The following is a 70891-nucleotide window of genomic DNA, read 5'->3' on the forward strand; positions in this document are numbered from 1 at the left end:
TCAGCTGGACTGGGGGAGCCCCTGGGGTGGGGGGCACAGACCACAGTTCTTGGCTGGGCGGGATGAGACCCCTGGGGTGGGTGGTGCAGACACCAGGGCTCGGCTGGGCTGGGGGAGGCTCATGGGATGGAAGGCACAGACCCCAGGTTGAGGGCGGGTGCCCTGGCTGGGGCTGTCTCTGTGTGAGTGGACGGCGTGTCCCTGAGTGCAGCTGGGGCCCGGGTGTATGAGTGCTGCACCTGGCGCTGCCCAGCATCCATAGCAACAGCTTGGCAACCTGCTCTGGCTTCCCAAACAAGGGCAGGCAGAGCTGAGCTGAGCTGAGCTGCATCCAGTCTCGGCACTGCCCCTTGGGGAGTCATGGGGCCACGTGGGCACCAGTCCCTCCTGCTGCTCCTGGCCCTCTGTGCCACAGGTAGGCAGCTCGGTACCCAGTGATGGGCCACCCACCTGGTAACAGGGGGAATCCACCTGCCAGCCTCCCTTACCAGGGTGCTGAGGAAAGGCGGAGAGCATGGCTCTGCCCCAGGGAGCCAGCGCAGCCAAAACCCTGTGTCACTGGCAGCCCTCCCGCCCCAAGGAGCCAGCACCACCTGAGCCCCATGGCAGCAGCAGTCCCCCACCCCAGGGAGCCAGCGCAGCCAATGTCCCATTGCATCGACAGGGTCTCCCCAGGGTGCAGTCAGTGTTGAGGAGCTGCCCACCCAGGGAGGTGTGCCAGGGGCTGGGAGCAGCCGCAAGTCTTGGCTGGGCAGTGGTGGGCACGACCCATTCCAGATAACAGTGTCTCCTTCTGCTTCCAGGGGCCTTCGTCAGCGCCACAGGTAAGAATTGAGTGGCCAGGAACTGCCACCAGCAGCCCTAGTGCCCGGCTTGCCCAGGCGTGTGCCCAGGTGTGTGTGTGCGGGGGTGCGTGCGCCCACCCAGGTGTGTGTGTGTGTGTCTGCGGGGGTGCCCATGCGCATGTATGCCAGGTTTACGCTCCCCCTCCCTTCTCCACCCACTCGGACAGTGTTCCCCCTCCACACCCTCGGACAGCGCTCCCCCTCTCCCTCAGACTGCACTCCCCCTCCCCTACCCACCCCTGGACAGTGCTCCCCCTCTACCTCCGCCCCCTCGGACAGCACTCCCCTTCCATCTCCACCCCCAGAACAGTGCTCCCCCTCCACCCCATGGGACAGCGCGCCCCCTCTCCCTCCGTCTCTTCAGATAGTGCTCCCCCTCCTCCTCCATACCCTCGGACAGCGCTCCCCCCTCCCTCGGACTGCACTCCCCTCCCCCTCCCACCCCTGGACAGTGCTCCCCCTCTACCTCTATCCCCTGGGTCAGGGCTCCCCTTCCATCTCTGCCCCCTCAGACATCTGCCCCCTCAGATGGCGCTCCTCCTCCACCTCCACTCCCTCAGCCTACACTCCCCCTCTTCCTCAGCCCCCTGGGACAGAGCTCCACCTCCCTGTTCACCCCCTCAGACAGCACTCCCCCACTCCCTCCATTCCCCTGTACAGTGCTCCACTTCCATGCCCCTCAGACAGTGCTCCGCCTTCCCTCCGCCAGCTTCGGACAGCACTCCCCGTCTGTTTCCCGCAGTGAGTCTGCCTAGGTGGGGCTCCTGGGGAAGCCAGAGGGCCCTGCTCCCCAACTCCGCAGTCAGATGTGACTCTTGGCCAGCCGGTAAAACAGAAGGTTTATTAGTTGACGGGCACACAGTGTAGAACAGAACCTGTTAGCACAGAAATCAGTGACTTTCAGCCAAGTCCATCTTGGGTGGGAGGGGAGCCCAGAGCCAGGGCTCTGATCCTCCCCCTGTGCCCCAAGCCATCCAAAACTGACTTGCTTCCAGCTGCCTGGCCCCTGCCCTGCCCGTTGCTCCTCCTCCGGCCTTTGTCTCGCTTCCCCGGCCAAGAGTCACCTGGTCGTATCCCCCTCCTGGGTCTCTGGTTGTGAAGGGGTGGCCATAGCATCCATGCAGGCAGCCGGAGCATCCCCCGCAAAAGTCACATACCCTTATTCCCACCACCTAGACATTGGTGCAATGCACAGGGAAACTGAGGCACACACAGCATTCATGCAAAAGAGTAAGACTCACATAGGCTCACATATAACATAACAAGGGAGAATCTCCACTTCGTCACACCCTCTCCCTCCGCCACCTGGTCAGTGCTCCCCCTACCCTCCGCCCCCTCGGACAGCACTTCCCATCTCCCTCCACCCCCCGAGACAGCAATCTCTGTCCCTGCCTCTGGACAGCGCTCCCCTTTTCCCTTGGCCCCCTCTGTAATGATGCTGCCCTTGATGGGACACAACTGAGAGTACCAATTCAGAACAAATTGCTTAGAGCAGGGCAGTTACAGCCCAAGGCTGGGGTTCTTTTGAATACCAAGGCAAACCAAACCAGTGAAACAGAGAACACTTTGGTTTTACCCCACTGGCTAACTATAAGTCATACAAGCAATTCCCTTAGACACTCCAGTTTCCCAGTATCACCACCAGTGCCACTCGTTATGGGGCTGAATGGTTATGAAAACCAATATCCCAGAAAAAGAAAAAAGGTTCTCCCGATCCCAAAGGACCAAGCCCCAGATCCAGGTCAAATGATAACTTAGATTTTATCCAAAATACACACTTATAGACAATACACAATAAACTAAAATTTATTAAAAAAGAAAAGAGAGAGAGTTGGTTGAAAGATTAATATACATACAGATTTGAGTTCAATTTCTTGAGGTCCAGATACATAGCAGAGATGGTGAGTTTATAGTTGCCAAATGTTCCTTTAGAAATAGTCCATAGGTTATAGTCCAATGTCCATATTCAGGGTGACTCCAGTTAGTGACTGGGGATCCCAATTCTTATGGCTTAGGGTTTCCCCTTCTTGAAACCCAAAGCAGATCTGAGATGAAGATGGATCATGTCCCAGGGTTTTTATACATTTCCAGCAAACTTTTGGCCTGAGAAAACAATAGGCTTAACTTTCCTTCTCCCAAACATCATGGTGATTAGCATAGGGTAATTTATCTGTTAAACAGTTCAGATACAGGTTACCACAACCTTCAAAGAGACATATAGACAATAATACTATTTCACTCAAGTGTCTTCCTAAATACTAATACTCCTTTTTTTTTTAATCTTTGAATCAAAGCCATAGTAATAGACAAGACTTGTTTGCTTACACCACAAGACCTGAGCAAACAGTTACCCTTCTATCTCTAACAATGCAGGCTTGCATTTCAAAGCTCTATTCATTTACATATCTTCATAGAATCATAGAATATCAGGGTTTGAAGGGACCTCAGGAGGTCATCTAGTCCAACCCCCTGCTCAAAGCAAGACCAATCCCCAGCTAAATCATCCCAGCCAGGCCTTTGTCAAGCCTGACCTTAAAAACCTCTAAGGAAGGAGATTCCACCACCTCCTTAGGTAACGCATTCCATTGCTTCACCACCCTCCTAGTGAAAAAGGTTTTCCTAATATTCAACCTAAACCTCCCTCACTGCAACTTGAGACCATTACTCCTTGTTCTGTCATCTGCTACCACTGAGAACAGTCTAGATCCATCCTCTTTGGAACCCCCTTTCAGGTAGTTGAAAGCAGCTATCAAATCCCCCCTCATTCTTCTCTTCCGCAGACTAAACAATCCCAGTTCCCTCAGCCTCTCCTCATAAGTCATGTGTTCCAATCCTTTAATCATTTTTGTTGCCCTCCTCTGGATGCTTTCCAATTTTTTCATATCCTTCTTGTAGTGTGGGGCCCAAAACTGGACACAGTACTCCAGATGAGGCCTCACCAATGTCGAATAGAGGGGAATGATCACGTCCCTCGATCTGTTGGCAATGCCCCTTCTTATATAGCCCAAAATGCCGTTAACCTTCTTGGCAACAAGGGCACACTGCTGACTCATATCCAGCTTCTCATCCACTGTAACCCCTAAGTCCTTTTCTGCAGAACTGCTGCCGAGCCATTCGGGCCCTAGTCTGTAGCAGTGCATGGGATTCTTCCGTCCTAAGTGCAGGACTCTGCACTTGTCCTTGTTGAAACTCATCAGATTTCTTTTGGCCCAGTCCTCTAATTTGTCTAGGTCCCTCTGTATCCTATCCCTACCCTCCAGCATATCTAGCTCTGCTCCCAGTTTAGTGTCATCTGAAAACTTGCTGGGGGAGCAATCCATGCCATCCTCCAGATCATTAATGAAGATATTGAACAAAACCGGCCCCAGGACTGACCCTTGGGGCACTCTGCTTGATACTGGCTGCCAACTAGACATGGAGCCACTGATCACTACCCATGATCCTAACAACTCTTTAAAGTTCGGCCATGGGTCATGTCAGTCTGTGAGTTAATTAACTCTTTCTGACTCTGTGTCACCTTTCAGTGAGATATATTACACTCATAATGTCACACCCTCCGACTGCACTCCCCCACCCCCTCCAGCCCCGTGGACAGTGTTCCCCCTCCCCGTTTGTCCCCCTCAAACTGTACTCCCCCTCTCCCTCCCTCCCCCTGACAGTGTTCCCCCTCTCCCTCCATCTTCCTGGACAGCGATCCCCCTTCCTCCCACTGGACAGCAATCCCTCTCCCTCCCTCTGGACAGCACTCCCTCTCTCCCTCCCTCCACCTGGACAGTGCTCCCCCTCTCCCACCTAGACAGCCCTCCCCCTCTCCCTCCGTCCCCCTGGACAGCAATCCCTCTCCCTCCCTCTGGACAGCACTCCCCATCTCCCTCCGCACCCTAGACAGTGCACCACCGCCCTGGACAGTGCTCTCCATCTCACTCTGTCCCCCTGGCCCCCCCACATCCCCGGACAGTGCTATCCCCTCTTCTCACTTGTCATTAACTGTACAGCCCGCACAGGTGTGGGGTGGCCTGACCCAGGCCCTGTGCGTGTAGGCACCCCTGGGCACAGGTGCAGCCACACACACCCAGCTGTCCCTGATGATCTGGGGGTTTTGTGGTTCCCCGCTGTGCCGGAGGCTGGGCAGGCTTATTCCGTGCCTCTCTGTGCCAGTGCTGTCTGGCCTGCCCACCACGGTGAGCGTGATGGAGAGCGCGGGACCGGGCACGATCATCGTGGAGTTCAACCTGACCTGCCAGAACGAGACCAGCATCCCCACCCCTGTCTTCACCCTGCAGAGCACCCCCCCGACCTACTTCTTTAACCAACCCATCATTGCCCACCATGCCAGCCCAACTCCCCACTACAGCGTGCAGGTACGTGCTGCAGCCCACACCCCCAGGAGGACAGACCTAGGCCCCAGCCGGTGGGGCATCCCAGCCTGGCAGTGCCCTGTGGGGCCGTGCTGGCAGACGCAGACCCCAGACACCGTCAGAGCTAAGCCAGGGCAAGGCTGGCCTGGAGGCCTGTGCTCAGTGGGGGCAGCGTCTGCAACGGGAACAAGGGGCCGATGCGCCGTCACCCTGCCCCCAGGGGTGTGGGAGGGGTATGTGCGCCCCCTGAGGGCGGCACATGATGCTGGGCAGTGAAGACCCAGGCACCAGGGTCCCAGGATAGCAGGCTAGCAGCAGAGCCGCAGGGAGCAGAGCCTGTACAGCGTCCACCAGGGGCTCCCCATGGTGCCAAGGGGGCCCAGGGCTGTGCTCTTGGTGAGGAGCAGGCCCATTCCCTGCATGGCACCCAGGGGTGAGAGGAGGGCAAAGAGGGAGACACAGGAGGACTAGGAGGGGGCTGCGGGCTGGGTGTGAGGCTGGGGAGTCCGGAACAGGAGCCCTCGCTGCATGCGGGTTCAGGGCCGGGGAGGCAGGGCCCCATTACATGCAGGGTCTAGGGCAGGGCCCCTGTTACATGTGGGGGTGAGGGTCAGGGCCCCAATACATGTGGGGTCAGGGGTCAGGGCCCCATTACATGCGGGATCGGGGGTGGGGTCCCATTACATGCAGGATTGGGCAGGTGGGGCCCTGTTACATGCGGCGGGCGGGGCCCTGTTACATGTGGGGATGGGACCCCGTTACATGAGAGATTGGGGGGGCAGGGCCCCATTACAATGAGAGCCAGGGAGCAGGGGCCCCGTGACATGCGGGGTCAGGGGCAGGGGCCTGTTACATGCAGGATTCTGGGCAGGTCCCCGTTACATGCCGGATTGGGGGGGCAGGGCCCCATTATATGCAGGGACGGGGGCAGGACCCCGTTATATGCGGGGGCAGGGCCCAGTTATTTGAGGGATTGGGGGGGCAGGGCCCTGCAGAGTTGGGGGCAGAACCCCGTTACATGCGGGGTTGGGGGCAGGGCCTCGTTCCATGTGGGATTGGGAGGAGGCGGAGCCCCGTTCCATGCAGGGTAGGGAGCAGGGCCTGCTGCATGGGGAAGGCTGGCGTAGCCTGTGCTCAGTGTCAGAGCCTGCTGAGTGCTGGGGTTTCTGTTAGATCACGCTGAGCCCCAGTGTGGCGCTGGACACTCGGCAAGTCAATCAGTACACGCTGACCCTGGAGGCTACCTGCCCAGGGGAGACGCCTGCCAACGGCCAGCTCTTCGTCCAGGTCCACACAGTGGATGGGCCCCCCCAGTGCATGGCCAGGTTTGCTAGCCAAGGTAAGGCACACCCTGCGCTCTGCCATGCCCAGCCCCTGCGCTCTCCCCTGCCCAGGCCCTGCATTCTGCCCTGTCCAGCCCCAGAGCTCTGACCCAGCCAGGCCCTGTGCTCTGCCCTGCCCAGCCCCAGTGCTCTGCCCCGCCCAGGCCCTGTGCTCTGCCCCACCCAGCCCCTGCACTCTTGCCTGCCCAGCGCTCTGTACCCAGCGCTGCCAGGGGAGTTGGGGATCCAGGCTGGGATGGGGAACCCTTCCAGGGCAGAGCGGGCACTTCTGGTGCTAACAGGACTCACCTCCTGGCTCTTTCTGTTCTTGGCCAATGGGACCCAGTGCAGAGCCAGGGGAGGTGGGTCCAGGGCTGGGGGGAGCAGCCTCTGAGCCCACTCCGCCTGACTCTGTGCTTTGCTGCAGTAGGGGAGCTGGTGCAAGTCTCAGAGGACGTGGCACCCCTGATGCCCATCTACACCGTGGTCTTGCGGCGGCCGGCTAGCTGGCTGAGGGTGAGCATGGAGCAGGGCCTGGCCTCCCATCCCCGGGCGGGTGCTATGGGATTGCCCTGCACAGTCTGAGCCTAGGGGGCAGGGGTCTGACAGGGCCCAGTGGCGAGAGAGGGGCTGTGGTGGCGGGGGGCTCCGATGGGGTCCAGTGGCGCGGGAGGGGCTTTGGAGCAGGGAAATCCACCGAGGCCCGGTGGCGGGGGAGGAGCTGTAGGGGCAGGGGGATCCAACAGGGCCCAGTGGTGGGTGAGGGACTGTGGGGGCTGGGGAATCCACCAGGGCCCAGTGGCGGGGGAGAAGCTGTGGAGGCAGGGGGGATATGATGGGGCCCAGTGGCAGCGGAGGGCTGTGAGGATGGGGAGGATCCGAGGGGCCCAGTGGTGGGGGAGGGGCTGTTCTGGACTGGGGGTCTCAGTAAGGGGGATCTGGTTCTCTGGCTCAGCCTCTCTCTCCATGGCAGTTCACCATCAAAGACAATGACACACCCCTCACCATCGACCGCGCCGGGCAGGTGCTGGCACCAGGATCAGGCTTCATCCCAGCCCATGCCGGCCAGGTGAGTGCTGGGGTCTGGCCCCGCTTGGGCACCCGCCAGCCCTGCCTTCCCAGGGTAAGCCCGTCACCCCCAGGCCTGCTTCTGGGGCATGCCCTCCCCGAGAGCCCCCCATCCTCGGGTACTCCATCTACCCCCAGGCCCCTCCCAGAGCACCCCAACTCCTCTCCCTGGGCCAGGGCTCCCTCCCCGCACCCCCATGGCTCTGGGGCTCCCCCTTCTCTCCAACCATCTGGGGAGAGCTGATCAGTGCCCATGGGGCTTCAGCACCCCCAGCCCACAAGCTCCCTCTCTGCCTTCACCCATGGGCCCACAACGCAGCACCAGAGCTGGCAGCATGGCCCAGGCTAGGGTCCTCCCAGCCTCACCCAGCACCTGTGTCTCCAGGCGTTCAGGCTGCAGATCCTGGTTACCGACAGGAGCGGGAGAAACTGCAGTGGGGCCGTGACTGTGCGGGTGCTGCCCGTCCACCACCCCCACATCAACTTCACGTAAGGGCACAGGGTGTGGGGCATGGAGGGGTGGGGCACAGGGGTGCTGGAGGCAGGGGTGTGGGGTAATGTTCCCAGGGTGTAGGGCATAGGGGGCAGAGGTGTGGGGTGATGTGTGCAGGGGGCAGGGGTGTGAGGTGCAGGTATTTGGGGCACAGGGGGCAGAGTTGTGGGGCTTGGGGATTTGGGGCACAGGGGTGCTGGGGGGCAGGGGTCTGGAGCGCAGGGGTGTGGGGTACAGGATGATGTTTCCAGGGCATAGGGCACAGGGGGCAGAGTTGTGGATTGTGGGGATTTGGGGTGTGGTGGTGTCATGGAGTCACCGGGACGATGCTCTGGAACTACTCCATATGAAGCCAGTCCGGACTCCAGGGGAGCATGCCTCCTCTCTCTGAGCATACTGTTTCCAGGGCAAGAAGCTTACACAGCTTCCACCTTCCTGGGTCTGACCTCGGAGCATTCAGCATCCCCTTCCACACTGTGCACTTCCCGCAGTGAATCCGCCTGGATGGAGTTCCTGGGGAAGCCAGAGGGCCCTGCACCCCAACTCCGCAGTCAGATGTGACTCTCAGCCAGCTGGTAAAACAGAAGGTTTATTAGTCAACAGGAACACAGCATAAGACAGAATTCAGTGACTTTCAGCCAAGTCCATCTTGGGCGGGAGGGGAGCCCAGAGCCAGGGGTCTGGTCGTCCCACTGCGCCCCAAGCCAGCCAAGGCTGACTTTCTTACAGCTGCCTGACCCCTGCCCTGCCCATTGCTCCTCCTCTGGCCTTTGTCTCGCTTCCCGGGCCAAGAGTCACCTGGTTGCATCCCCCTCCTGGGTCTCAGGTTACGAAGGGGCAGCCGTAGCATCCGTGCAGGCAGCTGGAGCATCCCCTGCAAAAGTCACACATTCTTATTCTCACCACCTAGACATTAGTGCAATACACAGGGAAACTGAGGCACGCACAGCATTCATGCAAAACAATAAGAGTCACATACAACATAACAAGGGAAAATCCCCACTGTGTCAAATCTCTCTCCTCTTCGAGACCAAATTGAGCGGGGTCACTTTAGCCAGCGACCTGGAGAAGTTCAGGCCTCCTTCTCCGGGACAAAGCACCAGCTATAACATTTGTACTCCCCTTAACATGGACCACCTCCATCTCATAATCCTGGGAGGACAGACTCCACCTCAGGAGCTTGGCATTGGCCCCTCTCATCTGATGCAGCCACGACAGGGGTAGTGGTCTATGTACACAGTGAAGTGCCACCTAAATAGATCCGGCTGCAGCCTTTTAAGAGCCCACTTCATGGCCAGGCATTCCTTCTCTATGGCTGCATAGCCCTGCTCCCGGGGCAGCAGCTTCCTGCTCAGGTATAGATGTGGTGTTTCTCCCCATTTGCATTGACCTGCCTCGGCACTGCGCCCAGCCCTGTGTCTGGGGCATCGGTGAACACCATTAAGAGCTTGTCAAAGTCTGGGTTTCCTTGCACTGGGCCCTTGACCAGATCCTCCTTCAGTGTGCAGAGAGCCCTCTGGCACTGCCCAGACCAGACCAGCTTCTCTGGCTTACCCTTCTTGCATAGCTCAGGGATGGGAGCTGACACAGAGCTAAAGTGGAGCACAAGCCTCTGGTAGTGCTCTGCCCTCCCAATAAAGGCCTGGGTCTGTTTCTTAGTCTAGGGAGCAGGCCAGTCTTTGATAGCCCCCACATTGGCTGGCTCTGGCTTTAGGCAGCTGCTCTCTACCTTGTGGCCCAGGTACGACACCTCTGCCATCCCCACCTTGCACGTCCCAGCTTTTACAGTCAGCCTTGCATCCTGAAGGTGACTCAGCCCCATCTTCACTTGGGACACCTGGTCCTCTCAGGTCTGGCTAACGACATAAATATCATCAATGTACGCTAGGGTAAAATTCTCCATCCCCCTCAGTAATTGATCTGGCACTGGTAGGTGACTAGTGCCTCCTTGAGGCCGAAAGGTAGATCCAGGGACTTGTACAGTCCCAGAGGGGTGATAAAAGCAGGTTTCAACTTGGCATCTGGATCCAAAGGCACCTGCCAGTAATAGCCTTTGGTGAGATCCCTGGTGATGGGGTACCGAGTCCCCCCCGAACTTGTCTAGGATCTCATCAGGCCTAGGAATGGGCAGGCACCAGACATGGTGATGTCATTGAGCTTCTGATAGGCCACACAGAATCAGATCAACCCATCTTTCCTAGGGACCAGCACCACGGGAGAGGCCCCTGTGGCTGGTGGATGGCTGGATCACCCCTAAAGCCAGCATGTCTCTGACCTCTCCCTCCAGGGCCTGTGCTGTGTTCCCCATTTCTCTGAATGGGAAGCACCTGATGGGAAGGCTGGGTCCCATCTCCACTCAATGGACAGCTTGGTTAGTGAGCCCAGGCCTCTTGGAACACAGCTGTTGGTTGGAAAACAGCTGTTGGTACAAATGCACTGTCTCTTGCATCTCTGCCTGCTGGGCAGGGGTTAGCTGGTCAGAGAGGGGAATTGATTCCAGCAAGGGGCCAGCTCCTGTCTCAGGGAATAGACCCACTAGGGGATCTTCCCCCTTCTCCCACTGGCCACATATGGCGAGTAGAAGCCTCTTCCTGTCACAGTACAGCTCCATTATATTGACCTGGTCCCCTCAGTGGCTGTGAGTCCAGTTGGGCAGTTCCACCACATTGTTCTCCTCATTTATCTGCTTGATGACCTTGAAGGGCCCGTCCCAGGCACCTTGCAGCTTATTCTCCCTCATTGGGATGAGAAACCTCACCTGGTCCCCGGTGCCATAGGCTGAGCAGTCGTACCAGACCTTCTGTCTCTCTTGGGCCCTGGCCAGGTTCTCCCTGGCCTGACCCACGAGCTCAGCAAGCTTTTCCCAGAAAGTCAGCACATACTCCACCACTGATTCTCCATTGGAGGAGGTCTTCCCCTCCCATTTGTCCCTCACCAAGTCCAGGGCCACCTTCTGAAAAGGCTCCTCTATGACAGGCAGATGTCTCAAGGCTGCTTTACCCTTGTCCCAGGCCATTTGCACCTCTGGACAAGGCAGCCCTGGTTGGCAGCTGTCCCGCCCTGGCTGGTGTTCCCCACACTCAACTGGGGTCTCCGATCCCCCTGGACTCAGCTTTTCCCCTGCTGTCCCAGTGAGGGCAGACAGGGAGCCTACTGCTTTGCTCACAGCATCAGAGCCATTGTGAGCCACCTCCCCCATGTGCAATAGGGTGGGGACCATCTCTCTGTCCCATTCAACTCCAGGGCTCTGGTTACAGACAGGCAGGTATCCTGAGCTTAGCAGCTCCTTAGAGCTTTGCATTTTCACTGACTGCTTCAGTCTCAGCCGATTGTTTCCCTGGATTCAAATTCAAATCCTCGGCCGCAGGGCCTGGATCCTGTCCCAAATAGACACAGTCATTCCCCAAGAGGAGGTCACAGCTGATATCTTGGAGAACCCCACCTACCAGCCAGCCCGACCCCTCCTGTCTGCACAGGGATCTGGGCCACAGGCATGGTGAGGGGCTTCATTCCTTGGACCTTCACCCAGGTCACACAGCCCCTCAGCATCTAGTGAGGCAACACCACCTGGGGCCTGACAACAGTTCTCTCTGTCCCAGGATCTTGCCACCCCAGGAATGTCTCCCCATTGACCACCACCTTCCGCTCCCACTGACCCAGGAAGGGGGCTAGACACCAGAGCTTTTCCACAGGGCCAGCCTGGTTCCAATTGCCAGCCTTCCCAAAGGCAGCGAGACAGGCATCTACTTCTCCCCCCTCTTTAACCTGGGGCAGCAATTTAGTGTCGAGGTTCCCTGCAGAATTGGCATCCCGGGGTCCATCCCCACGCACCCCTGGACTGATTCCTCTGCCTCTCAGCTCAACCATCGCCAGTTCATGCTGCCTCTGTCTCTCCTGCTGTTCTGCTTCATGCCTTCCCTGTCTCTAATGGTCCTCTGACTCCTTCAATCTCAACTCCAATTCCATCTGTCTCAGATCCACCGATGGGGAGCTGGTGGAGACCCCCTGCTGGTTGGGGACGGTGGCAGAGGTCTCAGCCCGCCTGCTCCCAACCTCTCTCGTGGCCCCAGCTGGGTCAGGAGCCAATGTGGGCCCTGGGGCTGCCTGGCTGCTTCCAGCCGCTCTCACACCCCCAGCTGGGTCAGGAACCAGTGCGGGCCCTGGGGCTGTCTGGCTGCTCCCAGCCTCTCTCATGGCCTCAGCTGGGTCAGGAACCGGCTCCTTAGAGCAATCCTCCTCTTCCAAGTGAGCAATCAGCTATGTCTTAGTGATCTTTCCAATATGCAGCCATTTCTCTCTGCACAGCTCTACAATGTTCTTCATAAGGAGATGATTATAAGCCATCTCCACGGTGTTCCCAAATGGTCATGGATTCACAGGCCTATGCTCTTTCAGCTCCCCACAGTCCCTGGGAAAAGCCCTTCTCGGGGGTCCACTCTCTGTCAGGATTAAGCCGTAGGCTCCTCCACCTCCTGGAACTGCACCTCTCAGAGCCTTCAGTATGCCCCCTTTGTTTTACTGCTCCCCAGTCACGTACTGCAGGATGCTCTGTCCACGAGGTGCAGTTTATCCCACCTCTGACACCTGTCATCACGGAGTCACCAGGGAGATGCTCTGGAACTACTCCATACAAAGCCAGCCAGGACTCTGGGGGAGCATGCCTCCTCTCTCTGAGCATGCTGCCTCCAGCCAGCCAGACTGATTCGCTTCCAACTGCCTGACCCCTGCACTGCCCATTGCTCCTCCTCCAGCCTTTGTCTCGCTTCCTGGGCCAAGAGTCACCTGGTTGCCTCCCCCTCCTGGGTCTCAGGTTACAAAGCCATAGCATCCATGGAGACAGCTGGAGCAGCCCCTGCAAAAGTCACACACCCATATTCCCACAACCTAGACATTGGTGCAATACACAGGGAAACTGAGGCACACACAATATTCATGCAAAACAGTGACTCACATAGGCTCATATACAAAACAACAAAAGAAAATCCCCACTACGTCACAGGGGGTGTGGGTTACAGGGTGATGTGCACAGGGGCAGTGGTGTGGGGTGCAGGTATTTGGGGGACACGGTGATGTTCCCAAGGCATAGGGGGCAGAGTTGTGGAGCCTGGGGATTTGGGGCACGGGAGTGTGGGGCACAGGGTGATGTGTGCAGGTGTTATGCTTATAAGAAGCACACAAGATCTTTTTCAGGGGAAAGGGCAATACGCCGCATTTATTGAAGATACAACAGTTAGCATATGCATTCAATCACACACACACACACACACACACACATTCTGTCCCGCAAGTTGATGTTATAGTTACCAGTCCACAGTCCGGATCAATCTAATGGCCAGCTAGGTTGATCATGGGTAGGGAGGAACCGGGTTCTGTTGGTTGCGACATGATGCTCCGGGGAAGTCTTGGCAGGATGAACCCAAAGTTTCATGGCAAGGCACCCTGTATATATAGTGATTTTCCTTCATTGGGACCAATGAGTTTTGCACCGTCATGCTGTAATCAATTGTTGTTTGACGAGTGCTTGTTTTCTTAAATTGTTTTTCTCATCCTTTATCTTGTTCTTTCATCAAGTCTCTCAGGGAGTTATCCCATGCTGGTTTTGATCACAGCTATCCTGTCCCCATTGATAGGTGCCTGTCTCATCTTTAGAGTCGTCAATCTGCTCTCCTCTGACATTTCAATAGGGGTGTGTTGCATCCTTCTAGCACCCTTGCATCTGTTTTAGGATCCTCCCTAGAACATCTAGTTTGGTGATGGCCTTCACACTTATCTCTTAACACACATATTCCTCATTCACACACAAAACAGAATTGATTTACACAGAACATTTTGAACAGGAACATCAAATTGCAATGCAGAAAAAAAACAATCATGGCTACACTATTATCTTATTATTCTTTATCCTTCATTCTAAATTATACAAAATACAAACAATAAAGCCTACTACTACACAGGGGACAGGGGTGGGGGGCATGGAGTGCAGTTATTTGGGGCACAGGAGCAGAAATTTGGGGCACAGGGGTGAGGGCACAGGATGATGTTCCCAGGGTTTAGGGTGCAGGGGGCAGAGTTGTGGGGCACAGGGATTTGGGGTGTGGGGTGTGTGCAGTGCAGGGTGATGTGCTCAGGGGCAGGGGTGTGGGGCAAAGGTATTTGGGGCACAGAGAGCAGGGATGTGTGGCAAAGAGCTGCCACAGGCACAGGGAGATAGATGTTCCCAGGGCATAGGGGGAAGATTTGGGGAACCAGAGGGCAGGGGTGTGGGATACAGGGGTGTGGGGTAATGTTCCCAGGATTAGGGCACAGGGGGCAGCTTTGGGGCACAAGGGTGCAGGGGGCAGGGATGTGGAGTACAGGGGTGTGGGGTAATGTTCCCAGGCGTAGGGCGCAGGGCTAGGCCTGGAGGGGCAGGCAGCAGAGGGCTGTACGCAGGCAGTGCAGTGCAGCTGGGCAGCAGATCTGTTGGCCATGCCGGCGGGGCATCTCTTGGACAGCGCGTGGCAGCCCCGTCCTGCTGGGGGCCGTGAGGGGGACGAGGGTGCCTGGGGCAGGGGCTGAGTGGGTGCCTGGTGGTGGCAAGGCCGGCGGTGGCTGGGCTGACCTCTGCCATGTGGTGGGCAGGGCAGCGTGGCGCAGTGTGGCCGTGCTGGAGAAGAGAGGCGCCATGCAGCTTGTCACGCAGGTCCAGGCCCAGGGGGACAACGTGCGCTACGAGATCATCGCCCCGGCTGCCCATGGGCTCTACACCATTGATACAGGTGAGCCATGCTGCTGCCCCAGGCCGGGCATATGGCCCCGGGATTCCCCCATAACATGGCAGGGCGGTGGCGCGTCTCTGGGATCCCCCAATATTGTGGCAGGGCCGTGGCTGGGGGGCATCTCTGGGATCCCCCAATACCACTGTGGCAAGGCCGTGGCCAGGGACGTGTCTCTGCCCTACCCCATAACGTGCCAGGAGCATGACCACAGACATGTCTCTGCCCCCCCCACCCCCTAACATGGTGGGGCCGTGACGCTGGCAAGTTTCCCTGAGAGCAGCCCTTCCCTTCAGTCCCTGTCCCTGCCTGGGGGTGCCGAGGGCTGCAGAGGCCCCGGCCTGGTGCTGGGCACATGGTGACACCCTCCTGTCCTCGGCAGTGACTGGCGAGCTCCGCAACACCTACGAACTGGACCTGCAGCGTTCCCCAGAAGTGGCGCACACCCAGCTGCTGGTGCGGGCCTACGACATGCTGCACCCCAGCGACAGCGACATCATGGGCCTCAACATCACCGTGCTCCCCACCAACACACTGGCACCCCACTGCTCCCCTGCCGTCTTGCTGTAAGGCTCTCTGCCCCCACCCTCCAGCATGGCTGGGAGCCAGATTCTGCCCCGGGTTCTGCCCCGGCTCTGGGAGGGCAGTGAGGCCTAGTGGGTGGGGGTTGCAGGGGCATGGAGCCAGGAATCCTGGGTTCTATCCCCAGCTGTGACACACTCTACCTTGCAACGTTGGCCAGGTCCCTGTAGCTCCCCTTGCGGAAGGGGCTGCTGCCCCTGGGGCACAGTGAGATCCTAGCTGCAGGTGGCCCTGGCTAAAGTGTCATGCAGACGGACTCTGAGTGCTGGCCGCAGCGTGGCAAGGCTGCAGGGGGCACGCCTGGCACAAGGGCAGGAGAGAGTCCCCCTCCCTTTGCCCAAGTCCTGTTGGCCCCTTCCCCCACTGGTTACCCCTGCCCTCCTTCTGCCAGGGCTCAAGTACCTGAGGACACCCCCATCGGCTGGACTCTCGCGATGCTGACATGCACGGACCCAGATGCCAGCAACAGCTCCCTGCGCTACCAGGTGGAGGGTGACCAGCGCTCGCGCTACAGCTTCCGCATGCAGGGCCCACAGCTGCAGGTGAGCCCAGCGGACAGGGGCAGGGCACACCCGACCAGTGCCAGCGCCTTCTGCAGCCAGCAGGGCACCATGGGGCACTGCTGGGGCCTGGTCTGTGGGATCCAGACTGCCCCACCTGGCAACCCGCAGGGAGCCCAGCTGTGAACTGCCTGGGCTCTATCCCCAGCTCTGGGAGGGGGATGGGGGCTAGTGGTTAGAACTGGGGGAGTGGGGCTGGGAGCCAGGCCTCCTGGACTCTATCCCCAGCTCTGGAAGGGGAGTGCGGGCTAGTGGTTAGAGTGGGGAGGGAAGGGGCCTGGGAGCCAGGACACGGGGTTCTCTCCCCAGCAGGGCTCATGTGCGGTTCAGGGGGAGGCATGGGGTGGCAAGGCTCAGTGGGCAGCCCTGGCTGTGGGAGTTTCAGTGTCCAACCCCTGCAAATCCGAGCTGCCTGGGTTTGAATCCCGCAGGTCAACGAGACCCTGGACTACGACTCAGCTGCCAGTGCCCGCTTCCAGTACGTGGCCACCATCCTGGTGACGGACAACGGGCAGCCCCCCCTGAGCAGTGAGTACCCCCGCTCTGCTGACCCCCGGCCTGGCCCAGGCCCCTCAGTCCAGTCGTACAGGCAGGGCAGGGGCAGTGGGTGCTGGGCAGCTCCAGGCATCTGAGGGCAGCACCAATCCCAGTGTAACCCTTAGCCAGAAGGTGCAGCCATAGGGGACACAACTTCCAGAATACAATGGGGTCGCAAGGCCCCTCTTTACTGCCCACGGAGCTGTCAGCAAGAAACACCCTTTCCAGCCCCCAAGAGCCCAGCCCGGGTGTGTGTGTGTGGGGGGGTTGTTCCCCTCCATTCCCAGACAGCCCCCCCATCCCTCCCCTATCCCCAGACAACCCGGCCCCAGGGGATGGTCCCCCACATCCCCAGACAGTCTGGCCTGGGGGGGCTGATCTACCCACCGACCCCAGACAGGTCAGCCCCTGGGGGCTGGTCCCCTCACATAGCCCGGCCCCCGGGAGCTGTTTCCTCCCCATCCCCAGACAGCCTGGCCCTGGAGGCTGGTCCTCTCTGTCACGGAGTCACTGGGCAATGCTCTGGAACTACTCCCTGTGAAACCAGTCAGGACTCTGGGGGACTCTCTTCTCTCTGACCATACTGTCTCCCGGGCAAGAAGTTTACCCAGTTTTGACCTTCCTGGATCTGACCTCGGAGCATTAAGCATCCTCTTCCACACCGTGCTTTTCCCACAGCGAGTCTGCCCATGCAGAGCTCCTGGGGAAGCCAGACGGCCCTGCACCCCAACTCCGCAGTCAGACGTGACTCTCAGCCAACATGTAGAACAGAAGGTTTATTAGTCGACAGGAACACAGTGTAGAACAGAACTTGTTAGCACAGAAATCAGTGACTTTCAGCCAAGTCCATCTTGGGGAGTCCTGGGCCTCCTCCTCCCCTTTGTCCTGCTTCCTGGGTAAAAGGTGTCACCTGGTGGCGCCCCCTTCCTGGGTCCCAGGTTACGAAGGGCACTGGTCATAGCATATATGCAGGCAGCTGGAGCAGCCTTACCTGCCCCACAGGTCTCAGCCAAAGTCACAGACCCCTATTCCCACCACCGAGGTATTGGTGCAGCACACAGGGAAACTGAGGCACACACAGTATTCATGCAAAACAGTAAAACTCACATAAGCTCAACAGTAAGACTCACACACAACAGAACAAGGGAAAACCCCACTTCGTCACACCCTCCATCCCCAGACAACCCGGCCCCACGTAGTTGATCCTCCCTGGCCTCTGTGATGCAGCCCATGTGCCCGTGCTGGTGACGGTGACTCCGAAGAACGAGCACTCACCTGCGTGCCCAGCCAGTGCCATGTTCAGTGTGCCAGAGGATGCTGCCTTCGGCGACACAGTGGGCCGGGTGAATGGCACAGACCTTGACTACCCCTTCGACAACATTGAGTATAGCATTGCTGGGGGCACTGGCGCCAGCCCGCCTGCCTTCTACGTTGGCCCCCGGACCGGTAAGCCACCATGCCAGTCTGCATGGGCCTGTGCTAGCCTCTCCACCTGTTCCTGAGCCTGTTCCCCTGCTCCCCGCCCCGTTACCACTGCACCCGCCCCCATTACCCCTCCCCCACCCTGCCCCTTACTCCTCCAACCACCCCCATTACCCCACCCCCACCCTGCCCTGCCCCTGTTACCCCTCCACCCGCCCCATTACTCCATCCCTGTCCTGACCCAATTACCCCCCTCACCTTGTCCTGCCCCTGTTACCCCTCCACCCGCCCCCGTTACTCCATCCCCGCCCTGACCCCATTACCCCACCCTGCCCTGCCCCCGTTGCCCCACTCCACCCTAACTCCATTACCCCACCCCCACCATGCCCTGCTCCCACCCCCATTACCCCACCCACCCGTTTTCCCTCCACCCGCCCCCGTTACTCCATCCCCGCCCTTACCCCACAACCACACTTACCCCTCCACTGCTCCCCCACCCTGCCCTCCAGGCAGCCCCCTCCCCACCTGACCCTAGCCTGGACCCTGAGTCCCTCTCTTGAGGAGCCCAGGCTGTGGGTGTCTCCCCAGGATGTTTCTGCATTGCTGCTTCTATGTCATGCAGGTGAAATTCACGTGCTCAGTCCCCTGGACTACGAGAGCAAGCAGGTCTATATCCTGACCGTGCAGCTGCGGGACATGGCCAATGATGCAGACCCACATCACCAGCGCAGTGCACTGTGTGACATCACCATCCAAGTGCAGGTGATGCTCCGCTGCGCGCTTCCTGGCCAGCCCCGGGGCCGGTCCCACAATGCATGTGCACCAGGGGTCTGGTTAAGTTTACTCAGGCCACCTTAACTCAGGCGTTCCCTAATTCTGGAGCGCTTGGCTCTGCCAGCTCAGCATGTCCTCGACCTGGCGGTTCGGTCTGTGCCATTCCAAGGATTTGACAGGAGAAAACAGATCAAATCCCGTGCAGGTATCTGCTAGGAGCCCTGGATGCCTGGGTTCAGCCCCTGGCCACAGGAGGGCAGTGTGCTCTTTATTAGCACAGGGGTGCTTTGCCTTTCCACAGTGCTCAGGTGTGGGGGGTGGGGGTGGTTCTGCGGAAGCCTCCCTGGTTATCCCTCGAATCAGCCCACTCTTCCCATGAGCCATGACAGCAGCCAGGCACCTAGAGCCCTGGCGTCCCTGGCCAACCCTGCCAAAGGCCCAGCCAGGAGCCCTTTGTAAGCCTATGCCCAGTGCGCAGGGGGGCTCTCGGACTCGCCCGCCTCCTGAAGTGGAGGGATGAGGCTCTGCCATGTGGCTGTGATGGGAACCCCGGTGGGTGGAGGGGCCAGACCAGGCTGGTGATGAGGCTGCAGGAGGCTGTGTTGGTGCTGTGCAGGGATGGGCTCTTCACAGCTTCGGGGCCCAGCCCACCCAGTCTATTAGCAGCCAGCTCCCCAGCTCTGACCAGAGACAGAGAGCAGCATGGGGCCCCTCTGCCCCCCACGGTGGGCTTGACAGAAGCTGGGGGGCAGGGAAGAAGCAGCCCATGGGCACTGTGCCATCCACAGCTCTTCGGTGGAACAAATAGAAACATGGGTTACAGGCTGCTACCGGCGTGGCCCTGCCCACACCCACTGGCAATGGGGCTGCCCCTGGGGTGCCGCAGGATGCTGCCCAGTGTGGCCCTGCCCATGCCCACCGGCAATGGGGCTGCCCCTGGGGTGCCGCAGGGTGCTGCCCAGTGCGGCCCTGCCTGTGCCCACCAGCAATGGGGCTCCCACCCCACCTCCCTCCTCTAGCACAGATCTGCCTGGCAGGAGTGAGAGGTGAATCCAAGCTGGTTGCGAGCACAGTATAGGGTTGTGACACACACGGTACTGCTCTGGCCCTGCCAGCAGAGGGCAGTGCCCTGGCTTAGCGTGCTATCACTGGGATGTCATGCTGCCCTGGTGCCCAGGTCCTGTCCTGCTGTCTAGTTCGCAGGAAGGAGAGCTGGGAATGTGCCTGGCTCAGGGATGGCCCATTGCCCTGGCCCGGGGCTGACCTGCCTAACCTGGGGAACTCTGATCCCGCCCTGGGCCCCGAGTGCCACTGCAATGCCACCCACGCCACAGCCCTGGGGTGGCTGTTCCCAGCACAGGCCTCCGTGTGCCCCCAGGACACCAACGACCAGCCCCCGCGCTGCATGCCCCCCTTCCAGGAGTTCTTCATCTACTCCACCCGGGATCCCAGCCTGCCCCTCACGCAGTTGCAGTGCTCCGACAAGGATGAGAGCACCATGCTGCCCCTGACCTACACCCTTGTGGGAGGTGAGTGGGTCACGTCTCCATGCCCCTGGTCTAGCACAGGGCAGGGGGGCATTTCTGTGCCCCTGGCCTAACCCTGGAGAGGGAGCGGGGCATCTCCATGCCCATGGCGTAGCCCTGAGAGGGGGAGCTGGGCATCTCCATGCCCATGACGTAGCCCTGAGAGGGGGAGCTGGGCGTCTCTATGCCTCTGGCCTAGCCCGGGGGGGGGGGGGCATAACTGGGTGTTTCTGTGCCCCTACCTTACCTGTCGGGGGGGGGGAGGGAGGAGGCTGGGTTTGGGGCTCGTAGAGGCTCATGGCTCACTCGCGCTCTGTGGGGACCTGGCAGGGCCGCGGAGGTAGTGTCTGCAGTGGAAATAAGGGGGCTCTGTGGTGGGGGCTCTCCGCACTCGGGGTGTGGGGCAGCATCCCCTCCCCACTGCTACCCCGGTGGGCAGTGGAGCCCAGGCTCATCAAGGCCTTTCTTTGCCAGGCAACACCAATGAGCACTTCCGGCTGGCGGGCAGTACCCTGCTGCACTCTGCCTTCTCCGATCCATCCGACAGCATCCGCGAGCCCCGTACCTTCGAGCTGCTGGTGGAAGTGACGGACAGCTTCAGTGCGCCACGCCACAGCACCACAGCCACGCTGGTTGTGCATGTGATGCCCTGGGCCACTGCCACGCCCAGCACCGCCACCACGCACACGGTGAGCCAGGGAGCTCTGGGGTGCCCCCAACTCATCCCCTGCCCATCAGCCTGCTCTGTTCTCCTGAGGTAGTCCTATGGCCCAGGGTAACTCCCCCACCCCCTAGCCTGTTCCAGCCCCCCAGCATGGCTGCCCCATGGCTTCTGCTTCCCCCTGCCTCCCCCCCGTCCATGTCCCCTGTGGAGGGCTGCTCCTATCCCCATTTGTTGTGGGCACAGCCCCCGGCGTTGGCAAGGGAACAGGGATGAGTCTGTGGTTGAGGTACCCGCTGGCAGGCTGGGCTGAGCTGAGCCTGTGCTGGGATGTGTGGGGGTGGGGGTGGGGGTAGTCTCCTTTCCTAGGGCTCCAGTCTGTGTCCTGGAGTCAGCCTAGAGCCCACGCTGTGCCAGACTTTCCTGGCCCCCCCTTTTCTGGCAGGGTGTCGGGCACAGGGAGGTTATGCAGCCGCCTGTGACATGGTGCCCCAAGCTGCGCTGAGGCCCAGTGCCCCGTGTTGCAAGTGCATGGAGCTGCTTTGTCCCATGAAACTGCTGCCCACAGTCCGCAGAGCTCCCTGCCCCACCATGCCCACATCCCAGCTTGCCAGGCCTCCCATCACTTTGCTGTCTGCTGGCAGACCCTGCGGAAGGAGCCGCTAGTCGTCACCCTCACCGAGCGGTTCTGGGCACCCTCGCCCTGGTTTGTGGTGGTGCTGACTGTCTCTGTGGCACTGCTGCTGGTGGCGCTGGCATGGCTGGCCTGGAAACTCCTGTGCAGGTGAGTGCTGACATGCAGGGTGGCGTGGGCAGGGCTGCCAGGCAGGACACACCCTGCCATGGCCAGGGTCCACCTGGTCAGGAGGGGCTTTCAGGGCTCTGCCAGGGATAGCAGCCCACCTGCCCCCTGTTCCTGGCCCCTAGGGCAACAGGGGCCCAGACCCCTGCCCTTCCCCACTTCCCTGTGCTCCTCATTGCAGGCCTGCTCCGGCAAGTCAGCGCAGCCACTCCTACAGGACAGGTGAGAGCCTCTCCCCGCACCTCTGGGCACCATTGGGGCACTGGCCCAGCCTGAGGAAGCGTAGGGGACCCAGCCCTAAAGCTGGGTGTTGGGGACCCCATTGGAGCCAGTCCTGGGCCAGGGCCCTTCCTGTTACCAGATTTGCCCGCTACTATGGGGTATGTTCATTTATTAGGGTTACTCTTCAGGGATGGGAGGTGTCTATAATTCTATCAATGTACTGCTTGTGTCACTTGTATTTTCAAAAGGAGCTCTACTTCTCCCTTCTGCAAGTCCCCTTCCAAGGGAACTATCCTGCAGGACCTAGGTTCCCCAGGACTGGGCTCCTCCAGCCCCAGAATCAGATGAACACACACACATACACATTAACAGAGCAAGTCTGAGTGGACCAAGTCAATCAGCACTCTCAAGCTGACCCCTTTCATGGTCCTGGACTCAGTGGGCTGGGTCAAGCAGGATTTCCAAGCTGCCACCCTTATATGCCCCTGGACTCAATAGACTGGGCCAAGCAGCACTTCCAAGCCACAGGTACCGCACTGGAATAGAGTACACCTGAGCAGGCTGGGTCAAAGAGCACTTCCAGGCTGCCCCCTCGTATGTCACAGGTTCAGCATGTCCCTATCCCCACTTTCACGTTACAATTGAAAAGTAGTAACCCACTTGATGAGCAAACCCCACAGTATTTTTGGGCGCTACAGGGATCTTTAGCTTAGGTAAGAGGAGCGTTGCTGCAGAGTAAATGGGGGAGCCAAAAAAACAAAAGAATAAAGTTCAGAGAGAGACGGAGGGAAGCAACCAGCTTAACCATAAAAGTTATTTATTGAATAATAGTGATAACTACACAAGGAGAGCCTAAACAAACATAACAGTTACATTATTAAAGATTACAAAAGTCAGATATAGAAAACTATGCCTAATCAAACAAGTCAGGGTTAAAAAGTTATACCTGAGGTAGAAAAGAAAACAGAGAGAGAGAGAGAGGGCTGGGGTCTCACCACTCCATGAAGCTTGAACTGGTCGTGGTTCCCAGGTGATGGGGGTAGCTCAGGGTCCTGAGTGCTGGAGAGAGGCAGAGCCCCCAGCACGATCAGGCAGGAGAAGTAGTCCCAGTGGAACTCATACAGAGTTTGGATCCAGGCATCAGAACACGTACTTGAGTGTGAGTAGGGGTTTTTGTAGGGAAACAACAATGGTTCAAGGGAGAAAACTAGATTTGTTTATGGGTATACTGATAACTCAAGGGTTTTCTTTAGGCTAGACAATAGGAACTGATCATTCCTGGCTATGGGTGGTGTTCCTTCAAGGGAGTTTACAATGCAATTTGGCAGCTTCAGTATTTTGGATATCAGTCAAGGATTCATTACTAGAATTGGTCTGATAACTGCTGAGCTGGGTGTGTGCAGGCGTGGGTTCATTAACATCTGAAGCAGGGATCCCCCATGATGCAGTACTTCCCTGCTTTTCTGGTCCCAGAGTTCAATGTGGTAATCTGTTCTTCATTCTGTATGCTAATGGAGATGTCTCCCTGTCCCATCTTTGATGCAGCTGAGGCTAGGGGAGTTGCCTTAATACTGTCACCCTTGTCAGGAGGGGTTTAGGTGTGTCTCCCACTGCCTTTTCATTACTCTCTGTTGGGCATGGCTACACTGGAAACTGTCAAAGTGCTCGTAATCCACCTCCATGAGGGGATTAGCTCTGAGCACTGGGAGCACGGTGCTCCCCCCCCACCCCCTGCCCTGAGCCAGCAAGTTAGAGTGCTATAAAATGTAAGTGTAGCCAAGCCCTAAATCTTTCCTCCAATCGGTTTTGGTTCAAACAGAGGCTGAGGGGGGAGGGGGTGTCCTTCATGAGTCAGACAGGCTGGATACTGTGCCCTGGTTCCCCAAGAACACAGAGCTGACTGGTATCATTCTGGGGGGGGGGGGTCCGCTCCGTCTCTGGGGCTGGGCCGCATTGGGGCTAGACATGCTAAGCTGGGACTCGGCTGGCAGACAGCAGATCAATCTGGGAGGGGCCGCGCCTTTGCCATGGGTTGGCACCGACCCTGGACCCTTTGCCGTGGTAGGGGTGCTGCGCTGCTGGAGACCTGAGAGCTAGCTCTGGCCACATGTGGGCACTGGGTGCTAGGCTGCCCTGCTAGAGCAGAGGCTGGGACAGCCCCACAATGAATGGCACCTTCCTCCCATAGGGCTCTGCAGCTCCTGGGGGGCTTGGCACCCTACCGCACCATGCTGTTTCCCTATGCCCCTCTCAGAATGACCAGCCCTGTGCACCACAGCCTGCCATGGTGCCTGTTGCCTGGCATGGGACCCAAGCCTCACCCAAGGAAGCTCCTTGTGCTCCGTATCCTGAAGGCACTGATGGCAGGGGCTGCCCCGCTGCCAGGCTGGGAGCTCCAGTGCCTAGGTATCCAGCAGAGGGTGCTCGGGCTGTGGGAGGGGCACATGCCAGCACAGGTGGTAGGTGCCTGGCTCTTTGGGGTCCTGCCCCACATGGGGCCCATGCCCTGACTATCCTCTCACTCCCCTCAGGGCCTTGTCAGACCCACATGTGGCAAAGAACAACGCAGCCCCGGGAGAGCTGGACAAGGAGACAGGCTGCGCCAGCATCCTCAGCTTGGTACAGACGCCTCATCCGAGCATGTGTCAGGCAGGAGCCCTGCCAAGGCTGTCCCCAGAGCACTGCACCCAGCCTGTGCACCTGCCAGGCCCCCACTGCCACCTCACCCCCCGAGCCTGGCACAGCCTGCAGTTGGCATGGCCTATGACAGCTCCCCCAAGATGTTGGGCACCTTCCCCTGCGTACCTGCCCTGCCCCCAGCGCCCGCTGCTGGCTCTGTCCCCCCAGTGCGCCTGCCCCGCCCCCCAGCATCCCCTGCTGGCTGTCCCCCCAAGTGTGCCTGACCCGCACCCCAGCAGCCCCTGCTGGTTCTGCTTTCCAGTGCACCGGCCCCGCTCCCCCAGCACCCCCTGCTGGCTGTGCCCCCCAGTGTGCCTGCCCCATTCTCCCCTCAGTTGCCCTGCCCCACTCTCACAGCACCCCCTGCTGGGGGAAGTCGGTGTTGCCTTATCCGTACAGCTCTGGCTCTCAGGTGGAGTTTGGGGCTCTGCACTGAACAGCCGCTCTCTGCTCTTCTCTCCACAGCAGGAGCAGTTTGATGGCCGCGCCCAGGACCCCAGTGAGTGCCAGGCCGGGGCCCTTCCCCACCTCCTCCAAGCCAGTTCCGGCCCCCTACATTCCACCCTCTTCTCATAGCCAATGCAGGCCCTCTGCCCTCCCCCATCTCCTCCCAGCCAGTGCCACCTCCTGCTCTCCCCAACCTCCTCCAAGACAGGGCCAGGCCCCTGCCCTCCCCCCACCTCCTGCCAGTCAGTGCCAGCCCCCTTCCCTCCCCTCCCCACACCTCCTCCCAGCCAGTGCTGTCCCCCTCCACTCCCCTCCCAGCCAGTGCAGGCCCCCTGCCCTCCTGCCATCTCCTCCCAGCCAGTGCCAGCCCCCTGACCTCCCCTCGTCCTCCCAGCCAGTGCCAGACCCCAGCCCTCCCCCACTGCCTACCAGCCAGTGCTGGCCCCCTGCATCCCCCCTTCTCCCAGACAGTGCAGTGCAAGCCCCCTGTCCTCCCCCACCTCCTGCCAGCCAGTGCCAGCCCCAGCCCTGCCCTACCTCCTGCCAGCCAGTCCTCCCCACATCACCTCCCAGCTAGTTCCAGCCCCCTGCATTCCACCCCCTCCTCCCAGCCAGTGCCGGCCCTCTCCCAGGCAGAGCAGGCCCCCTGCCCTCCCCCACCTCCTCCCAGCCAGTGCCGTCCCCTGCCCTCTCCCACTTCCTGCCAGTCAGTGCCAGCCCCCTTCCCTCCCAGCCAGTGCAGGCTCCCTGCCCTCCCCCACCTCCTCTCAGCCAGTGCCAGGCCCCAGCCCTCCCTCACCTCTTACCCGCCAGTGCCGGCCCCCTGCCTTCCCCCCACCTCCTCCCAGCCAGTGCCAGCCCCCTGCCCTCCAACACCTCCTTCCTTGGAGTGCCAGCTCCCTGCCCTCCCCCACTAAGCGAGAGGGCATGGCTGGAACCAGGGCTTTGCAGGCGAGGCGCCACCCCATGGAAGAGTCTTGCCCCCTCTTGGGCTGTCAGGGGACAGCTGTGCACGTGGGCAGTGGTGGGCAAAGGGCCCGTCACCCCCCTACTTTGGAGAACTTGAGCACATCTGGGGCACTAAGACAGTTGAGCCCTTGCCTGCCCCATGGCACCACAGGGGTGGCCATGCCACATCTGAGCGGGGGCCCTTGGGGCAGGGACAAAGTGCCACTCCCACTTGGCCCCTTTTGGTCGCTCATGTCCCCACCCACGTTACAGCCCTTCCAGCCCCACAGCCTGTGTGCAGAGCCTGGCGGCTGACCCTGGCGAGAGCCCAAGAGGGAGGTGGCCCTGCCCAGGATGACGTGCACCATGCTTTCTATCTCAAGTTACAGGTCAGGATTACCTCTTCAACAGCAGCACTGGAGCGCGCCGCTGGATCTGAGCAGGCATCACCTCCCTTGGTCTGAGTGGACACAGCTCCCCCCCCCACACACACACACTTTCCCCCTGCACTTTGTCTGAGGGGGCTCTGTCCGCCCCCTCGAGTCCACCCAGCACAGCCTCTGCAGACAGGCCATCGCTGGGTCCCAAGAATGGGCCAGGCTGTAACTTTCTACTCTGTGCACTAACCAAGGACCATCTGCATGGGGTCCCAGACACCCAATAAACCCTCCTGCTTGTACCGCGCTGGCTAAGTCACCACAATGCCGGGGGTGCAGTGCTCCCTCTGGGAGTGCAGGTCTCCCTCAGTGCCCATCGCAGAACTACTCGCTGCAGGGAGCTCACAGAAATGGGGGTTAGAGGCTCCAAGGGTCGGACCCAGGTGGTGGTGAAGCTGCGTGTCTTACCCTAGGCAGCAAGAACCTAAAGGGGCTGGCACACTGAGGGGTCCTGCCAGGACAACTCCAGAGCCAGGAGGCTAGGTCCCACCCAACAGAAGTGAAGTCATCCTGGGGAAAAGGGGCACCAAGTTAAACGCAGGGTTCACTGCCATTCGGGCCCGGCTAGAGGAGAGCAGAGGGTGTAAGGGGCCAGCCGTGCCCTGTGTCGTTCACTACACCGAGCAGTGACTGGAAAAGGGGAAGAGCCATGTGGGCACCGCCAACACAAAGGGCTGTGGCTCAGGCCAGAGGTGCGGAGAATGGCATGCAGGGGAGGAATCTGCTGAGGTGCCAGTTGGATTTTAGCTTTAAAATCTAACAAACGGGCTTTGCCAACTGGCTCACAATGCACGGGACAGCAGCGCCTGGCACAAAACAGCCCCTCTGCATCCCTGAACAAACCAACAGCTACCAGCCACCCCAACTATCCTGAGCAAAACACTGGCCCCCCCCAAACCTCCCTCCTGACTATCCAGTGCCAAATACCGTCCACCAGTCCCCCCGAATTGTCGTGAACCAAACACCAGCTGCTAACCCCCCCTCCTGACTGTCCTGAAAAAAACGCCACCAGCCAACGTCACCTGACTGTTCTGAGCCAAACACTGACCACCACCCCTCCCCCAACTTTTCACCTAAGATGCCTGCTGGAACTAAGAAGGACAGTACTGGGGAAAGGATTGGGCCAAGACTAGGAAGGAGTTTAGTCTGTGAAAGAAGCTTTTTGGAACATCTCTGAGGGTGAGATTTACCTGTAAACAGTTTCATAATGCATTAGGCTTAGACTTGCATGTTTTGTTTTATTTTACTTGGTAACTTACTTTTTTCTGTCTGTTATTACTTGAAACCACTTAAATCCTACTTTTTGTACTTAATAAAATCACTTCTCTTCATTAATTAACCCAGAGTAAGTGATTAATCCCTGCGGGAGCAAACAGCTGTGCATCTCTCTCTATCAGTGTTATAGAGGGCGGACAATTTATGAATTTACCCTGTGTAAGCTATATACAGAGTAAGACTGATTAATTTGGGGTTTGGATCCCATTGGGAACTGGGTGTCTAGGTGCTGGAGATAGGTGACCTGCTGAGCAGTTTTTGGTTAAAGTCTGCAGTTTTGGGGGTGTGGACCAGACCTGGGTCTGTGTTGCAGCATGGTAGCATGTCTGGCTCAACAAGACAGGGTTCTGGAGTCCCAGGCTGGCAGGGAAAATGGGCTCAGAATTAATCTCAGCACATCAGGTGACAGTCCCAAGGGGGTTTCTGTGACTGAATCCGTCACACCATCCCCCCAACTCTCCTAAGCAAACCACCAGTGCCCCCCAACTGTCCTGAGCAAAATACCGGACACCAGCCCCCCTGCGCCCCCAGACTGTCCTGAACCAATCACCAGCCAACAGGACCCACCTCCCAAACTGTCCTCAGCAAAACACCGATCTCCAGCACCCCCGCTTTCCTGAAAAAAATACTGGCTGCCAGCTCATACAACTCTCCTGAGCAAAACACCAGCCCCCAACCCTCCCTCCCCAACTGTCCTGAGCAAAATACTGGCCACCAACCTCCCCGCCCTGGACCCCAACTGTCATGTGCAAAATACCAGCCACCACCACCCATGACTGCCCTCAGAAAAACACTGACCATGACACCCCCCTCCCCGACTGTCCAGCGCCAAACACCGTCCGCCAGCCTCCCCAATTGTCCTGAACCAAACACCAGCCGCCAGTGCCCCCCAACTTCCCTGAGCAAAACACTGGCCCCCAACCCTCCCCCTCATAGTGTCCAGAGCAAAACACCAGCCGCCAGCCCCCACATACTGTCCTGAGGCAAACACCAGCCGCCAGCCCCTGCAACTGTCCTGAGCTAAGCACCAGCCACCACCACCCCTCTCCAACTATCCTGAGGAAAACACTGGCTGCCAACCCCTCCCCCCTCAGCCTGTCCTTGGCCAAACACCAGCTGCCAACCCCCACTTCCAACTGTTCTGAGCAAAACACTGGCTGCCAACCCCCACTTCACTGCCCTGAGCAAAACACCAGCCCCCACTGCCCCCTGACTGTTCTGAGCCAAATGCCAACTGCCACCCCCCGACTGTCCGTCAGCCCCCCCCAACTGTCCTGAACCAAACATCAGCCGCCAACCCCCCCTTCCAGATTATTGTGAGGAAACCACTGGCAACCTACCCCCCCGCAGCTGTCCTGAGGAAAACACCAGCCCCCAGCCCCCCAGCAGTACTGACCCAAACACCAGCTGCAAATCCCACCCCCGACTGTCCTGAGCAAAACACCAGCCGCCAACCCCCCTGTCTGTCTTGAAGAAAACACCACCCTCCAACGCCCCCCAACTGTTCTGAGCCAAACACTGACTGCCACCCCCCACCACTGTCCAGCCCTAAATACCATACTCCAGCCCCCCTAATTGTCCTGAACCAAACACCAGCTGCCAGCCCCCCACCACTGTCCAGCCCCAAACACCATACTCCAGCCCCCCAATTGTCCTGAACCAAACACCGTCCGCCAGCCCCCACAACTGTCCTGAGCAAAACACCAGCCACCAACCTCCACTCCTGACTGTCCTGAGGAAACTGCCAGCCGCCAGTCCCCTCCCAACTGTACTGAAGAAAACATCAGTCCCCAATGCCCCCAACTGTTCTGAGCCAAACACCAACCGCCACCCCCCGAGACTGTCCAGCCCCAAACACCAGCCACCAGCCACCCTAATTGTCCTGAACCAAACACCAGCAGCCAGCACCTGCTCCGACTGTCTTGAGGAAAACAATGTCTGCCAGCACCTCCCCACTCTCCTGAGCAAATCACCGGCCTCCATCCCCTGCTCCCCAACTCTCCTGAGCAAAACACCAGCCGCCAGCCCCCCACAACTGTCTTTAGTAAAATACAGACAACCAGACAACTAAACACACACACACCCACGACTGTCCTGAACCAAACACTGGCCACCAATCCCCACCCCTGACTGTCCTGAGCAAAACACCAGTGGCCAATGCCCCACCCATGACTGTCCTGAGCAAAACACGAACAACCACTCCCACGACTGTCCAGTGCCAAACACCGTCCACCATCCCCCAAAATTGTCCTGAACCAAACACTAGCAGCCAACCCCTGTCCTGAACAAAACACCAGCCGCAAACACCCGCAACTGTTCTGAACAAAACGTCAGTTACCCGACCCCCTCCCCCAACTGTCCTGAGCCAAACAGTGGCCATCAAACTCCACCCCCGACTGTCCTGAGCAAGCCACCAGCCGCCAACGCCCCCAACTGTCCTGAGGAAAACACCAACCACCAACTCCCTGCAGATTCCTGGTAAACCACCAGCCACCCACACCGGACTTTCCTGAGCAAAACACTAGCCAACAGGACCCACAACTGTCCTGAGCAAAACTCCAGCTGCCAGCCCCCCTGCCTCAACTCTCCTGAGCAAAACACCAGCCAACAATCCCCACAACTGTCCTCCACAACCAGCCACCTACCCCCCTTCCCAAGTATACTGAGCAAACCACTGGCCAGCAACCCCTACAACTGTCCTGAACAGAACACCAGCTGCCAGCCCCCCCCACGACTGTCCTGAGCAAAACACCAACCGCCAACACCCACCCAAACTATCCTTAGTAAAACACCGACTGCCAACCCCCCCTCCTACTGTCCTAAGCAAAACATGGGCTGCCACCACCACCTCCAACTGTGTGTGTGTGTGTGTGTGTGTGATTGAATGCATATACTAACTGTTGTATTTTCAATAAACGCAGCGTATTGCTTTTTCTCCTGAAAAAGATCCCGTGTGCTTCTTATAAGCATAACATTTTTGGTAGAGAATTGTGAAAGCAGGTAGACATGCACTGTGATTGTTAAAAATAATGCTAAATATTGCTAAAAGGTACACCATACGTATGAAGTGATCAATCATTCAGGTGTGACACCCCCAGTCATAGAAAATGCCAGGCAATAGGGGGAGGATTAGAGTACTTTCTCTGACCCGTCTGTTGGGGAAAACAGAGAAAGATATATACAAACTGTCTAGGTATATATATATAGAGAGAGAGAGAGAGAGAGAGATACCTATATATATATAGGAAAAATTGCATAGGTGAATATACCCTCGGTCGTAGTAGAGTCGAGCCCAAAAGGTAGGGTGCTTAGCGTTCCCCCGTCCTGCTCTGTCAGACAGAGTTTTTAGTGAGTATAGACTTTGTGTATTTTGTAAGTCCAGCACAAGCGTGGGCAAATAAGGAGTAGATTTCTGTAAGACCTCAGTCTGAAGGACATAGGAGTGTGGAATATTGTTGTGATTTCACAATTTTAAGAAAAATGTTTAAGAAAAGGGACCAGGAGGTGTGGGGGCTAATTGAGGAGCCCACCCTCCTTGCTAAATGGTTAGTGGGAGAAAACCTGTGCCCGTCAGCGAGGAAATCAGGATCAGGACCAGACAAGCAGGCAGGCAACAGATAAAGAGATTGGAAAACAGGTTGGGAGCCCTGAGGGGCATAGTGGCAGGAGTGAGGAAAGGAGTAAGTACTGGCATGGGGATTTCACATCCATGGGACAATACATGGAATGGTGAAATTCCAATCAATGGTTAATCAATGGTTAATTAAGGTGTCATTTTGGGAGATAAGCAAGTGATTTAAGGAAAGAGAGTGAGAAGTTAACTCTGCAGATTCTGGAGGGAATTAAGCAGTTGAACGTTGTGAAAATGTTAAAAGGGAAAAGTATTATAGGAAGAGAATTCCTGGTTTCTTTGCAGCCATTCTGAAGGGAAAATGGGCCCTTTTTCAAAGGAATGTCTGTAAATAAGCCGGGCAAAGAGACAATCTGATTTAAATCATTTGACTATTGTGACAAAGCTCTGGCCTTGCCTATGTGGGTCCCACGTTTCCTGGCGGATTTCGCTAGCCTCAGAGGCTCACCGTGACCCTGCACATAACCCTTCTCTCTCTAGAGACAAGGGTCACAGTCTACTGAGCCATTTTCATCATAAGCCAGCAAGGGAGGTGAGGAGAAGTTATCCTTCCTTGCACAGTCTCTGTTGTCTCAGTGATTAATCAGGGGGCAAAGGTCGGGGGGGAGCCTGGGCCCACCCTCTACTCTGGGATCCAGCCCAGGGACCCTAATAGTATCAGCTATGGTAGCTGACCTTTTAGAAACATGACATGTACAACTCCCTGGGCTACTTCCCCCAAAGCAGCCCTCACTTCCTCAAGCTCCACTTCACCCTTATCTCAGGGCCTCCTTCCTTGTGCCTGATATGGTGTGTACTACTCAGTCTCTCCAACAGCGCAACTTCCTCCCACAGCTCCTGACATGCACACCCATCTGACTAACTGGGAGGCTTTTAACTAGTTTCAGCCAGCCCCTGATTGGCTTCAGGTGTCCCAATCAACCTAGCATTCTCCCTGCCTTCTGAAAAGTTCTTAATTGGCCCAGGTGTTTTAATTCACCTGGAACAGCTGCCATTTCACTTATCCTGGTACCAGGGATTTGTTTAGCCTGGAGCTGATATATCTATCTCCCACTACTTTTCTCTAGCCATCTGGCCTTGCCCCATCACACTATGAACAATTTAGTCAAATTCACTAAAAGAATATAAGGGGTTTCTATTGGAACTTAACTGCCCCGAAAAGTATACAAATGTAATCTACGTACAGCTGTGTAAAAATTAAAGCAGTGTAAGTGATGTTAAATAAAAGAATGTGTGTGTGAATATATTGTGTACATATGTGAGGTTTTAAGGACCTAAATCAACACTCCTGGTTTGTAAAACTCTGTTTTGTAGTGTCAAAGTTTGACTCAGACTCACAATTTATCAGACCACTCTGTTTTATTAGCAAAGCTGCTCTGCTAATACATTTAGAAGTGAGCCCCCCGAGTGGGGCTTGTGACTCTTAATTTATACAGTTTTTTGGAGAACAAGTTACAGAGAAGTTACAGACAAAAGAAGAAAAAGATTTTAGTCACCACCCTTCGAGATCCCTGAGACCAGTCACGTATCTTCAATTACCTGCCACCCTTAACAATCTCCTTTAACAGCTTCCAGTTAACTTAACTAATTGCCCTTCACACCTTCCATTCTGGTGCATGCTTCTTAGACGTGCTGGCTCTATCTTAATTGCTTCTCCATTCAAAAGCTAACTGTCCCTACGTGTGCTCCCTCAGACATTTCGTAACATGTTTTGGCATGCCCTCTCATATACAATGTATCCAGCATGTCCCCTTATACAACGTTATACAATGTTATACTTCCACAGTAGGTTTAAGATAAATTGGTTTTTGTTTTGTTTTCGTCTTAAATAATACCACTAAAATCCATTTGACTCTTTCATTCAAAGTTGCAAAACTGAATGTCTACACTATGAAATTAGGTTGAATTTATAGAAGTCAGTTTTTTAGAAATCGTTTTTAAATAGTCGATTGTGTGTGTCCCCACCCAAAATGCTCTAAGTGCATTAAGTGCATTAACTCGGTGGAGTGCTTCCACAGTACCGAGGCTAGCGTCGACTTCCAGAGTGTTGCACTTTGGGTAGCTATCCCACAGTTCCCACAGTCTCCGCTGCCCATTGGAATTCTGGGTTGAGATCCCAATGCCTGATGGGGCAAAAATATTGTCTCGGGTGGTTCTGAGTACATGTCATCAGGCCCTCCTTCCCTCCCTCCCTCTGTGAAAGCAATGGCAGACATTCGTTTCGCATCTTTTTTCCTGAGTTCCTGTGCAGACGCAATACCACGGCAAGCATGGAGCCCGCTCAGATCACTTTGGCAATTAGGAGCACATTAAACACCACATGCATTGTCCAACAGTATATGCAGCACCAGAACCGGGCGAATAGGCGACGTCAGCGTGGTGACAAGAGTGATGAGGAATGGACACAGGCTTCTCTCAAACCATGAGCCCTGGCAATGCAGGCATCATGGTGCTAATGGGGCAGGTTCATGCCATGGAACGCCGATTCTGGGCCCGGGAAACAAGCACAGACTGGTGGGACCGCGTAGTGTTGCAGGACTAGGACAATTCCCAGTGGTTGCGAAACTTTCGCATGCGTAAGGGCACTTTAATGGAAATTTGTGAGTTGCTTTCCCCTGCACTGAAGCGCATGAATACCAAGATGAGAGCAGCCCTCACAGTTGAGAAGCAAGTGGCAATAACCCTGTGGAAGCTTGCAACACCAGACAGCTACCGGTCAGTCGGGAGTCAATTTGGAGTGGGCAAATCTACTGTGGGGGCTGCTGTGATGCAAGTAGCCAACGCAATCAAAGATCTGATGATATCAAGGGTAGTGACCCTGGGAAATGTGCAGGTCATAGTGGATGGCTCTGCTGCAATGGGATTCCCTAACTGTGGTGGGACCATAAATGGAACCCATATTCCTATCTTGGCACCGGAGCACCAAGCCGGCGAGTACATAAACCACAAGGGGTACTTTTCAATAGTGCTGCAAGCTCTCGTGGATCACAAGGGACGTTTCACCAACATCAACGTGGGATGGCCAGGAAACGTACATGACGCTCGCATCTTCAGGAACTCTGGTCTGTTTCAAAAGCTGCAGGAAGGGACTTTATTCCCAGACCAGAAAATAACCTTTGGGGATGTTGAAATGCCTATAGTTATCCTTGGGGACCCAGCCTACCCCTTAATGCCATGGCTCATGAAGCCGTACACAGGCAGCCTGGACAGTAGTCAGGAGCTGTTCAACTACAGGCTGAGCAAGTACAGAATGGTGGTAGAATGTGCATTTGGCCGTTTAAAAGCGCGCTGGTGCAGTTTATGGACTGGGTTAGACCTTAGCGAAACCAATATTCCCACTGTTATTACTTCTTGCTGTGTGCTCCACAATAACTGTGAGAGTAAGGGGGAGACGTTTATGGCGGGGTGGGAGGTTGAGGCAAATCGCCTGGCCGCTGGTTACGTGCAGCCCGACACCAGGGCGGTTAGAAGAGCACAGGAGGGCGCTGTGCGCATCAGAGAAGCTTTGAAGACCAGTTTCATTACTGGGCAGACTATGGTGTGAAAGTTCTGTTTGTTTCTCCTTGATGAAACCCCCCACCCCTTGGTTCACTCTACTTTCCTGTAAGCTAATCACCCTCCCCTCCTCCCTTCGATCACCGCTTGCAGAGTCAATAACCGCTTGCAGAGGCTTGCTTCACATTCATGCATTCTTTATTAATTCATCACACAAATAGGGGGCTAACTGCCAAGGTAGCCTGGGAGGGGTGGTGGAGGAGGGAAGGACAAGGACACACAGCACTTTAAAACTTTAAAACTTATTGAATGCCAGCCTTTTGTTGCTTGGGCAATCCTCTGGGGTGGAGTTGCTGGGTGGCCGGAGGGCCCCCCCAACCTCGTTCTTGGGCATCTGGGTGAGGAGGCTTTGGAACCTGGGGAGGAAGGCAGTTGGTTACACAGGGGCTGTAGCGGTGGTCTGTGCTCCTGCTGCCTTTTCTGCAGCTCAACCATACGCTGGAGTGCATTAGTTTGATCCTCCAGCAGCCTCAGCATTGAATCCTGCCTCCTCTCATTACGCTGCCGCCACATTTGAGCTTCAGCCCTGTCTTCAGCCCGCCACTTACTCTCTTCAGCCTGCCACCTCTCCTCCCAGTCATTTTGTGCTTTCCTGCACTCTGACATTGTCTGCCTCCACACATTCGTCTGTGCTCTGTCAGTGTGGGAGGACAGCATGAGCTCAGAGAACATTTCATCGTGAGTGCGCTTTTTTCGCCTTCTAATCTTCGCTAGCCTCTGGGAAAGAGAAGATCCTGTGATCCTTGAAACACATGCAGCTGGTGGAGAAAAAAGAAGGGGGACAGTGGTATTTAAAAAGACACATTTTATAGAACAATGGGTACGCTCATTCATGGTAAACCTTGCTGTTAACATTACATACATAGCACATGTGCTTTTGTTCCAAGGTCGCATTTTGCCTCCCCTAACCACGTGGCTAGCCCCTCACCCCTCCCCTCTCCCCGTGGCTAACAGCCTGAAACATTTCTGTTCAGCCACAGGCAAACAGCCCAGCAGGAATGTCACCTCTGAATGTCCCGTTAAGAAAAGCACCCGATTTCAACCAGCTGACCAGGAATGATATCAGTCTCCTGAGGATAATACAGAGAGATAAAGAACGGATGTTGTTTGAATGCCAGCAGACATACATTGCCAATGCTACTGGCCTAGTGTGGTAAAGGGTCCTACCATGGTGGACAGAATAAGGCTGGCCTCCCCAGAAACCTTTTGCAAAGGCTTTGGGAGTACATCCAGAAGAGCCGTAAATGCCAGAGCAAATTAATCATTAAACATGCTTGCTTTTAAACCATGTACAGTATTTTAAAAGGTACAATCACCAGAGGTCCCTTCTCCGCCTGGCGAGTCTGGGAGGCAACCTTGGGTGGGTTCGGGGGGTACTGGCTCCAGGTCCAGGGTAAGAAACAGTTCCTGGCTGTCGGGAAAAGCGGTTTCTCTGCTTGCTTGCTGTGAGCTATCTACAACTTCATCATCATCATCTTCCTCGTCCCCAAAAACCTGCTTCCTTGTTGCCTCCATCTCCATTGAAGGAGTCAAACAACACAGTTGGGGTAGTGGTGGCTGAACCCCTAAAATGGCATGCAGCTCATCATAGAAGCAGCATGTTTGGGGCTCGGACCCAGAGCAGTCGTTTGCCTCTCTGGTTTTCTGGTAGGCTTGCCTCAGCTCCTTAAGTTTCACGTGGCACTGCTTCGGCTCCCTGTTATGGCCTCTGTCCTTCATGCCCTGAGAGATTTTGACAAAGGTTTTGACATTTCGAAAACTGGAACAGAATTCTGATAGCACGGATTCCTCTCCCCATACAGCGATCAGATCCCATACCTCCCGTTTAGTCCATGCTGGAGCTCTTTTGCAATTCTGGGACTCCATGATGGTCACCTCTGCTGATGAGCTCTGGCCAGGAGGCAAGCTGCAGCTGAACATGCAAACAGGAAATTGAAATTCAAAAGTCTGCGGGCCTTTTCCTGTTACCTGGCCAGTGCATCCGAGTTGAGAGTGCTGTCTAGAGTGGTCACAAGAGAGCATAATTGCATCCACCGTACCCCAAATTCGATCCGGCAAGGCCGATTTAAGTGCTAATCCCCTTGTCGGGGTGGAGTAAGGAAATCGATTATAAGAGCCCTTTAAGTCGAAAAAAAGGGCTTCATCGTGTGGACGGGTGCAGGGTTAAATAGATTTAATGCTGCTAAATTTGATCTCAACTCCTAGTGTAGACCAGGGCTCACTTTTTGCCAGACACAGGTAACTAGTGTTGTTTGGCTTTTAGTGGTATTTAGCATTTAACACTTAAGGTACCTCATTGCTTTATAAAGTTCAATATCTTTTTAAAGACCAAAGTCGTGGCTGAAGCAGGGCAGTCAAACCCAGCAGAATGAAAGAGTTTTCTGGATTTGTTTTTTGGTAACAAAATAGTAGATAAGAGCTGTAGTAAAAGAATAAGAAATTAACAAAAAGACAGTGCCCCTCTGGAGCAACAGCAGGGTTAAAGTGCACAAAGAAGCAATGTTAGAAACACTGAGCCCTAAGAAAAAACAAGAAGGAGTCCTTGTGGCAGCTTAGAGACTAACAAATTTATTTGGGCATAAACTTTCATAGGCTAAAAGGCATGAAGGTTTATGCCCAAATAAATTTATTAGTGTCTAAGGTGCCACAAGGACTCCTCATACATACTAACACAGCTACCACTCAGAAACCTGAGCCTTTAAGGTGGCTTTGTGTCATCCGACTGTCACTTTGATGAAGCTACATGAAAACTCTGTGAGTACAAAAGAAACAGTTACACTTTATGTACAAATTGATATGGCTAATATAATGTTATAAAAGTTAAACTATGAAAGCAATGTGCATTTTTCCCAGGAAATGTGCAATGTATATGGGTAAAAGAAATGCAAGGGGTAAAAGAAATGCAAACAAAACATGCTACTTAATTAAAATCCTATTAGGGCTCCAAAAGAAGTCACAATAGGTTGGGTTTTCTTTTTCAGATCGCTCTCTGTTTTGGAAGGAGGAGTTGAAAGTGAAAAGTAATCAAAACTCCTTTTTAAGACAGAGTGTCTGAGCTGCTAATGGCTTTGGCTCCAAAAGCAAGCCAGAAAGCATCTGTGTTGATGCAAGTTACCTAACTGAGAAAGGAAAGAACTGCCCATAAATGGCAGCACAAAGAAGCTGCAGATAAAGGACATACCTGGTCAGCAAACAAACTACCTGAAACCAAAAGGCTCAAACTATGACGCTCCAGAGGAAGGTTAAAAAAAAAAAGGAGTTAAACCTAAGAATGAGAGGGACAGATAACCCTAAGTAGAAAAAAAAATTGGTTTTTGTGTGTATGCACAGTGCTGAGACAGATACAAAAAGGGTCTTTACACCCCTACTTTTTAATTCACCAAATAGCCAGGAATATAATTCGTGGTATAACGATATACCTTTAATAGATTTGATGCTAATGTTATTGTTAATATTAAACATTGGGATAAATTTAATGTTAATAAGTGCCCCTATAACAATGTATAGTGTGTATGTTTTTTGGGGGGGGACGAACAACCTTTAAGGTCATATGGTAATGATGCTTCTCAGCTATTACGTGTGAATAAACTTAAAGCTTAGCACAGCAGAAAAAACATTACAAACTTGGTATGCTGTATAAGAGGGGAAACTGATCTACACCACCTCATGAATGTAATGATTGAAGAGTGGGAAAATTTCCCCTAAATCCTTAAAAGATAGAAGCCATTGAAACCTGGCCTACCTATAGAACAGAAACACAAGAAAGTGTGGGGGTAATTCCTCTGTTTTGCCTGCAATCAGCAACGGTATTTGTAACATAAAGGCATATTTTAAGCAATAATCTGCCACCCCAAAAGGGGTAGAAACATCTTCTTTTCGTCTTTCAGAAAATCAGTAAAAGCTTGTACCAAAAGGGGTAGAAACATGTTCTTTTTGTCTTTCAGAAAATCAGTAAAAGCTTGTACCAGCTGAAGAGCAACCCAGAATACCATGAATCTACTGTCACGACAAAGATTATGTTTTGTGTTGTTTGTCTTGTTGCTAGCATTGTTGTGTATTGTGTTACAAAAAAGAAAATACTGCATGAAATAGAAAAGGATTAATAAGCATTTTAACTGTATTTACAGAAACCAATGTTGTAGAAAGTCGGAGGTCAAGGAATGCCAGTCTGTTAACAGGGAAACATCCACAGATGGTGCAGGCACATTTAAAGGCAAAATATGCACGGGACATGAGGTTTATCTGTTGGTAAGAATGTAAAAAAAGGACTACCCAACAATGGGTAAGCCCCACCTTGCCAATGCTAGAGGAGCCTTGCTCCGTGCAAAACAAAAAGCTAGAAACACGCTACTGAGATAAATTGAATAACAGCACCACCAAAGTACACTATAATGGAAGGAGTTGTTTTGGTGCTATTGGGTCAAATTACCCAACTAGCTAATACCACTCATGTTCAAATTCAAACACACAGTTTGGCAATTTTACATCAAGGATCTGAAATTTCAGATCAAGCTAAACAAATAAGTATTCATCACTGCTATAATATTTTTAGGGGATGGTCACCCACCGGACCTCCATCTTAAATATTGCATTTCACCCTATAATTGTTATTATGGTGCTTATTAAACTCATGCTCATCGCAATGTGTTGTATGTATTGTTACATAAAAAAATGTACTTGAAGCTAAAACCGCAAGCTCAAATTGCCTCTCAGTACATTGCTTGAAACAGCTGTATAAGATATGACCCATTCAAGAATTCTTCTTGAGGAGTCAAAAGGGGGACATGTAGTAATAGGATTTTATGTTTGTATTTTCTATAACTTAGAATGAAGGATAAAGGATGATAATGTAGTACGTATTAAATATATTGATGTATGATATGATTTGATTGTATTCTGCCGGCCACCCTGACTAGATAGCAGGAAGGAACGACCCTGTGCCATTGGAAAAAATGCACAGGCTTCCTGTGTCTGAACTGATGTTAAAGCAGGAACAGACCAGAACAGTCCTTATGGCTGATTATGGTCACCTTTTGTTTTAGGAAAAGTTTTCATTACAGTATTTGCTATAAGGTCTTGTTTCTTATCTGTATCGCAAACGAAGTTGTGTAAGGTTCTTTTGTAATCCCTTTAGTAACCATATAACCATTTCTAAAATGTAATCCTGTCTGAAATTCTCTGTAAAATTGTTTGGTGTGAGTAAAGGATGTGTGCACGGTTAAGGATGAGTGTGAAAGCTGTCACAAATGTCCAGATTGTCGAGAAGAAGTGAGAGACTTGGAGAGACAGCAGGAAACAATTATAAAACATCCATTGTATCTGATGCTAAATGAGTTAGCAGCACTGACAACCTCAGAGGTGAGGCAAACACCCCCCAAAGGCCAGACAACAAATAAGAGACAACAGAGGAAAACCCCAATGTTGCCACCACTTAAGGACTAATGACTACAGAATGACATTGCAAAATCCATAGACTAAAGTGGGAATTTACAAGTATAAAGCTGGGGTGTTTTGCCATAGAATTCTGGGCTCAGTCCTGCAAAGCATCGGAGCATCGGGTCACGACCGACAGAGCCCAGCTTCTCACTCGTGCTCAATCTAACTGACCATTAGATTGACTCAAGATACAACAGACCATCTGCAGGATCTGTGTGTGTGTGATTGAATGCATATGCTAAATGTTGTATTTTCAATAAATGCAGCGTATTTCCTTTTTCCCTGAAAAAGAGCCCATGTGCTTCTTATAAGCTTAACAACTGTTCCAAGCCAAATACTGGCCACCAGCCCCTGCAATTGTCCTGAGCTAAACACCAGCCACCAAACCCCTATCCCAACTATCCTGAGCAAAACATCAGCTGCCAACCCCCCGTCCCGACTGTCCTGAGCAAAACACCGGCCGCCAATCCCCCACCAGACTCTACTGAACCAATCATCAGCCTCCAGGCCCCATCCCCCCAACTGTCCTGAGCAAAATACGAGCACCAGCCCCCACAACTGTCCAAAACCAAACACCAGCCACCAACTCCCCACCCCGACTATTCTGAGCAAAACACCGACTGCCAAAAACCCCGCCCCCCACCGACTGTCCTTGGCTAAACAAGAGCCCCCACTCCTGACTGTCCTGAGTAAACCACCACCCACCAGGCCCCCCAAACTGTCCTAAGCCAAACACCACACACCAACCCCCCCGAACTGTCCTGAGTAACTCGCCCCCCCAACTCTCCTGAGCAAAACACTTGCCATCAACCACCACCCTAGACTGTACTGAACTAATCACCAGCCCCCAGGAGCGCCCCCCCACTGCCTTTAACAAAACAAGAGCCACCAGCCCCAGCAACCATCCTGATGCAAACACCAGCCACCAACCCTGCCTTCCAACTGTCCTGAGCCAAACACCAGCTGCTAACCCCCCAAAAAAACTGTGCCAGGACCCCGCATTCTCTCCCACACCCCAACTCCCTGCCACAGCCTGGAGTCCCCTCCCGCACCCAAACTTCCTTTCGGAGTCTGCACCTGCATGACCCCCACAGCCCAACCTCTTGCCCCAGCCCCTCCTCCCTGCCCCTTACCCCCCCTGCACTAACCCCCCGCCCTAGCCCACAGTCCCCTCCTGCACCTCAAACCCTTCATCCACAGCCCCAGCCCAGAGCCTGCAGCCCCAGCCAGAGCCCTCATGCCTGCCACAACCCTGCCCCAGCCCAGAGTCCCCTCCTGCACAGCAAACCTCTCATTCCTGGCCGCACCCCAGAGCCTGCACCCCCAGCCCAAAGCCCAGAGCCCATACCCCCCACACCCACTCCAACCCCCTGCCCCAGCCTGGTGAAAGTGAGTGAGGTTGGGAGAGAGGGAGCAACAGAGGGAGGATGGATGGAGCGAGTGGAGGGCAGAACCTCAGAGAAGGGGTGGGGGAGGGGCCTCGGGGCACGGGTGTTTGGTTTTGCGCAATTAGAATGTTGGCAACCCTAGCCAGGAACTGGAGCATCCCAGAGCCAGAAGCCAGGAACTGGAGCAGCCCAGAACCAGAGCTGGGGCAACACAGACCAACTGCGCTGACGGGGAGCCAAGGCTGAGGTTACAGCAGGGAGCTGCGGGCCCAGAGTTGGGGAGCAGACACAAGTGACACCGATGTGGAGAGCAGTGAGCAGCTGGGAGAGCAAGAGGGCCCTGGGCAGAGGGCTCAGTGCAGGGAGACCTCGCCAGACAAGAGGCCTTGTAGGCTGGACTTGGAGAGGGGTTGTGACCCCGACAGGGGGGGCAATCCTGGGGAGAGGGGACCCTGCCATCTGTCACCGCAGTACAGCCAGTGCCTGGGATGGGTGAGAAGCGTCCCACTGGGCGGATGTGACACTCTGTACCTCGGGGGAACATCCAGCACCCCCATGTTCATCCTTGTAAAATGATTGTGTAGTATCTAAGGCAAAGTTTGTCACGTCGGGTGTCTTCAGAAGGCTCATAATGTACTGAGAATTGTTGTTATGGTAATGTTATATTAATCATTCTTATAATAATGTTATAGGTTGTAATTTCATGTATATAGTTATGAGGCTGAGAATGTGTCCTCATGGCTTAAAACAAGCCCAGGCAAAAACTCTCCAAGATCAGAGGAGCAGTTCACATCTCATCAGGGCATATATGGGACAAACCCAGCCCAGCCTCACAGGAACAAAGGACGCTGGCCTAGGCAGCAACAAAGGATCTGTTAGACTCTCGATTGAGTCATCCCCCTTCCTTTGGTCAGTTTGGGACTGTGATGAGGTAATGCTCACTTGACTCTGAAGGTTGGGGGGGGGCAAAGCCAAGAGGGAAGAAAGAACATAATAAAAGGGAGCAACGTTTGCCATGCTCTTCCTCTCTCTTCCACCTACATCTACAGACACCACACCAAGCTACTAAAGCACTGATCAAAGGGGAGAGCCTGTATGAAGAGCAACCAGCCACCCTGTGGTTAGAAGCATCTAAGTTCTTAAGGGCACTGATAGTGTTAAGATCAGCTGAGAATGCGTTTTATTTCATTTGACGAAACCTGACTTGTTATGGTTTGACTTCTAATCATTTAAAACCTATCTTTTATAGTTAATACATGTGTTTGTTTAGTCTACCTGAAGCAGTGCATTTGGTTCGAAGTGTGTCAGAGGCTCCCCTTGGGATACAAGCCTGGTACATATCAATTAAGCTTGTAATGTCCATCAGGCATAACTGGACACTGCAAGACAGAGGTTCCTAGGGCTGTGTCTGGGACTAGAGATATTGTCTAGTGTCATTCGGTTGCACAATCCAAGGCGCTAAGCCCAGGAGTGGGGGTTCTCACAGCAGAGCAGGGTAAGGCTGGCTCCCAGAGTCAATGATTGGAGTGACCTAGCAGATCAGTGGTCCGGATAACACCAGGGGAACGTCACAGCGGGATCCTTGCTTCCTTTAACCTTTCCCATTTTTTCCTTACTTTTCTTATTGCTTCTTGCTGTTTAATAAATTGTATTTGGTATGAATTCAATGTAGTGTTCCCTGTGTCAGGGACATGGCTGGGGCAGAGCGAGCACCCCGGAGTGGGACAACCTAGCCCCTGTCCTAAGTGACCACGACAGGCCTGGGGCTCAGCCCCCTAGGATCTTGGTGTGACGTTGCACTCTATATGATTTTATAAAAATATGCTGATGAGTGTGAATATAATGTAAACTGGAATATGCTTCATGCAAAAGGTCTCTTGTAAGGTATGACAATGCTTATAATCTACTGAGTGTGGTCATCCTATTCATATAAATGTATCACTCTTGTATGAAACTAGAAATATGAAATATAACTCAGAGGTCCTATTGTAGTTATGCAAAGTGTGGGCCATTAATGGTGATGTGGAATCTTAATGGCTCCCATTAACCAAGATGATTGACTGTAGATGGCTCTGTTTTACTTGTAAGTCTTCCTGTATCTCTGTGTGCTGGCAAGTGGGTAATGAAGTCTTAAGGTGACATATGATCATGTCACCTGAACTGGAATCCATCTTTAACCTGGTGCTTTTCCATTGAGAAGGAGAGGTGGGAATCCAGAGGGACAAAGGATTCCGGTCTTATGCAAAAAATATATAAGTGGGTGGAACAGAACAAAGGGGGCGGCCATCATGAGAAATCCCCTACCTACCACCTGAGCCAGAACAAGGGCTGTACCAGGGGAAAGGATTGTGCCCAGACTAAGAAGGCATCCAGTCTGTGAAAGAAACTTATTGAAACATCTTTGAGGGTGAGATTTTATCTGTATTCAGTTTTATTACTGTACTAGACTTAGACTTGCATGTTTTATTTTATTTTGCTTGGTAATTCACTTTGTTCTGTCTGTTATTACCTGGAACCACTTAAATCCAACTTTCTGTATTTAATAACATCACTTTTTACTTATTAATTAACCCAGAGTACGTATTAATACCTGGGGGGGAGGAGAACAGTGATGCATATCTCTCTGTCAGTGTTATAGAGGGCGAACAATTTATGAGTTTACCCTGTATAAGCTTTATACAGGATAAAACCAATTTATTTGGGGTTTGGACCCCATTTGGAATGGGGCATCTGAATGTTAAAGACAGGAACACTTCTTAACTTGCTTTCAGTTAAGTCTGCAGTTTTGGGGCACATGCTTCAGACCCTGGGTCTGTGTTGGAGCAGACTAGTGTGTCTGGCTCAGCAAGACAGGGTGCTGCATTCCCAAGCTGGCAGGGAAAGCAGGGGCAGAAGTAGTCTTGGCACAACAGGTGGCAATCCCAAGGGGGTTTCTGTGTTCCAACCCATCACACCTGGGCCCAGTCTTGTGGGGGTTACAAGGACTGCTGCTCGGGGGAGCAGAAGAGGAGCCCTTGAGAAAAAGAGTGTACCCATTGTTCTCTAAAATGTGTCTTTTTAACTACCACTCTCCCTTTTTTTTCCCTCCACCATCTGCATATATTTCTCCTTCCCAGAGGCTAGCGAAGATTAGAAGGTGAAAAAAACGCGCTCACGATGAAATGTTCTGTGACCTCATGCTGTGTGTGGGAGGCCACACTGACAGAGGACAGCAAAATACATGGAGGCAGACTATCTCAGAGTGCAGGAAAGCACAATATGAACGAGAGGGGAGGTGGCGGGCTGAAGATGATAGATGGCGTCAGCTCAGAAGGCAGGAGTCAATGCTCAGGCTGCTGGAGGCTCAAACTCATATGCTCCAGCATATGGTTGAGCAGCAGGAAAGGCAGCAAGACCACAGACTGCTGCTACAGCCCCTGTATAACCAACCGCCCTCCTCCCCAAGTTCCATAGCCTCCTCACCCAGACGCCCAAGAACGCGGTGGGGAGACCTCCGGCCAACCAGCCACTCCACCCCAGAGGATTGCCCAAGAAACAGAAGGCTGGCATTCAATAAGTTTTAAAGTTTTTAAGTGCTGTGTGTCCTTGTCCTTCCTTCCTCCACCACCCCTCCCGGGCTACCTTGGCAGTTATCCCCCTATTTGTGTGATGAATTAATAAAGAATGCATGAATGTGAAGCAAAAATGACATTATTGCCTCTGTAAGTGGTGATCAAAGGGGGGAGGGGAGGGCGCTTAGCTTACAGGAAAGTAGAGTGAACCCGCAGCGGTGGGGGTTTCATCAAGGAGAAATAAACAGAACTTTCACACCGTAGCCTGGCCAGTCATGAAACTGGTCTTCAAAGCTTCTCTGATGCGCACAGCGCCCTCCTGTGCTCTTCTAACCGCCCTGGTGTCTGGCCTCAACCTCCCACTCCGCCATAAAGGTCTGCCCCTTACTCTCACAGATATTGTGGAGCACACAGCAAGAAGTAATAACAGTGGGAATATTGGTTTCGTTGAGGTCTAAACAACTCAGTAACTGAGCCAGCGTGCTTTTAAACGGCCAAATGCACATTCTACCACCATTCTGCACTTGCTCAGCCTGTAGTTGAACAGCTCCTGACTACTGTCCAGGGTGCCTGTGTACGGCTTCATGAGCCATGGCATTAAGGGGTAGGCTGGGTCCCCAAGGATAACTATAGGCATTTCAACATCCCCAAAGGTTATTTTCTGGTCTGGGAAGAAAGTCCCTTGCTGCAGCTGTTGAAACAGATCAGTGTTCCTGAAGATGCAAGCATCATGTACCTTTCCCGGCCAGCCCAAGTTGATGTTGGTCCCTTGTGATCCACCAGCGCTTGCAGCAACCATTGAAAAGTACCCATTTCAGTTTATGTACTTGCAGGCTTGGTGCTCCTGTGCCAAGATAGGGATATGGGTTCCGTCTATGGCCCCACCACGGTTAGGGAATCCCATTGCAGCAAAGCCATCCACTATGACCTGCACATTTCCCAGAGTCACTACCAGCATATAGAGTCACTATATCAGCAGCTCAGCGATTGCGTTGGCTACTTGCATCCCAGCAGCCCCCACTGTAGGTTTGCCCGCTCCAAATTGATTCGTGACTGACTGGTAGCTGTCTGGCGATGCAAGCTTCCACAGGGCTATCATCACTTGCTTCTGAACTGTGAGGGCTGCTCTCACCTTGGTATTCTTCCGCTTCAGGGCAGGGGAAAGCAAGTCACAAACTTCCATGAAAGTGCCCTTACGCATACGAAAGTTTCGCAGCCACTGAGAATCGTCCCAGACCTGCAACACTATGTGGTCCCACCAGTCTGTGCTTGTTTCCCGGGTCCAGAATCGGTGTTCCACACCGTGAATTTGCCCAACTGACACCATGATGTGCACACTGCAGGGGCCCGTACTTTTTGAGAAGTCTATGTCCATGTCCTCATCACTCTCGTCACTGCACTGCAGTGGCCTCCTCACCTGGTTTCGGTTTTGTTGCAAGTTATGGTTCTGCATATCTTGCTGGATAATGCACACGGTGTTTATAGTGCTCATAATTGCCGCAGTGATCTGAGCGGGCTCCATATTCCGAGTGCTATGGCGTCTGTGCTGAAAAATGGCACAAAACGATTGTCTGCCATTGCTCTGAAGGAGGGGAGGGGTGACTGACGACATGGCTTACAGGGTTGGCTTACAGGGAATTAACATCAACAAAGGGGATGGCTTTTCATCCAGCAGAAATAGAATGGCCCCCTTAAGTATAGAACTCAAAACCCTGGGTTTAGCAGGCGTTGATTTCACGGAGGGAGGAAGGGGAGAGAAAATGAATACAAATGAATACAAAACAAATCTGGTCTATTTCTTGTTTTGATCCACTTCCTCTATCTTTATACATCTTAGGCTGGCAGCAGACTGTGCAGTACGACTGCTAGCCATCATCTCCTGGGTGCTCGCCAGAAGAGGGTGCAGTATGACTGGTGGCCATCGTTATCTCCTGGATGCTTACCAGAAGAAGACAGCGCAGTACGACTGCTGGCAGGACTGAATCTCCATGAGATGAAACTTAAAAGGGGAAATGGCCTGGCTGAGTCACTCCCATGTCTACCTAGGCACCCCTGACCAACCTCATGGAGGTCAGCTAAAAGAGCACTCAGGAGTACGACGATGATGGCTACCAATCATAATGAACCGTCTGCTGCCAAAAGGCAATGAGCTGCTGCTGTGTAGCAATGCAGTACTGAGGCTGCCAGCACCCAGGAGAAAATACAGTGACGATGAGCTGAGCGGGCTCCATGCTTGCAGTGGTATGGCATCTGCATGGGTAACCCGCCCAAAAGGCGCAAAACGATTACCTGCCATTGCTTCCACGGAGGGAGAGAGGGAAGGGGGGGGGGCCTGACAATATGTATCCGCGAAAATGTTTTTGCCCCATCACGCATTGGAATTTCAACCCAGAATTCAAATGGGTGGCGGAGATTGCAGGAACTGTTGGATAGCTACCCATAGTGCAATGCTCCGGAAGTCAATGGTAGCCTCTGTACTGTGGACGCACTCCACTGACTAAATGTACTTAGAGCATTTGTGTGGGGACACACACAATTGACTGTATAAAAATGTTTTCTAAAAAACCGACTTTAATAATTCGACCTAATTTCATAGTGCAGACATACCCTTACTCTGGAAACAGGCCAATCCGTGATTGCCTCCACTTTGGCCAGCTCCGGCTTCAGGTGGCCTCTCCCCACCTTGTGTCCCAGGTATGACACCTCTGCAATCGCCACCTTGCATTTTCCAGCTCTTATGGTCAGTCTCGCATCCTGAAGGCAACCCAGCACCCTCTTCACCTGGGACACATGTTCTTCCCAGGTCTGGCTAAAGACAGAGATATCGTCAATATTCACTAGACCAAAGTCCTCCGTCCCCCTTAGTAATTTGTCTACCAGGCACTGGAACGTGGCAGGTGCCCCCTTGAGGCCAAAATTCAGAACCAGGAACTCGAAGAGCCCTATTGGGGTGGTGAAGACAGACTTCACCATGGCCTCTGGTTCCAAAGGCACCTGCCAATAGCCTTCGGTGAGATCCATGGTAGTGAGGTACCAGGCGCATCCCAACTTCTCTAGGATCTCATCAGTCCTAGGCATGGGGTAGGCACCTGTCAAGGTTCCTTCCTCACTCTGAACTCTAGGATACCTGTGTGGGTACCTGCACGAAAACACTCCCAAGCTTATTCTTACCAGCTTAGGTTAAAAACTTCCCCAAAGTACAAACTTTGCCTTGTCCTTGAACACTATGCTGCCACCACCAAGCGTTTGAAAAAAAGAACAGGGAAAGAGACAACTTGGAGACGTCTTCCCCCAAACTATTCCCCCCAAACCCTACACCCCCCTTTCCTGGGGAAGGCTTGATAAGAATCCTCACCAATTTGTACAGATGAACACAGACCCAAACCCTTGGATCTTAAGAACAATGAAAAAGCAATCAGGTTCTTAAAAGAAGAATTTTAATTAAAGAAAAGGTAAAAAAATCACCTCTGTAAAATCAGGATGGTGAATACCTTACAGGGTAATTAGATTCAACACATAGAGAATCCCTCTAGGCAAAATCTTAAATTACAAAAAAGACACACAGACAGGAATATTCATTCTATTCAGCACAGCTATTTTCTCAGCCATTTAAAGAAATCATAATCTAATACATACCTAGCTAGATTACTTACTAAGTTCATAGAATCATAAAATATCAGGGTTGGAAGGGACCTCAGAAAGTCATCTAGTCCAACACCCTGCTCAAAGCAGGACCAATCCCCAATTAAATCATCCCAGCCAGGCCTTTGTCAAGCCTGACCTTAAAAACTTCTAAGGAAGGAGATTCTACCACCTCCCTAGGTAACGCATTCCAGTGTTTCACCACCCTCCTAGTGAAAAAGTTTTTCCTAATATCCAACCTAAACCTCCCCCACTGCAACTTGAGACCATTACTCCTTGTCCTGTCCTCTTCTACCACTGAGAATAGTCTAGAACCATCCTCTCTGGAACCACCTCTCAGGCAGTGGAAAGCAGCTATCAAATCCCCTCTCATTCTTCTCTTCTGCAGACTAAACAATCCCAGTTCCCTCAGCCTCTCCTCATAAGTCATGTGTTCCAGACCCCTAATCATTTTTGTTGCCCTTCGCTGGACTCTCTCCAATTTTTCCACATCCTTCTTGTAGTGTGGGGCCCAAAACTGGACACAGTACTCCAGGTGAGGCCTCACCAATGTCGAATAGAGGGGAACGATCACGTCCCTCGATCTGCTCGCTATGCCCCTACTTATACATCCCAAAATGCCATTGGCCTTCTTGGCAACAAAGGCACACTGCTGACTTATATCCAGCTTCTCGTCCACTGTCACCCCTAGGTCCTTTTCTGCAGAACTGCTGCTTAGCCATTCGGTCCCTAGTCTGTAGTTGTGCATTGGATTCTTCCGTCCTAAGTGCAGGACCCTGCACTTCTCCTTATTCAACCTCATCAGATTTCTTTTGGCCCAATCCTCCAATTTGTCTAGGTCCCTCTGTATCCTATCCCTGCCCTCCAGCGTATCTACCACTCCTCCCAGTTTAGTATCATCCGCAAATTTGCTGAGAGTGCAATCCACACCATCCTCCAGATCATTTAGGAAGATATTGAACAAAACCGGCCTCAGGACCGACCCCTGGGGCACTCCACTTGACACCGGCTGCCAACTAGACATGGAGCCATTGATCACTACCCGTTGAGCCCGACAATCTAGCCAACTTTCTACCCACCTTAAAGTGCATTCCTCCAGCCCATACTTCTTTAACTTGCTGACAAGAATACTGTGGGAGACCCTGTCGAAAGCTTTGCTAAAGTCAAGAAACAATACATCCACTGCTTTCCCTTCATCCACAGAGCCAGTTATCTCATCATAGAAGACGATTAGATTAGTCAGACATGACCTACCCTTGGTGAATCCATGCTGACTGTTCCTGATCACTTTTCTCTCATGTAAGTGCTTCAGGATTGATTCTTTGAGCACCTGCTCCATGATTTTTCCGGGGACTGAGGTGAGGTGAGTTCTAAGACTCCATTCCTGTTCTGTCCCCGACAAAAGCATCATACAGACAGACATAGACCCTTTGTTTTTATCCCTCCTCCCAGCTTTTGAAAGTATCTTTTCTCCTCATTGGTCGTTTTGGTCAGGTGCCAGCGAGGTTACCTTTAGCTTCTTAACCCTTTACAGGTGAGAGGATTTTTCCTCTGGCCAGGAGGGATTTTAAAGGGGTTTACCCTTCCCTTTATATTTATGACAACCATACACACTGTAACGAGAGTGATCACTTAATGTGAGCTATTAGCAGCAGGAGAGCGGGGTGGGGGAACCTTTTGTAGTAATAATCAAGGTGGGCAATCTCCAGCAGTTAACAAGAACATCTGAGGAACAGTTGGGGGGGGTGGCGGATAAACATGGGGCAATAGTTTTACTTTGTGTAATGACCCATCCACTCCCAGTCTCTATTCAAGCCTAAGTTAATTGTATCCAGGTTACAAATTAATTCCAATTTAGGAGTTTCTCGTTGGAGTCTGTTTTTGAAGTTTTTTTGTCGTAGTACTGCCACTTTTAGGTCTATAATCGAGTGACCAGAGAGATTGAAGTTTTCTCCGAATGGTTTTTGAATGTTATAATTCTTGACCTCTGAGTTGTGTCCATTTATTCTTTTGCGTAGAGACTGTCCATTTTGACCAATGTACATGGCAGAGGGGCATTGCTGGCACATGATGGCATATATCACATTGGTAGATGTGCAGGTGAATGAGCCTCTCATAGTGTGGCTGATGTGATTAGGCCCTATGATGGTGTCCCCTGAATAGATGATATGTGGGCACAGTTGGCAACGGGCTTTGCTGCAAGGATATGTTCCTGGGTTAGTGTTTTTGTTGTGTGATGTGTGGTTGCTGGTGAGTATTTCCTTCAGGTTGGGGGGCTGTCTGTAGGCAAGGACTGGCCTGTCTCCCAAGATCTGTGAGAGTGAGGGATCGTCCTTCAGGATAGGTTGTAGATCCTTGATGATGCGTTGGAGAGGTTTTAGTTGGGGGCTGAAGGTGATGACTAGTGGCGTTCTGTTATTATCTTTGTTGGGCCTGTCCTGTAGTAGGTGACTTCTGGGTACTCTTCTAGCTCTGTCAATCTGTTTCTTCACTCACCAGCAACCAAATTTCAAAAACAGACTGCTGAATTGTAATTCATGAATGCACTATGAATGCCACTATGAATGCAGCACTTCCGTGATCTCAGCCTGCTGGGCAGGGATTAGCTGGTCTGAGATGGGAATTGATTCCAGTGAGGGGTCAGCCCCCGCTCAGGCAGGAGTCCCACCAGGGGATCCTTTCTCTTCTCCCAGTGTCACACACAGACAGCACCAACTTCTCCCTGTCCCAGTATGCCTTCATCATGTTGACATGGTACAGCTGGTGTCTGTGTGCCCGGTTGGACAGTTTCACTACATATTTCACCTTTTTACATGTCTGATGACCCTAAAGGGGCCGTCCCAGGGAGCTTGCAGCTTGTTCTTCCTCACAGGGATGAGGAGAATCACCTGGTCCCTGGTAGCACAGGAGCGGCCACGTGCTGAGTGGTCATACCAGACCTTTTGCTTCCTCTGTGCCCTTGCTAGGTTTCCCCTGGCCAAGCCCGTGAGCAAAGCGAGCTTTTCCCGGAAAGTCAGTACATGTTCCACCATTGATTCTCCATTGGGAGAGGCTTTCCTCTCCCACTCATCCCACGTCAAGTCTAGGGGTCCCATCACTCTCCTCCCATACAGAAACTCGAACAGGGAAAACCCTGTGGATTCCTGGGACAGTTGTCTGTATGTGAACAGCAGGCGTGGTAAATACTTGTCCCAGTCCTGCAGGTGCTGGTCCATAAACGTTTTCAGTATCATCTTTAGGGTCCCATTGAACCTTTCCACAACTCCATTAGACTGATGGTGATACGCTGTGGCCCAGGTGTGTCGGACCCTACACACCTCCCACAAGTGCTGGAGCACGGATGACATGAAGTTGGACGCCTGGTCTGTAAGGACCTCCTAGAGGAACCCCACTCTGCTTAAAATGGTCAAAAGTTCATCTGCCACGGTGTCTGCCTCAATAGATGACAAGGCCACCGCTTTGGGGTTGCGTATAGTGAAATCCACCACCACCAGAATGTATTTCTTCCCCGACCAAGTCGCCCTGCTGAGGGGCCCCACTATGTCCATAGCCACCTTCTGAAAAGGTGTCTGCAAGATGATGGGCAAAGGTCTCAGTGCTGCTTTACACTTATCCCAGGCCTTCCCCACCCTGTGGCAGGAGTCACAGGACCGGCAATACTGTTGGACGGCATCAAAGACCCGGGACCAGTAAAAGTTCTGCAGCAGCCTCTGCCTGGTGCGCTGGATGCCGTGATGCCCTGAAAGGGGAATATCGTGGGCCAAGTTCAACAGTCTTCAGCAGTACATCCTGGCCTTCCAAGGTTCAGTTTGTCCCAAACCAGCCCATTCCCGGTACAGGAATCCCTTCCCCAAAAGAATCTCTCCTGGTAGTCCTCCCCCTGGGATCCTGCACCGCTGTGGCCAGCAAGGGCCCTCAGCTTCTCAAAGGAGGGATCCTCCTGACGCTCTGTCTGGAATTCACCTGCTGGCTTTGAGAGTAGAGGCCTGGTTGGTGGTGACTCTGTTACTCCACCTTGGGACACAGGTTTTGGCCCAGTCCTGTCAATCCCTACCCTCGGTGCTTCGGTCCCCGACTTCGGGAGGTCCCATGTCCCTCATTGGCTCTGGTTCCGGGTAAGGACCAGGGCACCCTGAGTGCCATTCGGCCAATTCTCCAAGTCATTACCCCTTAGCACCTCAGTAGGCAGGTGATCGTGCACCCCAAACTCTTTAGCCCCCATTTCAGGTGTATCCTTGATACAGACACCTTGATTGGGGGACTGAACACTCCCCTCAGGGCCATGTATGCATCGGGCACTAGCTTGTCTGCGTATACCACCTCGGGCCGTGCCAGTGTTAACTCTGCGCTGGTTTCCCAGAATCACTGGATGCTTCTTCCCCCCACCTCAATGGGGATGATCTGGCAATTGTCTCCTGGGGCCTGTCCAATGCCAACCCGGCAGATTGAGAACAGGCAATCTAGACCTGGAGCCCCGCCTTCCCTTGCTGGCCTGGCCTGGTTGTCCCCTCCTCCTGGCATAGCCCTGTTGACTGCTGCCCCCTGGACCGGCGATGCCCCCTCTTGGTGGGCTTCCACCCACTTGACACTCGCATGCGTTTTGCATGGCTGCCATTTCCTTCATCTTCAGGCATTGCGCCACCTTGTGTCCTTTTTCTCCACAGTAATTACATTTCAGGTCCCTCAAGTCCCACGAGGTGGATTGGCCCGCCCCAGCATTCATGGACACTCCTGAGTTGGGCTTCCTGGAGTCCCACTTTTGAGACGTCTCTGGGTGACTCCCCTTCTGAATCCCCAAAGTGGGTCTCCCTCCTCCCCCCAATCTGCTGTCCACAAACTCATCCACCAGTGCACCCTCACTGCGCAGATCTTTAGGCTTCCGGTCCACTAACCACATCTTAAGGTCTGGAGGGCAGATGTTATACAGCTGCTCCAGTCCCATCAGGTTATATATTTCCTCGGCGGTAGTGCCCCTGCACCATTCCCTCACTTACGATGATATTCCCACAGCAGGCTGTAGACCTCTTTGTAGGTGACACCTGGGGGTGTTGCGTACACCCTGGAATCGTTTCCTGTATGCTTCAGGGGTCAGTTCAAAGTTCAGCAGCAAAGCCTGTTTAAACAGGTCATAGTCCCCTGTCTCAATACCATCCATTTAGCTGAACGCCTCTATGGCCTTGGGACCGAGCACGTGGGTGAGCCAGCGGAGCCTGTCTGCGGGGTCAATCTGGTTCAGATCACAAGCCTTCTGAAAGGCTGTGAGGTAGACATCAAAATCCCCCTCTCCTTAAACTGGGACAGCAGTTTCATTTCTAGATTCCCCACAAAAATGGCGTCTTGGAGCCCTTACCCACTTACCCCACGGGAGGCCCTCTTGGCCCGCCTTTCCTCCAACTCAAACTCGTGTTTTCGGTGTTCTGTACAGTCCTCCAGCCTCCAGTCCTCCAGTTCCAGCTCCTTTGCTTTCAGCTCCAGTCTCCACAGCTCCTCCAGGGAGAAACCTGACTGGAGCCCCACTGTGCCCACTGTGGACTCGGGACTAATAGACTCCCAGCTGCTACATGGACTGCCCCCACGGCTACTCCCTGGCTCTCCTGCCCCCAGCAGCTCCCCTGAGGTCTGGAGCCTGTTCCACAGTCAGACAGCCACAGCGGGAGTGGACAGACACGTAGACAGACTGCCGTGGGGGTGAGCAGAGAGACACAGATTTGGGGGGAGCTGATGAACACACAGACAGACAGCGGGGGGGGGGGGGTGTATGCTGTGATGTAGTGGGTATTTTCCCTTGTTATGTTATATGTAAGTCTTACTGTTTTGCATGAATGCTGTGTATGCCTCAGTTTCTCTGTGTACTGCACCAATGTCTACGTGGTGGGAGTAAGGGTGTGTGACTCTTGCACGGGCTACTCCAGCTGCCTGCGCGATGCTATGGCCTTCGTTACCTGAGACCCAGGAGGGGGGATGAGACCAGGTGACTCTTGGCCCGGGAAGTGAGACAAAGGCCAGAGGAGCTGCAATGGGCAGGGCAGGTGCTTGGCAGCTGGAAACGAGTCAGTCTCGGCTGGCTTGGGGCACAGGGGGAGGGCCAGAGCCCGGGCTCTGGGCTCCCCTCCCCGCAAGATGGACTTGGCTGAAAGTCACTGATTTCTGTGGTAACAAGTTCTGTCACCGTCCCCATCCAGCAGGGGGTCTCCACCAGCTCCCCGTCGGTGGATCTGAGACAGAGGGACTTGAAATTGAGATCAAAGGACTCAGAGGCCCATGAGAGGCAGGGACGGCATGAGGCAGAACAGGAGGAGAGACAGAAGCAGCATACAGTGGAGATGGCTGAGCTGAGAGGCAGAAGGACCCGTCTAGGGGTGAGTGGGGGTGGACTCCAGGGTGCCAATTCCACAGGGAAACTCGACACTAAGTTGCTGCCCCAGCTTAAGGAGGGGGGAGATATAGATGACTGTTTCATGGCATTTGGGAAGGCTGGCAATTGGAATTAGGCTGGCGCTGTGGAATGGCTCCGGTGTCTAATCACCTTCTTGGGTCCCAAGGCTATAGAGCTGTTTAGCCAGATGGGCGAGTTGGAAGACTGGCTCTCACTCCTGGCCCCAGCATATATGTCTGTGTGGACTGTCCTGGGCTCAGGCCCCTTGGAATCCCATTGGGAGAGGATGTTGATGGTCAATAGTGAGACATTCCTGGGGTGGTGAGATCCTGGGATAGAGAAAACTGTTGTCAGGCCCTGTATGGTGTGCCTCCTATTTCCCCAAAATATCCCTCCAGGACCTTACACCCCCTTTCCTGGAGAGGTTTGAGATTAAATAAGATGAGCACAGACCAAGAAAAAATACCCAGTCACATTCTTAAAAAACAGAACTTTATTAGAAGAATAAAAAAAGATGAGAACAACTCTGTAAGATCAGAATGGAAGATAATCTTACAGGCAGTCAGATTCAAAACATAGAGAATCCCTCTAGGCAAAACCTTAAGTTACAAAAAGACATAAAAACAGGAATACACATTTCCTCCAGCACAGCGAATTTCACGAGCCAAAACAAAGAAAACCTAACACATTTTCCAGCTAGATTACCTACTAACTTTACAGGAGTTGGAGGGCTTGCATCCTTGATCTGTTCCCGGCAAAGATATCACACAGACAGACAACAGCCTCCAGATTTGAAAGTATCTTGTCCCTTCATTGGTTATTTTGGGTCAGGTATCAGCTTCTTAACCCTTTACAGGTAAAAGGACTTTGCCTCTGGCCGGGAGGGATTTTTTTATAGGACCGTATACAGAAAATGGTATATAAGTGGCGTCCCTTTATATTTATGACAGGACCCAAGGGAGGCAGAAAGTCTGGACTTTGCCTCTGGCCAGGAGGGATTTTATAGCACTGTATACAGAAAAGTGGTTATATAAGTGGCGTCCCTTTATATTTATGACAGGACCCAAGGGAGGCAGAAGGTCTGGTACGACCACTCACCTTACGGCACCGGGGACCAGGTGAAGGTTCTTATCCTGGTGAGGAAGAATAAGCTGCAAGCTGCCTCGGACGGGCCCTTCAAGGTCAACAAGCAGCTGAATGAGGAAAATGATATGGTGGAACTGCCCAGCCGGGCTCACAGCCACCAAAGGGATCACGTAAACATGATGGAGCTATACTGTGAAAGGGAGAGGCTGGTACTGGCCGTTGTGTGGCCAGTGGGAGAAGGGGGCAGATCCCTTGGTGAGTCTCCTCCTTAAGACAGGAGCTGGTCCCTTGCTGGAATCAATTCCCCTCTCTGCCTAGTAGGATAGAAAGCTACCTAGATTGTCAGGCTCAATGGGTACTGAGCAACGGCTCAGTGTCTAGTTGGCAGCTGGTATCAAGCGGAGTGCCCCAGGGATCGGTCCTAGGTCTGGTTTTGTTCAATACTAATGATCTGGACTATGGCATAGATTGCACCCTCAACAATTTCGCTCATGACACTAAGCTGGGGGAGAGATACGCTGGAGGGTAGGTGTGATGTTGCACTCCATATGCTTTATGGAAATATGCTTATGAATAGGACATAACTGGAATATGCTTTTCGCTAAATACCCCTTCTATTATGTCATTAGAAAGCTTGTAATCTACTAAGTGTGTTCGTCCTATTTTTTTGCATGTATTATTTCTATATCTGGAGTTAGAAGCATAAGATATAAACTTGTTTCACAGATGTAAACATATTAAGTGGAGGCTATTAAGGTGCTCCAGAAAAAAATAAGTTGTAAATGGCCTTAGTTACCTGAAAGCCTTCCTGTGTACGTGTGGGCAAGCCCATGGGAAATGGAGACTAGGGTACTTATAGTTATTTGTGACCATGTCACCTGGTAATGACATCCATCTTAAATCTGGTACTTTTCCATTTAGAAGGAGGGGTGTGGACCCAGAGAGACAAAACATTCCTGTCTTGTGCGAAAGCTATAAAAGGGATTGGAGCAGGACAAAAGAGGCTGCCGGCCATGAGAAAACTCCTTCTTACCACCTGAAATGTCTGCTGGAACTAACAAGGACTGTACCGGGGAAAGGATTGGGCCCAGACTAGGAAGGAGTCTGTGAAAGAAGCTTATTGGAATGTCTCTGCGGGTGAGATATTACCTGTAATCAGTTTCTTAACGTTTTTAGGCTTAGACTTGTGTGTCTTTGCTTTAATTTTGCTTGGTGACTTCTTTTGTTCCATCTGTGGTTACTTCAAACTACTTTTATATTTAATAAAATCACTTTTGTATATTAATAAACCCAGAGTAAGTGATGAATACCTGGGGGAGCAAACAGCTGTGCATATCTCTCTATCAGTGATATTGATGGTGAACAATTTATGAATTTACCCTGTATAAGCTTTATAAAGAGTACAATGGATTTGTTTGGGGTTTGGCTCCTATTGGGACCTGGGTGCTGGAGACAGGTAACCTGCTGAGCTGTTTTCAGTTAAAGTCTCCAGCTTTTGGGGTGTGGCCCAGACTCTGGGTCTGTGTTGCAGCAGACTAGCGTGTCTGGCTCAACAAGGCAGGGTTCTGGAAGTCCGAAGCTGGCAGGGAAAACAGGCTCAGAGGTAATTTCTGTAACATCAGGTAACAGTCCAAGGAGGGAGTCTCTGTGAATGAACACGTCACAGTTAGGGATAGGGTACAGAGTAACCTAGCCAAATTGGAGGATTGGGACAAAATAAATTTGACGAGGTTCAACAAGGAAAAATGCAAAGTCCTGCACTTAGCACGTAAGAATCCCATGAACCACCACTGGCTGGGGACTGTCTGGCTAAGCAGCAGTTCTGCAGAAAAGGACCTGGGGATTACAGTGGATGAGAAGCTGGATATGAGTCAGCAGTGTGCCCTTGTTGCCAAGAAGGCTAATGGCATATTGGGCTGCATTAGTAGGAGCACTGCCAGCAGATCGAGGGACGTGATTATTCCCCTCTATTCGGCACTGGTGAGGACACATCTGGAGTATTGCGTCCAGTTTTGGCCCCCCCCACTACAGAAAGGATGTGGACAAATTGGAGAAAGTCCAGCGGAGGGCAGCGAAAGTGATCAGGGGGTGGGGCACATGACTTACGAGGAGAGGCTGAGGGAACTGGGATTATTTAGTCTGCAGAAGAGAAGAGTGAGGGGGGAGTTGATAGCAGCCTTCAAAAGAGGATGGATCACAGCTGTTCTTAGTGTGGCAGATGACAGAACAAGGAGTAGTGGTCTCAAGTTGCAGTGGGGGACGTCTAGGTTCGATATTAGGAAACATTATTTCACTAGGAGGGTTGTGAACCACTGGAATGGGTTACCGAGGAAGGTGGTGAAATCTCCATCCTTAGAGATTTTTAAGGTCCCCGCTTGACAAATCCCAGGCTGGGATGATTTAGTTTGTGTTGGTCCTGCTTTGAGCAGGGGGTTGGACTAGATCACCTCCTGAGTTCTCTTCCAACCCTAGTCTTCTATGATTCGTAACAACAGCTGTTTTGGAACCAGCCTGGCCTAACTTAGCTGTTTACCAGATGGAGACAGGATTCCACCCTCCTGTAAGATGTTCCCCATTCTGGGTCACTGGGAAAACAGCCAAGGACCTGGTGGGAGAGGTCAGAGACATATTGACTTTAGGGGGTGATCCAGCCATCCACCAGCCCTGGGGGCCTGTCCCTGGTGCCGGTCCCCAGGAAAGATGGGTTGATCCAATTCTCAATGCCATCACCATGTCTGGTGCCTGCCCATACCTACTCCTGATGAGATCCTAGACAAGTGGGGGGGACTCCCACAGTATTCTTGTCAGCAAGTTAAAGAAGTATGGGCTGGATGAATGCACTATAAGGTGGGTAGAAAGTTGGCTAGATTGTCGGGCTCAACGGGTAGTGATCAATGGCTCCATGTCTAGTTGGCAGCCGGTGTCAAGTGGAGTGCCCCAGGGCTAGGTCCTGGGGCAGGTTTTGTTCAATATCTTCCTAAATGATCTGGAGGATGGTGTGGATTGCACTCTCAGCAAATTTGCGGATGATACTAAACTGGGAGGAGTGGTAGATACGCTGGAGGGCAGGGATAGGATACAGAGGGACCTAGACAAATTGGAGGATTGGGCCAAAAGAAATCTGATGAGGTTGAATAAGGAGAAGTGCAGGGTCCTGCACTTAGGACGGAAGAATCCAATGCACAACTACAGACTAGGGACCGAATGGCTAAGCAGCAGTTCTGCAGAAAAGGACCTAGGGGTGACAGTGGACGAGAAGCTGGATATAAGTCAGCAGTGTGCCTTTGTTGCCAAGAAGGCCAATGGCATTTTGGGATGTATAAGTAGGGGCATAGCGAGCAGATCGAGGGACGTGATCGTTCCCCTCTATTCGACATTGGTGAGGCCTCACCTGGAGTACTGTGTCCAGTTTTGGGCCCCACACTACAAGAAGGATATGAAAAAATTGGAAAGCATCCAGAGGAGGGCAACAAAAATGATTAAAGGATTGGAACACATGACTTATGAGGAGAGGCTGAGGGAACTGGGATTGTTTAGTCTGCGGAAGAGAAGAATGAGGGGGATTTGATAGCTGCTTTCCACTGCCTGAGAGGTGGTTCCAGAGAGGATGGTTCTAGACTATTCTCAGTGGTAGAAGAGGACAGGACAAGGAGTAATGGTCTCAAGTTGCAGTGGGGGAGGTTTAGGTTGGATATTAGGAAAAACTTTTTCACTAGGAGGGTGGTGAAACACTGGAATGCGTTACCTAGGGAGGTGATAGAATCTCCTTCTTTAGAAGTTTTTAATGTCAGGCTTGACAAAGGCCTGGCTGGGATGATTTAATTGGGGATTGGTCCTGCTTTGAGCAGGGGCTTGGACTAGATGACCTCCTGAGGTCCCTTCCAACCCTGATATTCTATGATTCTATGACTCAGTACCCATGACCAAGGCTTTCACCAAAGGCTACTGGCAGGTGCCTTTCGATCCACATGCCAGGTTGAAACCTGCTTGTGTTACCTCCTCGGGCCTGTACAAGTCCTACCTTTCAGCCTTAAGGAAGTGGCGGTCACCTACCAGTGCCAGACGGATCAATTCCTTAGGGGGATGGAAAATTTTACCCTAGCGTACATTGATAATATTTGTGCCATTAGCCAAACCTGGGAGGACCATGTGTCCCAGGAGATTAGGGGCTGATTCGCCTCCAGGATGCATAGCTGACTGTAAAGGCTGGGAGATGCAAGGTGGGGATGGCAGAGGTGTCGTACCTGGGCCACAAAGTGGGGAGTGGCTGCCTAAAGCCAGAGCCGCCCAAGGTAGGGGAAATCAGAGACTGGCCTGCTCCCTAGTCTAAGAAACAGGCCCAGGCCTTTATTGGGATGATGGGGCACTACCGGAGGTTTGTGCTCCACTCTAGCTCTGTGTCAGCTCCCATCCCTGAGCTATGCAAGAAGGGTAAGCCAGAGAAGCTGGTCTGCACCAGGCAGTGCCAGAGGGCTCTCTGCACGCTAAAGGAGGATCTGGTCAAGGGCCCGGTGCTGGTAAACCCAGACTTTGACAAGCCGTTTATGGTGTTCACTGATGCCCTACACACGGGGCTGGGCGTGGTACCGAGGCAGGCCACTGCAAAGGGGGAGAAACACCTCAACATGTACCTGAGCAGGAAGCTGCTGCCCCAGGATCAGGGCTATGCAGCCATAGAGAAGGAATGCCTGGCTCTGGAGTGGGCTCTTAAAAGGCTGCAGCCGGATCTATTTAGGTGGCGCTTCACTATTTACCTGTACATGGACCACTTGCCGTGCCGCGACTGCATCAGATGAGAGGGGCCAATGCCAAAATCCTGAAGTGGAGTCTGTCATTACAGGATTACAAGATGGAGATGGTCCACGTTAAAGGGAGTGAAAATGTTTTGGCTGATGCTTTGTGCCAGAGAGGGAGATCTGAACTTCCCCAGGTCACTGGCTAAAGTGACCCCGCTCAGTTAGGTCTCGAAGAGGGGAAGAGGGGAGACATGTGATGAGATTTCCCCTTGTTATGTTGTATATGAGTCTTACTGCTTTACATGAATGATGTGTGTGCCTCACTTTCCCTGTGTATTGCACCAATGTCTAGGTAGTGGGAATAAGCATGTGCAACTTTTGGAGATGCTCCAGCTTTCTGTATGGATGCTATGGAAACCCCTTTGTAACTTGAGACCCAGGAGGGGGGTGCGACCAGGATACTCTTGGCCTGGGAAGCGAGAGAAAGGCCAGAGGAGGAGCAACAGGTAGGGCAGGGGCCAGGCAGTTCGAAGCGCGTCTCGGCTGGCTTGGGGCTCAGGGGGAGGAGCTAAGACTTGCTAAGAAGTTCTGTCCTGCGCTGTGTTCCTGTCGACTAATAAACCTTCTGTTTTACCAGCTTGGCTGAGAGTCACGTCTGTCTGTGTGTCATGGAATGCTCTGGAACTACTCCGTATGAAACCAGCCAAGACTCTGGGGGAGCATGTCTCCTCTCTCAGAGCATACTGTCTCCAGGCAAGAAGCTTAAACAGCTTCACCTTTCCTGGGTCTGACCTTGGAGCATTCAGCATCCCCTTCCACACCATGCACTTCCCACAGTAAGTCTGCCCAGGTGGGGCTCCTGGGGAAGCCAGATGGTCCTGCACCTCACCTCCGTAGTCAGGCATGACTCTCAGTGAGCCAATAAAACAGAAGGTTTATTAGTCGACAGTAACACACCGTAGGACAGAACTTGTTAGCACAGAAATCAGCGACTTTCAGCCAAGTCCATCTTGCGAGTCCTGGGCCAGACGCGCTGGACTAGCCCTCTTCCAGTCCCCTAATGCAGACTGCCAGCTTCCAACACCCCCTGTTGCCCCTTCTCCTTCTCTTTGTCTTGCTTCCCAGGGAAAATGTGTCACCGGGTCACATAGGTGCAAACAGCTGGGCAGCCTCACCTGCCCTGAAGGCCTCAGCAAAAATCACACGCCCAACTCATATGCAACATAACAAGATGAATAAAACCCCACTTTGTCACAGCTCTTCCTCCTCAGAGACTGGAATTGGGTGGGGCACTTTGGCCAGTGGCCTGCGGAAGTTCTGGCCCCCACCTCTGGGACAAAGCATCGCCTATAATGTTGGCACTCCCCTTAACGTGGACCACCTCCATGTCATAATCCTGAAGCTGAAGACTCCACCTCAGGAGCTTGGCATTGGCCTGTTTTATCTAGTGTAGCCACCTCAGGGGTGAATGGTCAGTGCACACGGTGAAGCACCTCCCAAATAGATACGGTTGCAGATTTGTAAGGGACCACACCATGGCCAGACATTCCCTTTCTATTGCTGCATAGGTCTGCTCCGAGGGCAGCAGCTTCCTGCACAGGTACATGATGGGGTGTCTCTGCCGCGTTCCATCAACCTGCATTAGCACTGCACCCAGCGCTGTGTACGAGGCATCAGTGAACACCATAAAGGACTTGTCAAAGTCTGGGTTTACCAGCATCGCACAGGCGCCAACTTTCATTTCGCAGTGCAAGCATGGGAGGGAGGGGTGAGAAGCAGGACGTGGCGGTGCGCTCAGGGGAGAAGGCAGAGGTGGAGCAGAGGCGGAGGTGAACTGGGGCAGGTCGGGGAGCAATTTTTCCCGAGCACCCAAGGAGTCGGCTCCTATGTTCCAGGCCCTTTACCAGAGACTCCTTCAGAGCACAGAGAGCCCTCTGGCACTGTTCAATTCAGACCACCTTATCTGGCTTACCCTTCTTACATAGTTCAGTGATGGGGGCAGCTATGGAGCGAAAGTGGGGTACGAGCCTCCGGTAGTAGCCAACCATCCCAATGAAAGCCTGAACCTGCTTCTTAGTCTGTGGAGAAGTCCAATCTCTGATCAGCTCCACCTTAGTTGGCGCTGTCTTTAAGCAACTGCTCCCCACTTTGTGGCCAAGGTATGACATCTGTGACATCCCCACCTTGTACTTGCCAGCTTTTATAGTCAGACCTGCATCTCGGAGCCGGTCCAGCATTTATTTCACCTGGGACACATGGGCCTCCCAGGTCTTGCTAAAAACACAGATATCATCAATATACTCCAGGGAAAAATTCTCCATCCCCTTGAGTAACTGGTCCATCAGACGCTGGAAGGTGGCAGGTGCCCCCTTTAGGCGGAAAGGTAGGACCAGGAACTCGTATAACCCCAGAGGGGTGATAAAAGCAGATTTTAGACGGGCTTCTGGATCCAAAGGTACTTGCCAATAGCCCTTGGTGAGATCCATAGTAGTGAGATAACGAGCCCCGCCCCCACAACTAAAGTCAGCATGTCGTTGACACCTCTCTCCAGGTCCTGGGCATCATACAGGAGGGTGGGAGCCTGTCTCCATCTGGCGGACAGCCAGGTTAGTGAACCCAGGCTGGTTGCAGAATAGCTGCTCGTAGGAACCCAGCACCTCTCGGATCTCTGCCTGCTGGGCAGGGATTAGCTGGTCAGAGAGGGAATTGATTCCAGTGAAGGGCTGGCCCCTGTCTCAGGGAATAGATCCATCAGGGAATCATCTCCCTGCTCCTCCCACTGGCCACACACGGCCAGTATCGAATTCTCCCTGTCAAAGTATGGCTTCATCATATTGACATGGTACATTCGGTGCCTGTGAGCCCTGTTAGACAGTGCAACTACTGTGACATTCTATTCCTTGGGGGATCGTATTGTAACCCCCATATTCTTCATTTTCATATAATCATGATCTCATACATAAATCATGCCTTGTACAGTATCAGGGGAAAGGTTATGATCTGCTAAAAGTCATTTCTCTATCCATATATATGTATCATTAATGCATATGAAGTAATGAGAATTATGTTGTATGGTGTTCAGTAAAGCATGCTGTAAGTTGAGAATCAGCCAGATATTAGTTCCCCAGAGGCAACAGCAAGGCACCGGGCGGGGTGTCAAATAGCCCCTCAACAGCCATTTTCCAGCAAGGGAGCTACAATGCAATGAGTCACCTGCATGAGGCCCCACCAGGGCATTGCTCAACCTTGCTTGGAGAGACTCAGCAATGCCACACAGACATTCCATTTGTTCTATAAGCACATGGATTGAGACTGTAAAACAGGGAGAGTGGACACATACTGGGCCTTCTCCTGCCCCCACCTCTTCTGCAAGCAACGAGGACACTGAGAAGAAGACAAGATGCCAACACAGGAGCTTGGCCCAGGTTTAAGGAACAAACCTGTATATTAAGGACTGCGATATCCAGTAGGGTGAGAAAAACTGCTTAATCTAGTTGCTGCCCAGTCTAAAGGGTTGAGAGTTTAGACTGTGCTTATATTTTATTTTCGTAACCACTCTGACTTGTTATGCCTTGACTTAAAATCACTTGAGATCTATGTTTATAGTTAATAAATTTGTTTATTCTATCTGAAGCAGTGCATTTGTAGCAGAGACTCCCCTTGGGCTAACAAGCCTGGTACATATCAATTTCTTTGTTAAACTGATGAACGCATATAAGCTTGCAGTGTTCAGCGGGCATAACTGGACACTGCAAGACGGAGGTTCCCAGGGTTGTGCCTGGGACCGGAGATATTGGCTAGTGTCATTCAATTGCAAGTAGCTGGGAGCAGCTTACATGCCAGAGGCTGTGTGTGAACAGCCCAGGAGTGGGGGTTCTCACAGCAGAGCAGGGTAAGACTGGCTCCCACAGTCAAAGAGACAGATAGCCGTGGGGGAAGCAGACGGACACACCGACAGACAGAAACCACGGTTGGAGTGGATGGACTCACGGCTGTCTGAAGTGTCCCTTTATTGTTCTGCTGCAAAAAAAAACTAACAGGACACTGGGGCTTTCCTGGGAGGTTGGGGGAAGGACAGAGCCCCTGACCATTTCCAGGGACAGGACATCACAGACAGCACTTTCAGATAAGTCACTGCTAAGCCCTGCCCCGCTCCCTGCAGCACAGGCTCTAGTACAGGGGTGGCTCTTTTACAGCTAAACTGCGGCTAGGAGCGCCCCCTTCCACCCCCCCCACCTCTCCCCACATTCTCGACCTACAAGACTGGGAGGGTGGAAGCTCAGGGCTTCTGCCCTGCGGAGCATGGTGGGACTAGGGGCTTCTGCGCTGTAGGGAGGGGATGCTAATGGCTTTTGCCCAGCAGAGGGGTTGCATTGGGGCAGAAGCTCTGAACCCCAGCAGACACCACCCCACAGGCCACGTTGTGCGTGTCTTGCAGCTCTCGAATGTCTGAAGATTATTGTATGCAGGTCGGAGGGTCAGTAAGTTAGGTCACTCTGCTCTAGTAGCATGCTGGGGCCAGCACCAAATGCCTGGGAGAACTCTCCCTGCAGGAGAAGCCCTGGACTCCCCGAGCCCCACTAGCTGGGCCTCTCCAAGAGCAGAAGTGGTCTGACTCTGTGGTGCAGCCCGGGGGCTGGGCTGTGCCGGTTCCTCTCAGTTCCCCTCTGCCGCACACACGCATTTCCCAGTCCTTGCTCAGAGCATGGCAATGTGTGAACTGGCTGGGCTGGCCCAGAGTGACTGGCTGCTCCCACAGACCCTGTGAGCATGGTGAGTACTGCTGGAGCAGTAGTGTTCAGGAGCCACAGGGCTCTGGACTGCAGGAATGGACACATCAGCTGCTCTGCTTGGGGGACAGAAAAGGTGTGAGTGGGAGCCTCACCAGAGCTGGGGGGGTGGCTGGGTTGGCAGGGGGCTGTAGGGGAGGAGTGAGGGGCACCGGCAGAGCTGGGGGGAACCCAGGGCTAGGCTGGGTTGGCGGTGGGGCTGCAGGTTGAGCTTAAGGGGCAGGGCTGAAGTCGGGGAGGGAACCTGGCATGCTGTGGGTCCCTATATTCTCAGCTCTAGCAGCAGTGGGTATTGGGTTCCTCATATGGGGAGGCAGCTTTCCTGTTTGCCGCTGCTGAGCCTACTGGTAGCCCCGAGGGCTGGATCAGTTACACGGGGGCATCTCTGCTGGCCACATAGCTGATCTCCCAGTGGGATGGGTGTCACAGTGGGGTGGGTGTCACCGACACACACACGGATGCCATTACTGGGCCATGTGCCCCTCCCCCACCCCCCCATGGCAGCAGTAGCCCAGTAGCTCCGAGGGAACCACGCCGAGCCCTTGCGCGCCTGCTGGCTAGCACAGCAGCTATGACCTGGCCAGGCAGCTCTCTGCAGGGTTAACCTCAGTTATCAACCAGGTTTTGATTATTGTCCATTTAATTTAAATTCGATCAGCTTGTGATCCTTGACCCATGGTTACTGGTGTGACAAGCATTTCTATCATGTCCTGGCTACACCCTGTAATGGGATTTCCACACAGCACTAGCATGCCTCTTCTGTGTCTAGGGTTGGGTGGGGGTAAAGGGGGCAATTTCCCAAGGGCCCAAGCGATTTAAAAGGGCTTCGGGCCCCACAGCCACCGCAGCTGCAGCAGTAGCAGCGGCAGCAGCCGGGAGCCCCGGGCCCTTTTAAATGCCCAGGAAGGCCACAGGGCTCCTAGGAGCATGCAACCACTCTAGGAAGTGATGGATGACGTCTCGGAAGTGATGGATTCGTGACTTCTGCCCTGGGCCCCGCCCCCATAAGGACGGCCCTGGCCCTGGCCATGGCCCTGGGGCCCAGAATTGCTGTCAATGGGGCTGGGGCTGGGAGAGTAGCTCTTCAGCATCCAGTGCCCCTTCTATTCTCTGCTTGCTCTGCAATAGTCTCTCTTGTGGTAGCTTGGCCATCTGGCCAGGGCATCTTTTAGTCCAGCCCTCCTGGGGTTACAAAGTATGACAGGACCACTCCCCAAATGCCATTTCTGGCTGGTGTTCTGCCCCAGCTCGGCGCTGTGTGTGGCTGGCATGGGAACCCATGCGCACTGGATTCCAGCCCAGGGACCTATAACCACCAGTACAGTCCCCACCCTCTTGCTGTTTCCCTGGTCCCCATTGTACCAAGTGTAAACAGAGTCTAAATAAAGTGAATGAACTTTCTCCGAGCAGCTAGCTGGGAGCGAGAGAGACTTCAGGAACAAACTGTATTTACATGAACACACCCAATCTGCTAAAATATCCAGCATATAGAGCAGCATTGTGCAAAATAATCAATTTTGGCTGGTGTTGGGTTACAAATCACTTTAGTACTCACTGCAGGCATAGTTTAATGTTATCAATGTTGTTGTCTTTATTGTATGAGTAAAGGGGAGCAGAACTGTGCTTAACCTGTCCCAAATGAGTGGATTACCCTCAGGTGAAAAGACCTCGTTAAGCCAAAGGCTCGAATGCCCTGTGAAAGTAACAGAGTGGGGATAGGTGTCTTAGCCAGGAGGTGTGGCCCCTGCCCAAGGGTCCTCCCTGCTCTGGTTTAACTGGTTCCCTCCCACTATTCAAAGAAAAAGCTAGGAGCCGTCATCAGGAGCCTCTTTGTTATTTTAAATGCTCAATCAGAGCTGAAATTACATGTAGTGGGACTGTGTTTCTGCCCAGCCTGCTAAGGTCACAGCAGAGAGGCGCAGGTGATGAGAGTGGTTAGCAGGCAGCAAGTGTGGTGAGCTGGTGGGAGTGGCGAGCAGGTGGCCAGTAGGAGCAGCGAGCAGGTGGTGGCTACCCAACTCGTTATGTAGCAGTAGGATTTAGGTGGGAGATTGCATGCAGATTCAACTCTGAACTCTGCATCTGCAGTGGCCAGGGACAACTGTGAGTGGCGGGGGGGGGGGGCCACACTGCAGGAACTTTGATGTTGGACTCAAGAACCTGAAGCAAAAGACACTGCCCCATTCACTCAGTGGTGGATGTGCTGCTCACAGTTTTATGACTCTGAATCCTGCTTCTGGCAGTGTTTTCCCTAATTAATGTTGGGTTACTTCCCTTCTTTCATTAAAAGTTCCTTTTCTACACTCAGACTCTGTCACAGAGTCCCCAGATGATGCTCTGGAACTACTCCATATGAAGCCAGTCAGGACTCTGGGGGAGCATACCTCCTCTTTCTGAGCACACTGTCTCCAGGGCAAGAAGATTACACAACTTCGACCTTCCTGGGTATGACCTTGGAGTATTCAGCCTCCCCTTCCACACCATGTACTTCCTGCAGCGAGTCCTCCCAGGCAGGGCTCCTGGGGAAGCCAGAGGGCCCTGCACCCCAACTCCACAGTCAGACATGACTCTCAGCCAGAAGATTTATTAGTCGACAGTAACACAGCATAGGACAGAATTTGTTAGCACAGAAATCGGTAACTTTCAGCCAAATTCATCTTGGTCGGAGGGGAGTCCAGAGCCAGAGGTCTGGTCCTCCCCCTGTGCCCCAAGCAAGCCGAGACTTACTCACTTCTAGCTGCCTGGCTCCTGCCCTGCCCGTTGCGCCTCCTCCGGCCTTTGTCTCACTTCCCGGGCCAAGAGTCAACTGGTTGCATCCCCCTCCTGGGTCTCAGGGTAAGAAGGGGAGTCTTCTTAGCACCTGTGCAGACACCTGAGGCATTCCTCGCAAAAGTCACACACCGTTATTTCCACCACTTAGACACTGGTACAATACACAGGAAAACTGAGGCACACACAGCATTCATGGAAAACAGTAAGACTCACATACAACATAACAAGGGAAAATCCCCACTTTGTCACACTTGCGAGAGGAGAAGTATCGCCTCTTAGAGGCACCCTGGGGTGGTATGTAATTTTCCCAGGTTACTCGGTGAGGGCTCAAGCTGGTTCTGTGTTGTACTGTTGAAAGGGAACCCCTAGAAATTGAACCCGGCCCTGGCTGCTGCCGGCTCCAACTGGCAGAATGGTTACACAAGCCTCTCTATTTTCTCTTGCCTGGTTCTGGGTTTACTACGGTGCTACTCTACTTCCCAATAGCTATTTTCTCCCAGCCTTTTGCCAGACTCCTTACTCCTGGGCTTCCTGTCTCCCTGGACTTCCTCCTCGCGCCAGTGATCTCGCTCCTCCCAGGGAGTGACTGCAGCCTCCTTCCCTTACAGCCCTCTTCTTTTGCTTTTCCTTTTCTCTTTTTTATGGCAGAGCAAACTTGACAGCAACCACTGCCAACTGTAATTCCTCAATATGTAGCAGTGTATCCGCTCGCTCTGCCCTGGGCCACGCAGGCCATGTACCAGCATCTTTTTAATAACAGCAGAGAGTCCTGTGGCACCTTATAGACTAACAGACGTATTGCATAAGCTTTCGTGGGTGAATACACACTTAATCGACTGCATCTAGGGGAAATTTCCAGAGGCAGGTGTAAATATGCAAGCAAGAATCAGGCTAGTGATTACGAGGATAGTTAAATCAGGGAGGATGAGGCCCTCTTCTAGCAGTTGAGGTGTGAACACCAAGGGAGGACAAATTTCTTTTGTAGTTGGCTAGCCATTCACAGTCTTTGTTTAATCCTGAGCTGATGGTGTCAAATTTGCAAATGAACTGAAGCTCAGCAGTTTCTCTTTGAAGTCTGATCCTGAAGTTTTTTTGCTGCAGGATGGCTACCTTTAAATCTTCTATCGCGTGTCCAGGGAGGTTGAAGTGTTCTACTATAGGTTTTTATATATTGCCATTCCTAACATCTGATTTGCGTCCATTTATCCTTTTACGTAGGGACTGTCCAGTTTGTCCGACATACTAGCAGAGGGGCATTGCTGGCACATGATGGCGTATATTACATTGGTGGACATGCAGGTGAATGAACCAGTGATGGTGTGGCTGATCTGGTTAGATCCTGTGATGGTGTTGGTAGTGTAGAAATGTGGACAGCGTTGGCATCGAGGTTTGTGGCATGGATTGGTTCCTGAGAGAGTTACTATGGCGCGGTGTGTAATTGCTGATGAGAATATGCTTCAGGTTGGTGGGCTGTCTGTGGGCGAGGACTGGCCTGCCTCCCAAAGTCTGTGAAAGTGAGGGATCTTTGTCCAGGATGGGTTGTAGATCATTGATGATGCGTTGGAGAGATTTTAGGTGAGGACTGTATGTGATGGCCTGTGGAGTTCTGTTGGTTTCTTCTTGGGCTTGTCTTGCAGCAGGAGGCTTCTGGGTACATGTGTGGCTCTGTTGATCTGTTTCCTTATTTCCTCGTGTGGGTATCGTAGTTTTGAGAATGCTTGGTGAAGAGCTTGTAGGTGTTAGTCTCTCTCTGAGGGGTTGGAGCAAATGCGGTTGTACCTCAGCGCTTGGCTGTAGACAATGGAACATGTGGTGTGTCCGGGATGGAAGCTGGAGGCATGAAGATAGGCATAGTGGTCGGTAGGTTTTTGGTATAGGGTGGTGTTAACATGACCATCACTTATTTGCTCCATGGTGTCTAGGAAGTGGACCTTCCACGTAGATTGGTCCAGGCTCAGGTTAGTGGTAGGGTGCAAACTATTGAAATCGTGGTGGAATTCTTTCAGGGTTTCCTTCCCATGGATTCAGATAATGAAGATGTCATCAATGTAGCATAGGTAGAGAAGGGGGCATGAGTGGACAAGAGCTGAGGAAGCGTTGTTCCAGGTCAGCCATAAAAATGTTGGCATATTGTGGGGCCATGTGGGTGCCCATAGAGGTGTCACTGTTCTGGAGGTATATATTGTCACCAAATTTGAAATAATTGTGCGTGAGG

The 70891-nt window shown here is 53.2% G+C and overlaps 1 protein-coding gene across 1 annotated transcript; it reads left to right on the forward strand.

Moving 5' to 3' along the window:
• The first annotated feature begins 295 nt into the window (after positions 1 to 295).
• CDHR4 (cadherin related family member 4) lies at positions 296 to 27559 on the forward strand. Its single transcript, XM_027830460.3, has 19 exons — positions 296 to 415; positions 804 to 824; positions 5004 to 5206; positions 6377 to 6542; positions 6953 to 7041; positions 7499 to 7594; positions 7979 to 8082; positions 14708 to 14844; positions 15224 to 15407; positions 15815 to 15965; positions 16415 to 16511; positions 17748 to 17966; positions 18565 to 18704; positions 20095 to 20245; positions 20717 to 20931; positions 21548 to 21687; positions 24459 to 24546; positions 25072 to 25105; positions 26385 to 27559. Exons 1-19 carry the CDS (start codon positions 361 to 363, stop codon positions 26438 to 26440), a joined length of 2346 nt encoding a protein of 781 aa, XP_027686261.2. The 5' UTR covers positions 296 to 360; the 3' UTR covers positions 26441 to 27559.
• Positions 27560 to 70891: the final 43332 nt, after the last annotated feature.

The sequence above is a fragment of the Chelonia mydas genome, chromosome 7 (assembly GCF_015237465.2).
Source record: "Chelonia mydas isolate rCheMyd1 chromosome 7, rCheMyd1.pri.v2, whole genome shotgun sequence".
Lineage (NCBI taxonomy): Eukaryota > Metazoa > Chordata > Testudines > Cheloniidae > Chelonia > Chelonia mydas.

Excerpts from the sequence above, each read along its gene's own strand:
- CDHR4 (XM_027830460.3), top strand. The coding sequence starts at position 361 with ATGGGGCCACGTGGGCACCAGTCCCTCCTGCTGCTCCTGGCCCTCTGT. Across the intron at positions 21,688-24,458 it reads GCCTGGAAACTCCTGTGCAG|GGCCTTGTCAGACCCACATG; the intron begins GTGAGTGCTGAC and ends CACTCCCCTCAG. Across the intron at positions 24,547-25,071 it reads GCGCCAGCATCCTCAGCTTG|CAGGAGCAGTTTGATGGCCG; the intron begins GTACAGACGCCT and ends TTCTCTCCACAG.